Here is a 72089-nt window from a genome sequence, read left to right on the forward strand (position 1 = left end):
CCCGGGAAATAAGGCGTTTGATAGATGATTTTCTTTAAGATTAATCAGTTTTCGGTTTTAAGTTTAGGTAAGATACAGGCAACTCTTTATTTTATTTCAAAATTTAGATGAAATTTACGATAATTTAATGACACAAACTCTTCTAAATTTTGTCCAAATTTCGATACGATATTTTTTGTGAAAATATATGAGTACTGCTAGTCCGTGTAATAATAGTAAATATATGACAGTATCATAGCATGTCGAAAAAGGAAAAGTTTGATAAAGGCTATGTTAACAATAGTCAAAAAGGTGCGTATTAAACATTCTCCCTTTTACTGAAGCACACGGTATCCTATGCACCTTCATGAGTCTAACAAGTCTACTGTTGTATCTAAGCTGCTGTTGTGTGACCTCCGTGGAAGAAAATCTACTAGCTGTGCACCACTGTGTCTGCACAAGCGACATTTATATATTGTTGAGTTACATGAGATAAAGCAAATGAACATTACTAGCTTTGATTGTGAATTGAAACCAATTCATATGATCCTACAATAACTTTACTGTAGATTTGTCTTCAGGGTAATGCCAACAACACAACGTATTTGTTAATGTCGACTCTAGTATTAAGGTGAGTGCCTGCTCATTGCGGATTAAAGCGAAATGAAATCGCAGATTTTCTGGAACTAAAGCGCAAAGAAAGGAAAAGTTGTTCTCCGGACATCTAGAAATTTATCGGCCTTTCATTCTGCTGATAAGCATGAAATTTAGAAAGATTCATGATTCAAAATTTTGCGTAAAGCCTGGGGGGGAAGACAGTGTGTTCTGGACAAGGGCTACTTTATTCCAAATTTTTCTCCTACAGCTGTGACATCGTTCCGTCTACTAAATGGGCAGGATTGGTTCAATGCTGCTCTGTGTTTGCTCAGGAATTCACCAGTGTGACTATGATTAGCCCATGCACAAAGAACATTTAAACATGTGCCTTGCACTTATACGTTTTAATTCTATAATCATAAAGTACTGGAAGAAAAGAAGGCTAATGGGTTAAGTTTCAAAAGTCAGACATTTGTAAATAAATAAATAAATAATTATAAGTATGACTTATATAAAAAGTAATCCAGTATTAATCTTCTTTAGAATCTTTGAGAACTATGGCCCAATTCTCTGCAAATTAGATCAGAGATTTTCTATAAGATTCTGCAAAGTTTTAGGCACAGAGTCATGCGTAAAGATTCTGTAGCTATAGTGGATGATATTTTATAGACATTTGTGCAGAAATTCCAGAAAATTGTACAGTTTCTGAAGGTCCCACATGTAGAATCTTATATAATTGAAAAAAGAACCGACTAATAAAGTTCTATTGAAAATATAAGGTCCAGTTTATCGAAAATTAGGCCATAATTCAAAAGTATTCTAAAACGTTTCTTTGCTTTAATTTTGTATAAAAGATCTTATAAGACTTTTGAGAATTTAAAAGCATTATTACATAAAATATTTCTTTTGGAATTAAAAAGAGCGAATTAAATTTTCATTTTGGAATACAATTAATCCCACGCGGAAAGGAGTTGCAAGAAAATGAAGCTCATAAAGTTTACAGACATGAAAAAAGAAATTATATGCTATATCGCTGAAAATATAAGATGTTCTTGCTGAGAACATTTAAATGTTATGAATCGTGAAACGGAGGGAACACTGGATGGATATGATATGTGCTTATGTTCGTAGCTTAGGCCCACCACAAACCAAGCGGTAAAATGGCTGAACATTGGTAGTTTGTGTCCGGTATAAATCTCTGCGAAGGAGCTACTATATGCGAATTTATATAGGTTTTATCCTATGTACAGGGTAAATTACTTTATTTAGACTTATGTATAGCTCGTTCATATATGGCTTGCCTATTTCGTTGAAATTTGGCGTATCCGTTACATGGGCCATTGGGGAAAAGAAAACTGCAATAAAAAATAATAGTTCAAATATCGAACACCAAGGGAGAAGGGCATGAAGAACAAAAAACTCAAATTGGAAAAAACAAAGCTTTATTCAATCACAGCATTTGTTCAATATGCATTCCACTTGCGTCAATCACAAGTTCATGCTACAGCGTGTCCAACAATAATGCGAAAGTTTTCTCGATGAATTGCAGCAACATGATGTGTTATACTAACTTTCAATTCTGGCATAGTCCGTACTCTTCCTCCATAGATATGATCTTCCAGGAATCTCCACAAGAAGTCACAAATATTCAAGTCCAGAGGCAGGGCAGTAGGGAAACATTTCGAAATTACTTGATCATATTTAAAGCGGGCACAAAGCAATGCCTTCTTTGGTACTGCAATGTGAGATGATGCACCATCTTGCGTTAAGAAGCAGTCACCAAACATTCTAGTTTTTGTAAGGCAAGAATGACTTGCTGTTTAAGAAGTTCGCAGTAACGGGACTCACGATAAAACACCTTTGAGGACCTTGAGAAGTTTTCTGCTCAAAGAAAAAGGACCAATAACGGAATTAACAGTAAAACCGCACCATACAGTAATGTAATCAGGATTCAGAGAATGTTTTCATGCAGAGTATACAGACTTGAAGGACCATATGTGACAGTTTTGTACCATACTCGACGTTAAGAACATATGTGACAGTTTCAAATATTAACCGCTTCGTCTGGGGCAAAATACAATTTGACCGAACACAAAAATGTTCCAAGGCTATGTATGCACTGTCAAAGGCTACTCTGGCCAAAAGAAGGCTAGCACAATGAGGTTTTCTATCCGAGTCTGCAGGATGCAGCTCTTGCAGAACTTGAATTTTATATAGATACCACTTTACAACTGATCGCAGAATCTTTCGTACCAACTGTCAGATAAATCCCGACCAACTGTCAAATAAATCACGTGACATCGCTCGAGCACTAGTCGAAAAATATTGAGAAACCTTTTTTTCGCGGTAACACAACATAAGTACCTAAGTACATTTCAGAATAATTGCTGGAGAGCATGGGGGAAACAGAAGTTTAAGTATGAATGAAAGTGTATGAGGGCCAAATGAGACAATAAAAGAAGGGTAATTGTAAGAGTTATGGAAAATCTTTGTAAGATTTATTACTAATGCTGTTTCCTTCCAGATATGGAAGGACCAAGACTAAAACCAAGAGAATAACTTTTGGAGTAAAAGAAGTTGATGTATGTAAAGAAAGCAGATGAAAAATTGTAAAATTTTATTTTCTAGCTTTAGTCTAGCTTTAGATTTGTTGTAAAGTTGGCTCTAACAACAGAAGTTAAGATGCATTTAGTTAATGAAAGTGTTAAAAGTGTGCAGTTAACACAGAAAGTTTTCAGACTTTAAGTCTTAAACAAGACGGTTTAGAGACCTTTAGCTTGCGACTATTTAAAATCTGGTCGGAAGCTATGTAAGGATTATGTTAATTTTATTAACTGTTAAATTTTGAGTTAAACTTCTTTCTTGTCAAATCCTTAACTTCAACTTACTACTTCTGGCCAGAACGTAGTTTTAGAATCACGTCTGAATAATAACAAGGAGGCGCGAAGTTCTTTGGTCTTAACGAGAGAGTTACCAGGTATTCTGTCTGCACGCATCAGCCTTTTTAGGCTGTTCTCTCGTAAGCTATTATTACGCTCGGCCGTACTCAGGCCCTTGATAGCTTCGCAGTCATCTCGTGTTTTAAAGGGCCAACTCGGTTAGAATCTTGATAGCTTCGGCTATATTTCTTTAGTTTAGATTAGTTTAAGTTCAAGCTCAAGTGTCGGCTTTTATTGTACACTACAAGACGGAGTTCTGTTAAATCTTATCTGAATAATAAAGGGTTATTTACCCTTCCATCTTGTTGTTTCTTGTCACACGAACTCAACCGATTATTCACTTATCAGTTCTTAAGAATCTTCACGTTCAACAGTAACTTAGAATCACACTGTGAGAAAATCCAAAATAACAATCTAAATACAGTTATAATATCTGCTTTCCTGTTTATGCTTCTAAAGGACGATCCAATCATTTCACTACGTTTTTATTCCCCAGAAATGTAGAAGAATTACATCATAGAGTTTATTGAATGGTTTTGCAGAACTGCTTGCAAAATATGTATGTGTTTATGTATATCCTATCTGACGTATGTATTTAAGTGTACATACAAAATTTGTACGTGCATATGTTTATGAATATCGTCTAAGTGGCAAACACTGGGCAGGATATGCTTCATGCATATTGACTTCTTTATGTATGTTACATTTGAATAATCCTTATAAAAATCTGTAAAGATAGGCTGTACTGAAGCATTACCCCTAAAACAGAAGGCGGATTCCCTCTTGATGTTACATATATAGGAAAAACAAGTCCTGCTTTATAAACAGAAAGCGGATTCTCTCTTGATGTTACATATATAAGAAAAAGAAGTCCTGCTTCATAAAGAAAGGAAAGCAAGGATATCTAGCCTTCACAAAATGTAAATATATGTAATTAAAGAAGCATCATTCAGAGTTTTTTAATTGTCAGTGATCTGAACGTTCAGATTCAATTCTCAGTAGAAGCAAAATCTGGACAAAATAAGACAAAAAAATTTTTCTTATTAAAAAAGGCAACACAATAGCTTTTTTCAATAAAAGTTTTGCTTTGAATTTATATTTGGTAATATTTGTAGATGTCAATTCAAAAATTCCTTCTAATAAAAATAAATAAAGTAATTTTCTAATCTTCAGGCAAATAAGTTTGTGTTTTATGCTGTGGCGTAGCTATAGCTTTTGCCGCCCCTCTTGATATACAAATTAATAACTAAAAAATTGACTTTTAGAGTAATAAACTGTATATTTTTGACTAAAATTTCTAAATCCAACGCTTTAAAATTATATTATTATTTTTTCTTTTTCTTTTTTTGTTTGCAAAACCATCGATGATATCGTAGACGTCTATTGATTGCTCCAATTGTTGATGTATATAGTATGAAAAGATTTCTTATGCAATAATATTACACCATTTGGAAATTTGTTGTGGAGATTGTATTTTAGAATAAGCAGCAAAAATTAAAAAGGATCCTCCTTCGACATTCCTGTTTCATTTTCTCTAGCAATAACGAAAATAAAACTCTGAAATACTTCTCTTAACGAGAAATTCTTTCTTGTTAATGACATCTTGATATAGTTTAATTAATATTCGTAATTTTCTTTCAGAGATTTCGTTGAAATTAAAAGTGTATAATAAGAGCATGTAGCTGCTGAAATCTCTTGTAATAAGCTATTATTTTTCCTTCAGTTTAATCCCTTACGGCAATTCAGAATATCATTATTAACCATGTTAACATGTGTATCACTTCGAAGATACACATGGTTAACTTCTATTAAAAATTTTTCCTGCGAAAATTGTTGCCTCCACTTGTGTCTCCAGAGGTGGGCAGCTCCCTTCTAGTTAGCCACTGGGTTTATGCGTAAAATTTTATTTATATTTATTCATTGTATAAGTTTTCTTTCTTTCTAAGGGTAGAAGATCCATTCACTATATTTATATTTTCATCACAATCGTTTTATAGTGTAGTTAAATATTACGAAATGTAACTCTATTGACATTATAATAAAGCATAAAAATTTCTATTTTTATGTAAATATGTCAATGCAAAATGTCAGTTTAAATTTTTACAGCAAAATATTGCTTACAGTTTTAAAAGTTGCAAAGTTAAGACAGGTAAAGAGAAATTTGTTTGTCCTGTATCCTACATTGTTCTTGAAGTAAAGAAACAGAGACCGACTTTTCTGCAACTTTATTACATGCTCGAAAAATCATGAAATCACACATTTTGAAATCAGTAGCAATTACGGACATTTGTTTAAGAACATCTTATTTACAATATAAATAATGTCATATAAACAATAAACTATATTTTTCTTTTTACAAATACATCCATTTCCTACCTAAGTCACTTGTAAGCGATTACTAAATATACTGATATTCTTATTACCTTCTTATGCTATTTTACTGTTTACTTACGAAAATTCATTGTTAATTTTATTTTATAACAGTAAAGTACAGGAAAAATATTTCTATGTAAATTAATATCTTACACTATCTTAAAACATGTAATCAGTTTTTGTATCACACTTTTTTTATCAATTGATTAAGACAGAAAAGCTGTTATAATTAAATATGAATATAAAGCAAAATTTAAAATTAAATTATAAAATAATTTTTATGAATGTTTATCTATTATTCAGCTCAGTTTGCTTCAAACATAGCAAGAATTAACAGTCATATAGCAAAGAATAACATAGCAAGGAATAGCACTGTTTAACAGGGAAAAAAATCACGTCTGAAGTAAAGTATTAGATATTTGGGAAAAATAACAAAAATATTAATGTTTTATGTTGCAAAACATGTTAGTTTATAAAAAAAAACTAAGAATAGTGTGGAATTTACTAAAATTAGTTAAAAAAATAGCGTTTGTTTTGAAATAAGAAATTATTTAATTCTGTAAATATTGATTATTTCCAGATATAATTAAAAAATTACCGTTTTATTTTAGAATATTTAAGATTTTAAATTGTTTTATGTTTCTGTTATTCTTGAAAGGCAGAATACGAACAGAATTAAATATTTAAAATTTTAGGAAAGTGATTATATGGTGAATTGTAATATGAGGTAAGTTTTATGAGGAATACATTTTCAAGGAACTTTTGAGTCAAAATAAAATCTTAGTTAAGCTTATTTTTTCAAAACATATTAAAGTTACTTCTTTTTTGAAGCACTTCAAATCTGAAATGCTTAAATAACTAATTATAGATGGGTTTTGCCGATATTTTATTTAATAGCTGGAAATGCAAATTCACTTTTTGTACTTCGCTTTTCAAAGAAGCTACCATCCGCAAAGCAAATATACCACTTTGGTAATATGTACCACTTTGGTAAAATTATTTTGAAGCATTTTAAAATCGATGCCACTATGGTGCTAATAAGACTTCTCTCTCTTATTCAGTTGTGTTTCCATTGATATGAATTAAATCCATTGAAATGAATTAAAATTCTTCTAATGAATTTAAAATTATAACATTATCTGTTATTTAAAACGGCTTTTATTTTAATTATGGCTTAATTTAATTAATTAATTTTTGTTTTAATTATGGCTTAATTAATTAAACGGCCTAATTTTTAAAAAGATTTCGGTTCCCTAATCAAGACATTGCCTCTTAAAAAATTCAACTTAGTAATATTTTGGTTACATTCTTATTTTTTGGATGCATTAATTATTGGAATTACTTCTTATAACCATAGATACTTAGTTCCGACCCATCCGATTGGCTTTTTGGTGCATATTCTCTGACTGGAACGTATTCCGCATATTGGCTGACGGGATCCTTGGCTGGATCGTAATGGGGATCTTGAGAGAGGCGCTGTGAGTGAGCAGAATACTCGTTCCTCTGAGGACCATAACCACCGTATTCTTGTCGGGGAGCATAAGCTGGAATATCTCCTCCGTATCTTTGAAGTGGCGCATCATAGTGGGATGCTCTTGGTGCATAAGATGGGGCTCCGATGGAAGACTGTGCTCCATAGCTACTGCCATAGATAGCAGGTTTGGCGTATTCACTTGCCTGAGCATAAGAACCTCTCCTGTTATAAGAACTTACGATTCCAGTGCCGTGTTTAGGAGCAGGTGCAGGACCATAAGCTACGGGAGCATCATAAGTTGGAACGTGGCGTCCTTCGGCAACTGCCAGATCTTCTGCTTCTGCTGCTGGAGCTCCAATAACTGCTGTGGTCCATGCCACCAATAAAAGCTGCAACAGCAAAAGTATAATTTTTGTATCAGTTGCTGTGATAATTGTATAGAATCATATTAAATTTTTTAATCCCTTATTTCTTTACAGACTTTTTGTAATTTAGGATGAATACTATCCAAGTACATGCTTTCTAATACGCTAAAAAATTACTCAATGTTAGCAAGTCATGATAGACTCTATATATTGGAAATGCTGATAAATTTTACAATTCAAGCTGCAAATAAAAATCATTCTTTGCAATTTAGCCTGAGCTTTCAAACATGACTTTTAAATGAAGAACTTCAATACGTGTTAATTATTTTCAACTGGTGATTTGTAGACAACTATATCTCACATCACAGTTTTTAGACTAACTGGATCACAGACTTTGAATAAATTGTTAAGCAATAAAGTGTGAAAACTAATATGAAAAAAAGATCGTTTTTAAAATACGAGAATGCCAGTGGGAAAAGAAAACTTAAATTTATTATGAAAATATTTTTTTAATTAATAAATTCTGAATTATCTGAAAAATAATCAATTTTTATTATTTTTCAGATCATTAAAATGGAATGTCAAGTCGACAAAAAAAAAGCATTTTCGACACCTTGTTATTTTTGCGTTTAATCGAGGCACCCATGCTTCAGAAGCTGCCCGAGAGATTTCTGAAGTGTATGGAGACTGTGCAATGCCTGAACGAACTCCAAGAAATTGGCTTGCCGATTTCAAAAATGGAAATTTCGACCTCGAAGACTTGCAACAACTTGCTTATTCTGGACGGCCAAATGAGTTTTATGAAGAACGTTTGGATCAACTTCTGCACGAAGACGTGCGTCAAACTACTCAAGAATTAGCCTAACGAATAGGTTGTAGCCAAATGACTATAGTTCGACATCTTGGGTCTATGAGGAAAGTCCAAAATTGAAATAATATTTTTGTTATAAATGGTATTCCAAGCAAAACGGTTACGCTAAATCAGCATATTTTCGTGGCGTAAGGAAACATAGCCAAGACATGTGAAGCAAGTATTAAAACCATTAATAATATTTTTTAACTTTATAAATATATTGAGACTACTAACCTGAAATGACATGGAAAATGTAAAAGAAAGAGTAAAATTATCGGCCTGGATAATGCTGTTTAACTTAGAAATTTAAAACACACATACATTTGCCTCACCATTTACTATCTACAAAACGAGTTGTCTCATTCTCGAGTTCATCTACCTGGTTTTATAATTCGGTGATGCGTGCCATAGAATTGTTCATGAACAGAAAAAGACATGAGATCTCTTTTGATAGCTCTTACCAGTTAAAGTAAAATCGGTGGATTTGGGGAAGACATTATTCAGCATGAAAAGAAAAGATTGTGAAAATCCAGTTTTTGCCAAGGATACTTCATTTCATTGTCTAGAACTGGAATGCACGCTATGTAAAGAAATCATCTAGGGAAAGAGTCTTACCAAAACTTACCAGATTTTATGAAAAGCTAGAAAATAAGAATTTCTAGAATTGGTCATCTATACATTAGTATAGATCATCTATACATTAGTATCTTAATAGTATTACACATCACTATTAAGATGAATTCAGAAAAATATTACATTGAAACTTGAGAGAGAGAAAGAATTTGTGCTGTATGTTCAAATGCATGTGTGGTGTGGTTCAAATGGAATTTTCAACATGAACTTGGAAGTCATGAGGGCTTTTTGCAGCAGCATCATATCTGTCTTCTTGAAAGGGCGAAAAAATTGACCTGAACTAGTACAGAATCTTTAATCAGTCGAGGAAGGAGAGTTGAAAACACAATACAATGCATTAATCAATCTTTTAATTTAAAACACCATTAAAATTTTTATCATGATGATGAGCTGAAACAGAAAGGTGAAAAACTGGTGAAAGAATTGCCAAATCACGTGAAATCATGAATAATAAAGAAAAAAAAAAGACCTCATTTCCTGTTTACTGTTGATTATTGTAAATGCAGGTTCGATTTAACATGTGCTTAATTTCAGGTGCTGAAAATAATTTAATCACAACTGTATTTAAATGAGTGTTGAGTATAAATATCAACTTAATTAGGAATACATTAGTCAATTAAATTACATTAACCTAATATTATTTATTCTATTTAAGTTTAACTAAAAATCGAGATAACACTTTAACGAGAAATGTGGCTTGAGTACCTCTTCTCCACATAAGTGATGGTACATTTAAAATAAATATTTCACATTCCTTTGAATTAATATCTCAAAACATTATTTTTGCAATGTACTGTTTCATTCCAGAGAATATTTCAACAGATTCCAACAAATTTACCAAACAATAAATGACAGCATTTATTATTAAGACATCTCGACCTAGTTTTCTTAAAATATTTCTTTTGCTTATATTATTTCTTTTGCTTATATTATATTTATGAAGAATTATATAGAGAATTGTCTACTCAGTTAATCTCTTGCTTTGATCCAGAGAGCATCAGCTATCATGGATTCGAAAGCTCGGGAAAGAATGATAAATAGTAATAACTTAGCTTAGGAACTGGCCAGTAAATAATTTAGCTTAGGATATGGCAACAACTTGTTTATATTTACTCCTTTTTTTTTCACGGAGCCATAATGGTTATGTTCTTCCCATCATAAACGTTTTGTTATGTTTCCTAAGTGTTCATTTTCATCCTAAACAAATCAAATAACTTTTAAAATTTTATTTTTTAACCAGTTGCTTCTCTTTCTTCTATTTTAAAAACAAATTTGTAGAAAATGAGACAAAGCATGGTTCTATTTTTATTAATTAGATCTTACATCCTGCTTTACAGGTATATAGTCAGGCATTGTTCTATCTTCAACCGGCTGCAGATTTCATGTTAAATCGAGAGCAGAACAGCTGCTCTCCTTAATCGCCAACAAATTGCTAATTAGAAACGCTAGCTTCGATGATTTATTTAGTTACTTTCACGTGTCATCTTTTACCCAATGACGTTGATTGCCACACAAGTCATAATACCGCGCTTGTTAAAACTTCCGGAACTCATAGCAGTTACAAGCTGATGAATTCTCAATCTCTGTCAGTTATTATTCGTCAGTTCCTCATTAGTATTCAGTTAAAGTCTCAGTTACACCTGCTACCTGCTGCTGGTCTACTTTTTTCGGTTTAATGATTCACTTTTATTACTTTCACTGACTGAACAGCTGAATTCGATGAATATTATCCATGGAATGAACATACTAATTTATAGCTTCAACAACACTGGCGTTTGAAGAGATCTAGAAGGAAATTTATAATTCGAGGAGCAATAAGGAGATAGTGGAAAGCAAGTGAACATTATAAGAACATGAAAAGTTTAATGGGTTAAATGTATTTGAAATAAACATTTAACTTTCACTTAATTTACAGATGTTACTGTCACTAATCTTAAAAAGAATCATTTTTAAATAGTATGGCCCACCAGCGGCCACTGAGGTAAGGTTGCTGATCACTGGTAGTTCGATTCGGGTTCAAATTCAGGCGAGCGAGATAGCTGCGTAATTTTATCCATGCGCGAGATCTCTACGTGTGACGTAAATACGAGCTAGTTTCCTTATGAAAGTCTTCCGTGAAGGCATTCCTTCCATTAGGCAGATAGCTGTCGTGTGTTTTGCCATAATCCAAAAGCACCAACCCTCTTTTCAAAATGATATCATCCGTTTTTCTTTATAGACCATACCCATAAAAACCCTTACGTTTTGTTGGCTTCCGTTGGTCATAGACATATATTCCTATTACAGAAATGCTTCAAATGACGCAAATATTCAGGGTTATTTTTAAATGAATAATAATAATGATAATAAAAACAATAATAAAAATTTTTTTGTAAAAATTACTAAATTTAACATTTTAATATAGTCCCTAACGTATGCTTCGAAAAATTTTACGCATTTAAAAAAAAAATTTAATAAAAAAAATTTGACTCCCGATCGACAAAAATTGCCTTGCATATTTCCTTTTAAAGTTCGTGAAAATATCAGCTTGGAAAAGGATTTCTGATGTTAATAAATTAAATAACGTTCTTCTCTATTCAGATTACCATGATAAAAGTAATGAGCAGTATAAAGCTCTCACAGACTTATTCATAGAATCTTACAGAGTTTGTGTGCAGGTTCATTCGGTCCTGGCACTTTGCCAACTGCATAAATTAGAGCATAAAATTATCTCTGTTTTAATGGACTTGTTTGCAGGACTATTAGAAAATGGTTCTAAAGCAATAAAACTTGATAAGAATATTAATAACGTATTTTTAGCGTTTGAAAATTTATAAATTACTTGTGCGAAAATTCGTTCAATGTAGCACGTGTAACAAAATTATTATTTAAAAGAATGTTACCCACTAGTAAATCACAAATGAATATCACTGAATGATACGACTATTTAAGGGAAACATATCAACCATAAATGATTCTAATTTATTTATTAAACCGATCTTTTAATGCAAATTGACGTCAAATATCTCAGATTTTAAAATTAAATATCTCGGTCAATTTTTGTCGTACGGAAGTCAAACTTTATGCTTGTTTATCTACCGCCCACTTTGTATATGTTTCGTAATATTTTAATTGAGTGTCGAAGTTTTAATAATCTTCATCAGAAATATTTTAATAGCTGTGACTCACCTCTCGACCGTTTAATCGGAAGAGCGGTCAATTGTAATTTGTTTTATTATTTAAAAGAGACTGGCTTTTATTATCTAATGTAATCTGTTTTGAAAATTGTGTATTGTACTTTAATGTGTGCTTTTACCTTGCTTTCATATGATTTCATCCTCTGGATTTGGTAAGCGATTTCAAAGCATCATTCATTCATGGTTTAATCTAACTCGTGTTTGGAGCATTATAATAATTTTTGGTTTTGCGCCAAAAAATCTCACTCACTCAGTCAGTATCTACAGATGGCATTCAGACTCATCTAATGCAGGGACAGTTAACCTATTTTCTACTGCCCACTAGTGGCCGATTTAAGCCTTAATACGTTGGGCAGTAGAGGCTTTTGTCTATCCGATGATAAAAGTCCGTTCTCCCGCTTGCATCTCCTGTTTCCATACATTTATAAGGCTTTGCCACTTCTCTTAGGTGTTGTTCTGTGACTTTAGAGCGCATAATGGGATGATCACATCTTAACAAAGCGTGAGGCTAGGAGAAATTTTTCCCGAGAAACAATTCCTTCTTCTCCTATCACAGAACGGCTCCTAGCTGAAGCAGTTTCGATGGAACCGATGTCCCGGCTAGCTACGTGGGAAATAAATTTTCTGTCTCTTATAAATATGAGCAAAATATAAACAAACGGATAATTTAATTATATATATATATTTACTAAGTCTCCAATCCCCCCCCCCAAAAAAAAACTTTGCGTTCAAGCTAAATTTAGTAACTGCGAAACTGGTGGGCGGTAAACGAATTTTACTGCTTACAAAGTGGGCGGTAGATATAAAAAGGTTGACTACCCCTGATCTAATATACTCTATTTGTAGCGGCGCAGCGAACAAACTCGAAAGAGAGAGTGCCGTTCCCTAAAAAAAAAACTGAAAACTTTCAGAATTTACATTACGCGTTATTTCCATTTTCGGGCTAACTCTCCTTTCAGCTAAAAATATTTTAAAACAGCATACCTTTAGAATTTCCGATATACAGTCTCGCGCGCTGGCGATAACAATGTTTTAATTCGTACAGTTTTGCCACTGCTCTCTTTCAGATAGTTGAGCTTGTTAAAAATTCATTGAAGTTTTATAAAATATGAAATACAGAATTCAAAATTCGGGCTTCCAGATGCATATGCGCGGGTGGAGGACTAGGTTATTCAAAATTTGATGGCTCTAGGTTCCGTTGTTTTTTTCACAATGCGAGAAACATACATACATTCATCTAGATTCTTCATTACTTAATTTCTTTAAATATAAAACAGGGCGATAATATTTGGTAGATAATGCCGTTTCGAGACTAATAGCCCTTCTGGGCCAAAAATTTGGGAAACTCTGTATTAACTCTTTACCTTCGTAACACAAAGTGAAGTTTAATTACAAAATGCACAGAATATATAATTGCTGCAATATGATCCGTGATAAAATAACTGTAGCTGATATTTTTAATGCATGAAGAGGTTATTCGCAAGATTATTTGGTGCATATAATCACGAGAAGTGAACGAAGTCATTGCAGTAGCTAGGCAGGTGCAGCAACAGGTGCACAAAACCAGAAATCCGGACAGACGTAACCTTGAAATGTCTTCGGAATAAAATACTAGAATGTGGGAAAAAAGGAGGTGGCTAAAAATAAAACCTTTATACGAAGCATAGGAAAAGCTAATATTAGAGAAAATTGATGCAGTTTATACTTTGACGCAGTGTTTCTGAACTTCTTTTTGCACATTTCTTAAGCTGATATATCCTTTTAATCTTTTAGCTAGCTGTCAAATGAGAAAAAGATAGGTTATTTATTAGTACCACATTGTATTATTTTTAGGCAGGGTTAGTATATTTAATGAGTGGTAATCCAGGACACTTTATGGACATTTAATTTCAATGGTTAGAAAGCCTTAACTTGTTAGTTACATAGTCTTACATGATGGCTGTAATCGACTTGTTTCTGAAAAGAAAATGCCGTTCGCAGTCAATAAAATTCTTTCTTCTTAACCTGAAGTACTCAGTAAATATGCAGTAAATTCTATTATTCTGAAAATGTTTTTGGAACCAAACTTCTTGGAAATTCTAAAAGATATGCTCTGCATCATGAATTATGAAATACACATACGCTGTGTTGTAAATATTTTTTTTCCAATGCTTAATTAATAAAATCATAACTAACTAATGAACGATCTCTCTCATTTAAAATTTCGGATCTTTTTATCAGTCTCGGGCCCAGAGCTAGATTTAATTATAAGTCCAGGACTGTGCAGGCCAATCCTGAACGTCTGATTACACTGCTTTGGAACAAATAAATGAATATAGGATTCAAACCAAAGCGAATATTAAAATTTGGATTTTTTGTTTTTTACGTTGAATTTTGTAGATAAAAATCCGTGCATTTCCGAGAGAAATCTGGCATAGATTGTTCTTTTTCGAGGAACAAAGTATTCCGCAAATCAAATACAAAGCAGTAACTCAATCTCTGAAAGAGAATTCTAAACCATTTTGGTTAAATATTGCCTCTTGAAGAAGATAGATCCATACCAGTTTTTAATAATCAAATTATGGTGTTATTTTTACTATTTTCAGTATGCTTCGTGAAGAGGCAGTCATATGTGTCTTGAGGGCAATCATTTTGAATGACCTATTTCTCTAAAGAACTTAGAACTCTAAAGAGAACTTTCAAAGAGCAGTTTTACGAGTCAGTGATTACTGACTCGTAAAACTGCTAGTTCCTACTCATTACTATTCTCTTATATGAGGACTATTATCTCATAGTTTTCCTTAAAAATTTTTCTCATTGCATTTTAAACAAGTATCATGTGACATTTAAAGTGGTATTTAAATTTTCCACTGAAAACTTTTGCTTGAAGTTGATGGCTATAACATGAGTTTTAATGTCAAGTCTGACATCTTATTTTAGGATTTATCTGGTTTTCAGAATTAGTGAATGACATTTCCTGACAAGCCTTCCTTTCAGCTAACATTGGACGTCATATTTCCAGTAAATCGGCTATTGACATCTTTTGCAGATTTACCTTCATAGCTTTTGCAACATTTATCAGCCTTTTGTCAAAATATAATTAATGTAATGATGTAATGTTTTGACTAAATACCATTGTTCAATCTGGATGCACATTTTTTTGCTAACACTGAGTGGCAACAGAACAAATAGTAAAAGCGCACTAGATTAAAATAGAATGCTGCGTTAAAAACAATAAGTGGTAACGGTAGGAAAAAAATCTGAAAGAGTTTCAGATTTTAACGGTAGCCCAAAATGCTTTGTTAAGATTTTTTACTCTCTCGCTGAGATCGCAATCTATAAGTCTAGTCTTGCACTTACTTCAGCTAACTTTTTTTTTTTTTTTTTTTAATTTTGTCTTTTTAGCTTTAAGCATCGTAATCTTCGCACTTAAAGCTCAACAGCAAAATCACAAAATTTTCAAAAGCTACACAGCATACGTTTAAAATTACCCATGCAGTGTTAAATGTTGGCTTACATTTTTGCATTGAGTCTTCTCTCTTCATCATATCAATATTCAGTTTTTTTAGTAAGATAGTTAAAAAAATTTTGGCTTTTTATTATTAACTTTTTATGTGTTACATTTATTATTAAATATCATATTTTCCGTACCTACGCCACATAAAATTCAATTCTACACCCAAAATAACGAACTCTTTAAAAACAGCATATCTTTAGAATTTCTGATAGAGTGTTAGAGATGTCATACATTTATTTCATATTCGGTATATTATTTCTTTAAGAACTAGCCGCTCGCATAAAAGAAAAAACCGCATAAAAGAAAAAAATATAACCGCATAAATATAACCGCATAAAAGAAAAAAAATATATAATGATTTTAGAAAAGAATAAAGTATATAATGATTTTAATGAGTCCATGAATAAAGTATATAATGATTTTAATGAGAGTTAATTCCGCAAAAATATCGAATATTTCTAATTAGACATTTTGTGCTTTTAATGCGTGTTTATTTAAATCAATCACATTCAAAAGTAGAAAAAATATTCTTAAGAACCGTGTTTATTGTTTTGAAATAGCTTAGTTACTAAACCAATCCGCCAGATTAAATTTGCAAGTACTTTAGGCTTTACTGAATGACAACACACGCTGGCACATGAAAGAAAAAGTATTTTATTTTATAACACATTATAAGGTATTTCTCCCGCCTTCTTGGCATGCCTTCGTGGTGTGGTGGTCTGGACGCTGGGCGCATATTCTAGAGGTCCGCGGTTCGATTCTCGGCGAAAGCGCTTGCTTATTTTTCATCTTCTCCCCCCCCCGGAAAAAAAACCTAATGTCTTTACAACATTGCCTTTCACAGAACGCATTTTGTTAATTAAAATAAAAATAATTAATTAATTAAATTTTAATTAATTAATATTTAAAAAGCAGGATCTTACAGTTTTCCGAATGCGACAGTCTTGTGCGCTGGTGATAAAAATGTTTTATTTGGAACAGTCGTCGAGTTTGTTAATTAAAATTTAATTAATGCTTTATAAAATCTGAAATAAGTAATAAAACAAATTCCAGATTCCTAATTTGGGTTTTCCAGGTGCACATGTTCGAGTGAAGGTCTGCGTTAATCAAAATTAGATGGCTCTAGATACCATAGTTTTTTCCACGATGCAAGGAGCATACATACGTACGTGCGGATTCTTTGTTATTAAATTTCTTTAAAAATAATAAAGAGCAATAATATTTGCTGGCAACAATTTGAAAAGTGACACACCGTTTATGATGAACAACGCCGAATCCCATGTAGAAAATAATGTCTCCTTTTAGGTTTAAAACATGCTTTTCATTTGTGTCTTTGTGAAGCTTAAATGCTAGTGATTCATTTAACACTGTTGTCTAATTAAATGAATTTTCAATAAAAAAAATTCAGCGATTTGAAAGTACCGTTGTTTAAAAGCTACTGCTTGAAATAAAACATTTATTACACTTTGCGAATGGCAGTGTGTTGCCATTCGCAAAGTGTAACATATTTATCTTTGGAATTTAATCAACATCTCCTATTTAAAAGTAATGTGTTGCCATTGTTCGAAATAAAATACATTTATTTTCTAAGCTTCAGCCTGTTGCCATTAGCCAAACAGCGTAAGATATTTAACTTTCAAATTTAATCCTTTACGAAATTTTTTAAAAATTTTAAATCGAATCTTAAATGTTAGATTTTTCAACTGAAACTTCTTTTTATCGCTGTACGTATAGGCAGGAAATTCCATTCAGTTGCAAAGAATAGATAGGATTTAGATTATTTAAATAAGCCATTGAATGTTATATAGGATTATACAGGCCTTGGATAGCTGAGAAGAAAAATAACTCATACGATAACTTGTTTAGTTACTATAAAATGTTTCGAATATCAGTCAGGTATAATTTATTAGTAATAAAAAACTTTTCACTCTTTTGAATTTTGTAACCTTACTCTTTTTAATTTTCTTCACGAATTTTCTTCCTCCCCCCGAATCACGAAACATTGTTTTGGTTTTAGTTTTAATTCTGTTTCTTAAATGCTGATATTTTTTGTATATATTTGAGAATTTTTTATGAATTTTTTCTCTTTTTGTTAGAATTTTATAAACAGTTTATCATAAACGTAATGAATTCTGCTATGTTATGCTGCAAATTTTAAGAAAGCTATTTCAAAGCATGTTACGAAAAATTAATTTTAATGCTAAGAAGGTCTTAAGGAATAAGTCAGTGTAAGAAGCCAAAGATTCATGTGAAGAAATAAAAGCAAAATTATAAATAAAAGCAGATAAATAAAATAGAAAACGTAAAAGCAAATAAGAACTCGACTAATATAATGCTGAGAATTATTGAAAAATGGACTGCATTCTTCAGTATAAGTCTCTATTTTGGTGATATTGGTAATGCGAAGTTTATTAATGAAAGTTCCCAGAAGTCCTATAAAAACTGTACCCTAAAATTGTACCTAAAATACGTAATTGTTCCTAAAACATACCCTAAATTGCTTAATTTCCCCTAAAATACCTAATTGTATTCTAAAATACTTAGTTGTACACTGAAATACATTCTAAAATGCATTTTTGTTGGTCTAATTGTACCCTAAATTATTCAGTTGTACCTAAAATAAGTAACTGTACACTAAAATATACCTTAATAATGCTTAACTATACTGTAGAATACTGCATCCAATTGGAAAACTAGAGTTTCGTACAGTTTTCTCCCTTCTTCTTTAAATGAATAATTTCATCTTTTTCAACTTCAGTTTCCATTCATTTAAAAATTCCAGGCATTTTTCAATCCACGATACAACTTTGGACATATTTCGAAATCCAGAGTTGTTCGGGTCAAATCTCGGGCATCTGGCAAATAACTCTATGCGTATGCCAAACAAATTCTTAACACAAGCTCAGAAACGCTTTTTCATATATGTCCTTGAAGAGCGGGATTTTTTTTATCTGTTTGTTTCTTTTCGAGTTTGAATCTAATCACCTGCTTCCTATCAAATGACTTATTGTTAGTTCCTGGCAGTTGCAACACAAAGAAGAAATTAACTCACTAAACGATCTTTTAGCTTCGCAGGTTAGAGCTCTGGAGATTTTTATCGCTTGTAATGCACTCGAGATGAAGTAATGCATAATACCAAGGACACACTCCTGAAATTGCCAGGGAGAAAAGGAATCACGTTTTTCTCTGATGATAAGCGGGAAAAGATCAAAATTGAGCAAATTCAGCAGTGCTCTTAAGGTTGTAATGTAAAGTAACCTTTCGGAATAGTAGCTAGAAATATTTCTTTTCGGAAATATCCCTTGAATGGCATACAGGAAGAAAAAAAAAATGTTAATTTTGCAAAATGTCAACTACTGAGAACAAAATTACTGAAACGGCTACACGATGAAGATGTGCGTTTGAGACTGATATTACCGCTACGCGTGGTTCTTAAATTAAAATTCGTATTTGAAGTCATGGTATAATCCAGAGAAAAAGGATAAGTGTAATTAGCACGTTGTTTGCAAAGCATAAAATATTATTATTTGATACCAAAATGCGCATTATATGTTGCCATAAACATACCTTATTATATCGAAATTATATATACCACAAATTACATTAGTTAGAGATATAAATCTATTATTTAAAACATTAACATAACAATATAAATTATAAGAAATACGCATATTACTTTTAAATCTCTCAATTCGTTAATGCATAATTATTAAAGTTCTATTTTTAATTTAAAAACTGAATTAAAGCATTACAAAACGTGAAAATGACACCTTTCACAAATGAAAGGTAGCGCAGTTTATTATTTCGTACCAAAGTACGCAATATATATTATCAGAAAGTACTTCATTAATTATTATGCTGAGGAAAATATTTATAAAAATTATCAGTTGGATATATTGTAAATTATAAGAAATGGATTAATCATAAATTATATCAATTAGAGATGTTTTAAAAATAAATAAAGGTATAAATCAATAAGAATTGAGCATTTTTTCTTTTAAATCTATTATTTCGCCCACATGTAATTAACAACGGATTGCTTTTAATTTGAAAAATCTATTAAAATGCAATAGATGCAATGGCAACACATCTTGTAAATAATGAATTGTGCGTCATACTGCGTGGAACAGCATCCTTACCAAAACATGTCAAATTTGCGTTATGCTATCGATTAGCTTTTTGACTGCCATCTAGCGGTGAAACCGACAACTATAAAAGGGAACCTACTTTAAGTGCATACTTAAAGAGATTCTTTACGTGATACTATGTTTTATTTATTGTTTTCGTTACAGTTATTTTAATGCAAATTTCTGAAATTCCTAGAGGGGATTATGATTTACCCTATGTATTTCTGTACTCACATATAATACGAAGAACTCCAGACAGAACTTTTCTTTACTATGCTGGTGGAAACATTAGGAATCTGAGGCATGATTCCTTTTCGTAACATGAATATGAAACAGTTTCCAGTTTTTAAGACCTTTGTGAAAAATTTTGGTCCTCCACAAAGACATCGTCCCATAGACAAATGACCGTATTGAACTTTGCTATCATCCAATAAATCTAAACTAGTTCTTTTGGTCTGAGTTTCATATCACTATCCCCTGTAATATGTCCTAGATGAAAAATGCTGTCCCCAAAATATACCGCCCTCTAACTATGCTACTGGTTCTACGATTTTAGCGGTGGATATAATTGAGAATATCTATTCGATTACGCATTACCAACCGACGATATTTGGCAAACAAAAGTTGTGCAACGGAAGACCGCACACGTTTCATAGTTAAATGGTTAGGAATCATACGAAGATATTTGAATTTCTTACGATTTTTGCTCGATAGAAAAATATTTTAGGAAACTGAAGAACTACAACTTAGTGCTTAATTTTCGGAGATACTTAGTTCTGAATGTGAATGAATAAATATCGTTTGTGAGGAAAAAATTTGAAAAAAATTCCGTAGAATCTTGTAAAATTTTAGTCTGTTTAAGAACAGTCAAAAATTCAAAATGTAAATGAATGAAGCTAGGAAAATGTCAAAAACTAACAAAACTAAGGTGTGAGAGGTATTTCTGAAATTAAAATATATATATATATAATTTAGCATTATTGCTATTATGGTTTGAACTCACATTGCTGCTGCATGACAAATTTCTTACCAAATGATTTGAATTATATGATAAGCTATTTTAGATGACTTCATGGTATTATCATTCCAATCGTATTTTTTCTTCTCTTGGTTATCAAGAAATAACTTATAGTTTATAATTTATAAATTTTCAATTTTTGACTTTGATAAGATACCATAGAAAATTAGGCTATTCCGGTTTAATGATTTAAATAAAAATATTTTTAAAATAATCTTCTTTTCAAATTTTCTTAATAAATTGGGATCATGGTTTGATGTTGGTTAACAAATTATACTTTAATATTTTTCATTATTTAGAGCAATTTGGTTTTTAAATCATCGCATTTGTTAATCAAAATATTATTAAATTCGTAAAAAATGTGACATAAATATAAAACAAATTCACAATTCTAGCTTCGAGGAAGTTTATAAGGAAGACTTGGTGTATTCAAAATTTGTGGTTAAAAATACATATATACATATGCATACATACATATATACATACATATACGCAGATTCTTCAATTTAATAACAGAGTTTAATAGATGAAACCGTGAAATTACACAAATTAGCTGGAATCATTACTTTTTGATTTATTTTTATAAAAACTATTTTAGAATGCTGGTAGCGCAAGTCGGTTTCTACAAAATAGGCACTTCAAAGACGTTTGCAGCCCATCTCATTTGCTGTCGTAATGCCGGTTGTTATCACCGCACAGAACTTATTTTCGGCGCCTCATCTGAGACTGAGATATCCGTGAAGTAAAACACGCTATACCGAAATGGAAAGTGTTATTAGGCGACACAAGTCATCTATATGGCAAGTTATGAGGCAAGCCGGGTGGTGAAAAATGGCCTTGAAGTTTCTATTTTAAAGTAGCAGACTATAGTTGTATAACAGCAACGTCTGCAATGGGAATGATGATGAGATTAAAATCAAAACGGTTCCAAGCGATGATAAGCATTCTACATGTATCCTAATCTAATTATATGAAAATAAATTTTATAGGTTAGTTTCACATTTTTATTGGTATTTCATTGATAATATATAGCAGCAAGAAGAGATAGTTAGTGCTCTGTGTAATAATATCTTTACTATTTTGCGCAAAGGAATCTTATCCCTATTATTAAGTAATGAAGTATTTAAATTATTAAGTTAATTATTTATTAATTCTGTTATTAAGTAATTTCCTCGCATTCCAGAAAAATAGCTACTCACAGATCCACCAGATTTTGAACACACATATTCTTTACCCAACCGCAATTTTAAATTTTGATTTAAAAAAAAAAATATTTATTTGATATTTTGTGCGAATTCAAGCAACTTTTGATTAAAACCTCAGCGATATAAAAGCTTTGTGTTGCCATTCTGCAACATGTAAGATATTTATGTTTCAAATTTAATCAGGGAACTAAGCTATTAAAAGAATAGTGTTACCACTAGAAAAAATGTAACATGTATCTTTCGAATTAATAAATAAACTCCGAGATTTAAAAGAAACGTGTTGCCACTGCCCTAATTAAAACACGTTTATCTTCCACGCGGCAGTGGGTTTTCGCTCAGCAAAGCGTAAGATAACATTTTAGCTCATCTTCGTTGTGAATCAGACAAACAATTTTTAAGATAGCGACTTATTTTTAAGACTTATATTTCTTATAACAGTACGTTATTTAGTTCATCTTTGCAGAAGCTAAATTGAATCTAGAAAAAAAAGTCGAATATTCTGTTTTAACACATTCTGTGCATTTTTAAAAAATATGTTACAAATTTTATATTAAACATATTTTTGTATGTATGCTTAAATCTTTATTTCTAAAATAAAGAGGCTGAATGCAATGAATTTTAATGCAGAACAGATTTTTAAGTAGATTTTAAACAGAGTTCTTTTTAAAACTTATAAGCGCTGTCAGAAATAGTGAATCAAGGTTTATAAAATATTTTCGTTAGCGTATAAAATAATCATTTTTTTTTCTTTTATTGGTTTTGTTACCTATTTGAGTTCTGTTTGATCTAAATCATTAAATCATTAAATTCTTTCTTTAGAATCAAAGTATTATTCATACATATCATTAATTTATCAATTACCAGACATTATTTGAATTATATCAGGAAAATACTATGCACTAATTTGTCCAAAGGGAACAACTAAAGGTATTTTATAAAAAAAAAATTTAAAAAAAATTAAAAAATATAAAAATAAAAATAAAAATAAAATAAACAAATAAATAAAACCTGAAAGGTTTCAAATTTTAAATGACGTCCAAAGGGGCGTTTTTTTGACGTTTTGTGTCGCACAAAACGTGTGTTACCTTTATTTTACCATGTTCTTTGCGCTTAAACCATAAAATTCAGTTCAATAGCAATGTCGCAAAATAATTTTAAAATGAGCATATCTTTAGAATTTCCGATACACAGTTCCTCGTGCTGGAGATAAAAAAAAAGGGCCCCCCCCGAAGAGTGTTGCCATTGCTGGCTTTTAAATCGTTGTGTTTGTTAATCAAAAATTCGTAAAAGGTTTACAAAATATGAAATAAATAATAAAACAAATTCCAAATTTCAAATTTGGGTTTTCAGATGTCTATATTTGCAGTAGGATTACGTCATTCAAAATTGGACGGCTCTCGGTACCGTTGTTTTATCACAATGCGAGAATTATGCAGATTCTTCATTATTTAATTTCTTTAAATAAACTCTCTCTTTACTCTAACATTTGGTGGCAACAATTTGAAAAGTGATTACACATCTTATAGTGATGCCACGCAAAATCACAAAACGGAATCAATAGTCCTTCAGGAACAAAGCCCTTTTGGACTAATAATAAAAATTTAAAAAAAAAAAATGAAAATTTAATTATTCTTAAATTAAAAACATTTTTTAAATAAAAAACAAACACTTAAAATATAATTTCTTTCTTGTAGTATATGAAAAACGTACATTTTATCAAGCGTTATACATAGTTAAGATTTTATTAATTGAAATATCTACTAACACCTTTTAAGTAATTCAGAAGTGTCTTTTTTAACCATCTTTCTTATTCCGGGTAGAAGATAAATAAATAAATAAATAAATACATAAATAATTAACACGTAGGGTTAAGATATATCTCCCACTTAAATCTTCAAAAATCTTCAAAAATTGTTTGCTTCGTAAAACTGACGGGGGGGGGGGAATATGGAAAAAAAGTCAAACTTACATATGACATATGTAAGATTGTATTTCTGAATCCTTAACGGGCAAAATAATGATAAAAAAGAATACAGTGAAACAATGGCTCATATATAATTCTTATCTACTTAACAATTACGTAAATTGGTTCAAATGTATTTATAAATAAGCAATTATACTGCACATTTATTGCTGTTATGTCAACAACTTGGCGCTTGCGTGGTTAGCTACCTAAAACAGTTATTGTAGGAAAGATAACAATTATTACGATTCTAATGAGTTCAGCTAATGCAATTTCATGGGTCCAGTTAATAATGAATGATTATAGAGATAAAGAATTGCGTTTATTACTTTTAAATCGCTTACACAGTTTACTTATACAGTAATCAATAGCAGACAGCTTAACTTTCAGGAAAAATTTAAATATCTTAGGCTTTGCCGAATGTCAACACTATGGCCAATGGGAGATAAAAATATTTTACTTTGGACAATGGCAAGGCAATTTTTTTCCCACTCGCTGAGCTTTTTGAAATTCAAAAATAAATTTAACATTTCGGTAACTAATTTAAGATTTCTTTTCGGAAAACAACAGTCTTTCTCTTCTCAACAAAATGATATTATATAAAGCAATAATCCGTACGCCTTCCCTGTATGGGGACATCTTGCAAAAGCAAATCTATATAAAATTCAAATTCTGCAAAATAAAGCTCTTAGAGAAATAGCCAACGCTTCTTAGTTTATATAATGAATAGAGCATTACCTATAAGATAATTTTCCCGCCTTCTTAGCATGCATTCGTGGTGTAATGGTCAGCACACTCGGCGCGTATTCGAAAGGTCCGAGGGTCGAGTCCCGGAGAGGACATTGATCATTTTTCATGTCTCCTACTTCGAAATAACCTAATGACTCTACAGTGGCGCCCGAACTAAAAGGGTGGTGTATGATGATTCTCTCCACCCAGGATTTGGCAATTGGATCCCCGAAAAACCCCAGTCGGCCTTTAAAAGGGAGAGTATGTAAGGTATTTCTCCCGCCTTCTTAGCATGCCTTCATGGTGTAATGGTCAGCACACTCAGTGCGTATTCGAGAGGTTCGAGGTTCGAGTCCCGGCTAGGGCACTGCTCATTTTTCACGTCTTTCAGCATCAAAAATCCTAATGTCTCTACATACCTACCGATAAAAAATCGAAACGATGAAAAAATACATTTCCAAAACTGTTCACTGTTTTTATAATATTGAACATCCTCAAATCATCATTCGATTCAAATGGATTAACAAGAATAGCACGTGTACCCAGCAAATATTCTTCTTTTGTAACAATTAACATCATTTATGGAGTCAACTGGCTGTCTTCACACAAAGGAAAATCAAATGTCTTTAATGGACACTCCACTGCATATTGTTAACCTGACTCTTGCTATCTGCAATAGAGTAAAAAAGGCTAATTCTTGGAATTTATGATGTATGTTCTTATGAGTGAGTTTCTTAATTAAATTTTCGCTTTGCCGAGTGACAGCACAGTTCTTTTAAATCACTGACTTTTCTAATAAAATTTTAAAGGTAAATATCATACACTTTGCCAAGAGACAATATATTGTTTTTTAATTGCTCAATTTGTGTGTCAAAATTTCATCAGACTTGCAAAAAACATAAAGTAAACTTTACAAAAATTTCGAAATTCAAAATTCTGGCTTTTAGGTGTATACACTCGGGTAAAAAATTGTCAGTGCTGAAAATTTCGTGACTAAACGTGACGCCTTTTTTTAACAATGAGAAGAGCAAACATATGTTCTGTTTGCTTCTAATGGTTCTAAAGTTAAATCATTGCTGACAAGAGAACATTAGCTGGCACAAAACGCAACTGCAAAGTCTTCAAAGACGTCTGTAGCAACAAGAAATAAAATAATAAACGAAGATTTACAGTTTAAAAGAGCTAAAATACATAATGTTCACCAGCTTTTGCCGAGGCATGTGGCTCAAAGCGGAACAATTTGTAGAACCCTGTAGGAAAACTGTTTAGCAGGAAGATAAATGGAAATACATTGTGACAGACCCTTAGACCCTTGATGAAGCGCGGATTTAACTGCAGCAAAAAAAGTCGATTTATTATCGGAAACGAAAAGACAAAAATGCAAAAATCTGGTGCTGTCAATGCAAAGAAAATTTCAATAAGGAGTTTATGATTGTAGCAAGATTCTCTTATAATGGGAAGCCGAAAATAAAAAGAAAGAAACAAATTGTTGAAGCCAACTCGAGGAAATGCCAAGAGAAAGTTTTACGTTCGATATTTGTTAAAAAAATTCAATTTCTTTATCCCAATTACTATCAAAAGTGAAACTTCATCGAGACAAAGCAACAAGTCAAACCTCATAAAGTACCAACTCATTCCTTAAAAAAAAAAAAAAGAAAGGAAACTCAGATAGGTATTGCATATATGCGTTTTCAAAGTATGCCTGACAAGTCTCCTGACGTTTCATTCATGGAACATTGTGCCTTTGGTCTCTTGAAAACAGTTCTTTCTAAGCTCAAACCCATCACGACTGATGGAAGTGGAAGAGGAATGGAAATCAACATCCCTGGAAATTTTACGAAAATCCCTTCTAGCATGGAAATCAGGATGGAGATTTATAGTCCAGAAAAACGACCATCAGAGCGAACATTTAAAAATACTCTCTACGTTTTAAACATTAAATAACGGCCCCAAATCTTTCTAAAAATGTGTAAACGCTCTCTGCAGTTTCGTGTTGAAGTTGATTATAGTATGTAATTCTCAATTAAACTGCTGAAACTTATTTCAGAAGACGCAACTGAAACTGAAAGAATAAGAAATGAACACTATAAACTATTAAACGAACACGAATATCGATAATCTTTCTATTAATGCAAAACTTCTTCAGATTTTCAACTTCATATAAGAATTCTGCCATATTTAAATATTCGCTGTATTTAACAGCTAGGTCTGCAGACGATTTTTTATTTATTATATTTTATTTTATATTTTTTTTCCTCATCAACTATATTTCAGAGTCTTCAACATTCTATAATTTTTGTCTTATGCTACTGTTGCACCTGCTTAGTTTCAGATTACTGGAAAAGTAAATTTTTCTGAACCAAAGCATGTTCATACCTTTTAAACATATTTATACGTATCCTTTGTAAATGACGACTGCTAGCAGAGATAAAAATTGTGCGGTAATGAACTCAGTTTATGTTAGACGCAAAGGGTATCTTAAAAAATTATGCTGATAGACAAAACCTTGACCTTGACAAATAAAGATTTCTTCGTGGAACGTTCGCAGCTGGTTCGCAGCTCATCAACTATATTTCAGAGTCTTCAACATTCTATAATTTTTGTCTTATGCTACTGTTGCACCTGCTTAGTTTCAGATTACTGGAAAAGTAAATTTTTCTGAACCAAAGCATGTTCATACCTTTTAAACATATTTATACGTATCCTTTGTAAATGACGACTGCTAGCAGAGATAAAAATTGTGCGGTAATGAACTCAGTTTATGTTAGACGCAAAGGGTATCTTAAAAAATTATGCTGATAGACAAAACCTTGACCTTGACAAATAAAGATTTCTTCGTGGAACGTTCGCAGCTGGTTCCAGTTGAAAAAAAGAAGATTGATTTCTAAGTTTTTGGTTTTTATACCAATAAAATAATAGGCTATTTTTTATGAACAGAATTTGGAGTAGAAAGATTTCTTAGCCATTTTTATCAAATGATTGATGATGAAAACTGAAAAAAAAAAAAAAAAATGGAAAAGCGCTTCCTATAAGCATCATAAAAACAACGCAGCTCTAACAAATTATTTCTGATATTTGAAACTCAGAAGACTAAAAACTAAATATTTAAAAATAAATGCCTTCAGAAACGTGTTGAAAAAACACTTTTTTTTTGATGAGCTGTTTGCTCAACTTGCCTCGAGGGCAAATCTTACAAAAAATTTTAGAAAAGCTTATGCAGCTCTATAGAAATTCCTGTAGGACTTTGTAGGTAATCTTCTACAGAAATGCTGTTCCATAAAAGTGAACAGAAATTTTATAAAACTTTCACAGAATGCAATTCTACGGAAATAATGCTCTGCAAAATACACTAGAAATTTTATAAGGCCTTCACTGGAAGTTATTCTGTAGGAGCTGCAAAATTTTCAAACTGTAATGAATCCAAATGTTTTAGCTGAACTACTATATGGGAACCTTTTATTCTCTAGCTTAAGGATTTGTAGCTTCTGAGTTTTTACAAATTTTTTTGTGCAATTTTTTGTACAGTATTGATTATCAAATTTTGTAAAAAACTGTAATACAAAAATCAAATCTTGTAAAAAACGTAAAATAAGTAAACATTAATTTTAAAAAAATTAAATTTATGCTTTAAATTATAAAATTTTAATTCATGGCTTTAATGCTTTTAATTATTGTACATGTATCCTCGGTAAAGAAATGGTTTCTTAATTTTAATTAAATTTAACAATTATTTTAAATGTATTTTTTTATTTAAATATTTTTGCAATTAAAAACGATATTAAAATTTCCCAGTATTCCAACGAACTAAATCTAGTATTTTCAATAGAATTATATTAGTTGATGCAATACATATTAGATATGATTCTATACGTGATACGTGTACAAATTTCTCTTGAATCGCATCACAATTCTCTCTAGAAAATTTTCCTGTAGCTCTATAGAATTTCTATCCATAACCAGTGGCATATCTACAGCTATGGAAGCCCGGCGTGGAAATCTCTGTAAGGCATTTTATTGAGATGATCGCCGTACAAAATTTCTACACAAAACATATAATTAACATTTGTTTAATTAAAATTAAGTGGACAAAATGATTTGAAAAAAAAAAATAAGACTGAACAGAAACCAACTTGCTATCAGACAAACATATATTTAAAACAGCTTATTAATATGCCATTTTTGATGTTTTAAAAAAGTGTTTTTAACTTTTTTGTCAATGAAAAAAGTTAAAACTGTTTTTTGCTATCTTTGACTTCTAAAACATTTTTATAGCTCATAAAAATTAATGTTTTTAGTTACTGCATTTTCAATGGAAAGGATTGCCAAACCGCTATTTTTTCTTGGCTCAGCTCTTAATCATCTTCGACTTTGAAAATCTTCTCTCGCACGAAGCAGCTGAAACACAAAGACTGTGAAAGAGGTCTTTAATTTTTTAGGTTTCTCGGAGACGCCTCTAGGTACATTACTATACATATCTCTACAGAATTCTAGATCTGAAGTTTTATACAGTTCCATAATAGAGCTCTGAGCTAGTTTGGGGAAAATTGGGCATAATTACAAATGATTCTAAAGAAGTTTAACACTGGATTTTTTTTATAGAATTCCATAAGACATTTTCATGAGGGTTTTCCACAAAATACTTACAATATTATCATCCCATCGTAACATATTAAGAACATATTAATTACCCAAGCCGAAATATTTACGGAATAGCATGAGTCTAAAAAACATCCAGTATAAAATATGCTTTAATCTGAATATCATTTATGAGTTAATTAAGGAACTTAACTGATCACTCACCACTTTGAGCACCATACTTGCTCGCAGTCAAGTCTGAACGCTTTATAAAAAAACTAGGTTACCGGTATTGCCTCTAGTTTATATACCATCCTCTTTTTCGAGGGCAAAGGTTTCGCAATCGCCGAGGCCTACACCTTTCCCTTGGGCTCTGGACGGATTCTGTCTGACCCCCATTCTGCCGAAAGAACTCCAGTTACCCACCTGAGCTTACTTTCCCGCCCTTTACATGGAAAACCAGTGCTCACCTATGAGTGAGTGTCTATGTACCCGATCAAAGCCAGTTTCGAATTTGCTGTCCTAGTTCCACTTCGTCGATCGGTTGGCACCTCAGGTAAATGAACCGATCGGGGAGGAAGAGTTAAGAACTTTCGCTTTCAGTCGTGATCAGCTAATAAACTTATCAGGAGATGGACATAATTATTGAAATTAGAAGGAAGGATGTTGAAAGAACATCAGTTTGAGTAGCATGCTTACGGTTCTTTGCTGGAGGTGTTTTTCACGCGATGCCACCATTCATTAACTAAATAGTGCATATAAATTAAGAAACTGCTTCGTCTTTCAAGAGTCGAGATCGTAAAGATTCTTAGGTCAATTACCTTCCTTTTTTATTAAGATTTCCGGATAATCACTCTTTGCATTTTTCATCCCATTTATTAATTTATTTTTCTGTTGATACGGAAGTGGCGAGAAATTTTTATGGTCACAGTTATGATGCAATACTTTTACTGCCATTCTGCTCGCTTGTTATAATGCGGGACTCGTAACCTATCTCAAATTCTGAAACAGGAAATAAGACTCAGTAAATATTTTGCTTTGATAAAAACTTTTAGTGTTAGCCATTGTATTTGATTTCAAATACACAATGCTGGAATTTTTGTCATTCTTTTTTAAAATGGGAAAATACTTTTGTGTATTCGAATCTAATATTCATAACCGTAATTAGTTAGTCATGAATCCCTCTGCAAAGTTTCTGGACTCCGTAAGGGGGATAATCATAATACGTCTTGCAGTTACAACTATATCAAAATGTGTTCACCTCTAGCTTCCGAGTAACCGAAGTATTACTATTTAAATATGTATTACAACACAACGAAAAATTTGAATGGCTGCAACTATTTGTGACTTCTAATCATTAGAAAATTCTAGAGAAATTTGATTAAAACTGTTATCATCATACTGGTGAGCAATAGGCGAAATAAATCATTTCTATTGCTTGCCAAAGCTCTTTCTCTGTCTCTCACTAAATCATAAACTTCATCTAATTTGCATTCTGGTAAGAATGGAAGAAATAAAAATTACAGAAAAGAATTAAAATAAAAAGAAAGTGTTATCTAAAACAAACTTTTACAGTGATGATTTTAATCGCGCTTTGTTTGAACTATTGAATTAGACGGAAAAAAAGCTAATTTATCATGTTTAATACTGCTGGCAAAATTGTAATTATTCAATAAAAACTGTGAAAGGGTAGTTTAATCATACCTAGCTAAAGATCTGCTAATTTTTGCTTCCTCTAGAGGCAACAGAAACAAGAAGAATACGAAGCATTAAGAGGGTCCCATTTAATACAGAGGCTTAGTACACGTTTTAGACAATTTTGCTTTGCTATAAGAAACATATCTGGTTGGGAATTTTTTTAACTGCAACTATATTTTTGAAAGTATAAATTATCCTCTGCTACTTGACAGTTTTTGTTTTCATGCAAAATGGCGCTTTAAAGAATCAATGGATGGAAGGCTATGTTTGTGATCTTTCCAAAGAAAATTATTCGTATCTAGTTATCAAAAACGCTGTGAAAGTCATGGGGATTCGATACTGTCTTACTGTCCTGTTACATATATAGTATATATATAAATCCGCTGGAAAAGTCATTTGTATGAACTGCGAAAGAATCTGGAAAAGTCAACAATGAAGGCGCATTAAAAACAAGAAATCATTTAAAAGGCAGAAACATTTCTCATTATCGCATAAATAAAAAATAAATTGTTTTGCATTATTGCATATTATTTTCATTTCTAAGCGTTCATTAGGGAAAATGTTTTGCTTGAGCTGATTTTCAAATATTGTATATTACTGGAATTTTATTATTGTAATTTTAACTTTGGTTACCAAATTTTTAAATCTTAAAGAGGAATTATTGAATGACCCCAGGATGAACGAGAAATAAGAATTTTGATCTTGTGTTCATTATTGAATAAGTGAGTATTGTTTGCTTAGCAGTATTAGAATTCCATTAAAAATAAATCTTAATAGTTCATGCAAAATTAAAATGTCTTATAACTTTAATTTGTAATGGAACAAAATGATATGGAAGAAAATATTCAATTATAATCTTTGCTTCCTTAAAAATACTTAATTTAAAAATACTTAGAAATAATCCTTAAAAAACTTAATTTTAAACTCCTTCCTTAAAAATACTTAATTTTAATATACTTAAAAATACTTAAAATAGTAATTTGTTTCCTTAAAAATACGCTTTAATGTTTAAGTAAGACTATTTTAAGTTGCACTTGCACCATTTAATAAATACATTGAGTGAATCAGAGCCGAAAATTACAAATCTTTCAATCACTGATGAGTATAGGTAAAATATTTGCCATAAAATTTAATCTATGGTAATATTTTAAAGATACAGTTACACTTTGTGACACTTTAAAATATTATCATATCAGCGGCCATTAAAAATACTTTAAAATGCTATTATTATCAGTGGCCGAGTGGTAAAAGACGCTGAGCACTGGTAGTTCGGTCTGGGGTTCGGGTATCGAAGAAAGGGCTGGCTGCATAGGTGTTTTCGTGGGTTTCCCTGCCAGTTTCTCTTAGAACGTTTTTCCTGCGGCACCCCTTCTTTTATGTGCAGTGTCTAATGGCGAAGGAAGTAATAAATAAATAATAATAATAAACTATCCCACGGCAAGATGATAGATATCCATTCCCTTCCTTACCCCCAGCTTAAAAGTTCTTACCCGGCCTTTACTTTCAGAGTCCTTCGTTGTAGTTTTATATTTCCAGTTACAGAAGTGTTTTAAATGACGGAAATATTCATGTTTTGGCAATGTCAAATTTAGAAAAACAATTTAGGCAAATAATGAAATCTAACTTATAATGCGGTCCCCCGGTTCCTACACTTACATTTGGGAAAATTTTATACTCGTTATGAAACAATGAAAAATACAAGAAGTTTTACTTTCGTACAACAAAACCTGGCAGGGATATTTTCGAAATTTGCAATATTTGATGTCATTTTCAACTTGCCTAGACTAAGTTACCTTGACCAGTTTACAGTAACTAAGTTAAATAATTCGAGGAAATAAGTTTAAATGAAGTGCAGCAAAAATGTGTATAGTTTAATGGGCCGTATAAAGAAATTATGCGATGCCCACATCAGGTATTTTAAATTATATGCGGCTTAAATGTCTGTTTGTTGCCGATAGTTTATTGGTTGCTTACGTAATGTACTAGCCAATGGGATGAAGTTCCCACGGCATTCAAATAGTCCATATGCTCTGATACCATACATGCGGTTATCATTGTTTTAATTAAATTATCATGGTATTTAAGAACATTTAAATATTTTTAACTAATGCAATTGTTGTTTATTATGCATTTAACTATATTTACATATGAATTACTATGAATTACCTAGAAACTTGCAAACATTGAGAAATTAAAGAGGACGAAACTAACGAGTTGTGCGTAGTACATCTCATCAGGTAGGTTTACGCAAATTCCTATGCTAAATATCCTTTCGCGTAAAGAGTTTAAAATTTTGCCCGATTTTGTTCCGACATTGCATTTTAAACTGAATTTTCAGCTGAACGCGAATTGAGCGTGTCAGGGGGAACGTGAACATTTGTTTGCATTAGCAATCATCTGTTTATAATCAATTTATAATATCTAGAACAGCGGTCATTTCGTATGATCGCCGGGCTTTCTAATTTTAAATAATCTGTTAAATAACAGACTTTTGCATGATTAATTTATGACTTAAACTCCAATTTCAGAATGATTTAAAGCTTAAAATGGTTTTCTTCCGCTTTTCAGTCGTTGATATGACTCTTAATATGTTTAAGAAATCGTCACAAGAGGGAAACTGTTGCATTGAGCAAACACTTTTTAAAATGGTGTAACAGCTAAAATGCGATGGAACTCGCTGGTATCTAAGTGGGTGAAACAACTTAACACTGACGGTGCTGCTCCACTTTTGATTTCTGACGAAATGTACTATTTGTATTGGCTGTATTCATGATCTTTCTCCCATATGTTGCCGGTTCTTTTAAAACTAGGCAAAAAGATTGTCGCAGATTTTGAATATAATTCTATCACTTTAAAGGCAGATCTGACATAGGTCCCTGTCCTTCCAAGAGGAAAAGCTCTTCGTCAAGCACAAATATTTTAGAAAAAAGGACCTTCAAAATTGTAAATTTTTATTGAAAATCTCTGTTAACCTGATTGATTACTTGGACTGTGGCTGAACACACAAATGTTATTTGCTAAAGGGGATAGGTGTCTCCGTGGAGGACGTTTTATCCATGCAGCATCGGAACGTTGAGAGAACTTTCAAAAACAATGTTAAGGTCATTTAAAACGTTCTGCACGATTTGCTTAAGAGATGCGTATTACAGTTGTATTTCTTGGGAAGTTCATTTCAGGGTAATTTACAACACATTTCCAGCATTACAACCGTATTCTTAGGACGTACATTTCAAACTACGACATCTGTACTTTTTCAAATGTTTTAAGCATGTGTTTTAAAGGGAAAATAGCTTCTAATCGCCTTATGTATGAGAAAACCTTTATAGCTTCCATCCCATTCGTTGAGATTTGAACTCGGGTCGAGCTACCGTTGTTCCGCGATCTTACCACTCCTCCACGCAGATCCTTGAGTTTTTTTGCCAAATTTTGAATTTTGTGTTTCCTTTCCAGTTAAAAGTCTGTTCACCCACAACAAATCCACCACACAGATAGCATTCCCGAGATAAGCAACCTTGCTATAAGGTACGGCTTATTGCTCAAATACTTTTTATATTAAATAAGAAATTTGATTTTAGAAATTTTAATCTCGTAATGCGCTAGAATTCTTTACAAAGTGTGTAGATCCTTCTCGTCCTCTTCGAAAACCTTGAGAAGCAATGATGTTGTAAAGGCTATTAAGGTTTTCGAAGCTGGGAATACGAAAATGCAGCTAAGCCTCAATGAAATTCAAACTTTGAATCTTCGCATTGCTAACCGGATGTGCTACCAGTTACACCTCTACAGAATGCAGATGAGAAGGCAAAAATACCTCACAGCAGCGCTGTCCAAACAGCACCAGAACAGCAGCGCTGTCCAACTTATCATAGCCCGCGAGCCATATTTTCTTCACCAAACATTTCGGGGGCCAAGAAGGTTGATAAATGAAAAGTCAGTTTATGTTAATTAAAAAAATATTTTATTTATACTAAAAAGAAAAATTTTAAATATTCGTAGTATGTTAATGAGAACATTAAGGCCGTAATTGTTTAGCAACAATATCTTTTATGTCCACATCAATATTTGTTGTGGCAAGTCTAATTATATCTTCAAGAGTGGAATCTTTCAAACTGTTTCTATATTTTGACTTTATATATTTCATATCGGAGTATGCACGCTCGCAGACATATATACTTCCGAACATTGATGCAATTTGAAGTCCAAAATCTATCAATTTTGGATATTTCTCTTTATCTAAAAATTTGAATATTCCTATTCCAGTTACTCCGCGAGATGTAAAAAATGGGTCAGCCTGCAAGTGGCATAATTCTATTTGATATTTAAGATCAACGGAGTTGATATCAATATTAATTGGATATCAAAATAAATCAATATACGTTTTAAGATCATCAAATTCAGAAAATCTTTCTCATATCCAATTTTGGTAGAAATATTTTTAAATTCGCTTCTATATTACAGTCCTTCATTTCTTTATAGATCATTTTGCAAGATTCAAAATGAAATAAATTATTTTGCTCCAAATTAAACCTTAACAATTTTAATTTGTTTCTAAATCCAGTAACATATTTATAAAGGCAACACACATTTTGATCTTGTCCTTGCAAGGATTTATTCAAAATATTTAAATAATTTGTAATGTCTGTTAGGAAAGAAAGTGAATAAATAAAATTTTTATCAACTAAATTTGCTGTTAAATTTTCATCGACGGCAATTTCTGTGAAAAAAAGATGAACTTCTTTTCGAAGTGTAAAGAATCTCCTCAAGCACTTTCCAGCACTTAACCAACGAACGTTACTATGTAGAAGCAGATCTCCATACTCAGTTCCCAATTCATCCAAAAATGTTTTAAATTTTCGGTGTGTAAGAAGAGAACGATTACCGCCGCGAATTAAATTAGTAATTTTGCAAACCTTGTCCATTACAGCTTTTAGTTGTAGGGATAAACTACATAATGCCTCCTGATGGATAATATAGTGTAACATACGACATGTTATTCCTTCTTTTTGCAAAAGTCCCGCGAGCCCAATAATTTTGCTCGTCATAGCTCCTAGCACCGTGGGTTACAATAGCAATGTACTTGTCAAATCCACAATACTGAACATTTTAATCCACCATACTGAACATTTGCTCTACTGAACATTTTAATTGCTTGGAAAGTGATATTGTTTGAAATTTTCTTACCATTTCGTTGTCATTAAATGCTTGAGCCATTTTTATGGTACATTTTTTAATGAATTCTCCATTCCAAAATGGCTTCTTTGCCTTTACTATTTCTAAACAAACGTCAAACGATGCATCTACAGATGCTTCTTGAAATTTTGGTCCTTGATTAAAATAAATCGTTTGATGATCAAGCTGCTTTTTCATTTTTTTCACTAGTGGTATTTTCATGTCTCGCGCGTATTATAGTTTACCATTCTTGTTCAGAATAAATAAATAATCTATCTCCCAGCGATCTTGAAATTCTCGATTTTCGAGGTCTGTTTTAATTTTATTAGTAGCACTCATATTCAATAATTATTTTATTTAATAAATAAATATGAAATTAAGTTAATAATATTAACACAGTCACTCTTCAACAAATTCTAGACAAGACTGCATTCGCAGGATTGTATGAATCAACCAAATAGCGCAGGGTCGTGTGCGCATCACGTGCGCCAACCATAGATAAACAACAACCAACCACAAATATAATATATGGCGTCAACGTTGAGCCAATCATAATCAGACGTTAAACGGATTGCTGCTGTATTCAGCCAGGTTAAGTGAAGTTACGCAAATAGTACCTACTTTAAATTCAATTTAGATTTAAATTTTCACACAGTAAAATAATTTTAATATTAATAATAATAATTCAGTAACATAAATTTATTCATAGTAAAATGTACTCGCGGGGCGTAAAAATAATTTGGCGGGCCGCCAGTTGGATAGCCCTGCCTCACAGTATGACGAATGGATTTAATTAATAAAATATACAGATTTACATGAATGGTGATCCGATGATGATCTGTATTGTCATTTCATCACCTTTCTGGTTCTTTCAGAAATGCTAATCTGATATATACTTTTTACAATTTCTTCCATCAGGCTTAATTATAATACGTATTACAGGGCTTTCATAAAGGTTAAGCTTCTATCCAGTCGGTAAAGGGCCCGATTTATGGTAAGAATTAAACTTTTTGGGCGTTAACATTCAAAGTAGCAAAATCGCGTGTAAAATCCTTGAAGAGAATTCGTTTCGACAGCCATCTAACCCAGAATTCTTGATTTATTTGTGATTAGGAAATAGTAAGCTTGTATACTGCCAATTAAATTGCCAAATTGGATTGAATTATTCAATTATAGCAAAAACTACAAGGGCTATTCGCGTAAGATCTATTTCGGATTTGATCGACAGCACCTCGGAGATAAAATCCAAAGATTTCATATCTCTCTTCTACCACAAGTTTCTTAAAGGACTTTCCTTTGAACTTATGAAGCCTTTTTTATATTTGAATACTATAGTTTCACTTATAGCAAGCCACTTATACATACAGTAATGTAGACTATTTTTGTGGAGTTGTGAAGTAAAAACAAAAATCTTTTCTTAAAAATTCGACATTTAAAACTAATTGAGGGTGTAATTTCATTGAAGTTATCATATAGTATAGAGTAGTCGTATACATTTTAATGATTAAACAGTTGTACATATATTTGCAGAAATTTTGTGAAGCAAATTACTAGATAATTAACAGAAATTCGTTTCGACAAGAACTGAGAGTGTAATTTTAAACTGATATTGTTAAACAATTGCTGCTTATACATTTCAAATGTTAAACAGTTGTATGTATTTGTAGAACTTTTGCAAAGTAAAAATTACGTAATTAACAAAAACTCTTTTCACAAAAATCTATACTTGAAACTAATTGAAGGTGCAATTGGGTAAATTAATATTGATTAATAATAGCTGTTGTATATATTTAAAATTCGTATTTAATTCTATTGTTGAAGTTAAGCTGAGGTATTTTCTAAATCCTCTACCTCAGACTACTCGCTATTTGGATATCAATTTGAAGAAATGTTTATTAGCAATTATCAAATTTTTTCAAATCATCGCTGCATTGCTTGATGATCTCCAGTCTTCTCAGTATTCTTTTAAAAAATGATAATTTTATAGAAAATGTTAACTGACCACTGATACAAATTTCGGAATGTTAGATTCTGAAGAAAATTATGAATAATATTCAATGTATTTCTGACAAATGTATTCAGAGACGGGATTTGGAATGTTTCTGTAGTGCGTTGTATGAACATTCTTATAGCACATTGTTTGAAGGTTGCATATTTTCTTTATAAAACATTTTTTACTTCTTACATGAAAGTTCTACTAACACCAGTATGTGGTGTGTTTCTGTACGTTATAGAAATGCAAACTGTAGCAGCACCTACGTTATAGAACTGAATATCTACATAGGGTTTAGAAGTTTTAGTAGAACCTTGGAGAAATTTCGTAGAACGCTCTTTACATGTTACGTGAAAGTGTCACTAATACCTCTATTTGACGTGCACAGTTGTAGCATATAGACGCGACATAGGACGTTTTCATAAAACTTTGTAAGAAAATTCCTTATAATGCTTTTCTTACACGTTACATTAGACGGTCACTAATATCAGTATCTGGTATGTTTTTTATGCGCTATAAAACTATAACAAATATATTGAATGTAGAACCTTATGGAGACTTTTTATGGGACTTTCCTTAGACATGTTACAATACATGAGAGTACCAATAAATTGGTATTTGACATGCTTTTGTACGTTATAGGCCTAGAATACATAAACGAGAAGTAGAGCATTGTAGAACTCTGTGTGAACATTCCTGTAGAATATTATTCTTTACAAAACTTGTTTATTATTTACACGTTACATGAGAGTACTACTAATATCAGTATCTTATTTGCTTTCATACGTTATAGAACTGTAACACATAACTGTGATTTAGAGAGTTTATTATAGAGCATTGTATGACCATTTCTTAAAAATGTAGTTTACACGTTACGTAAGAATGCCTCTAACGCCGGTATTCGACGTATTTTTGAATATTATGGAACTGTAGCACAGAAAAGTGATTTAGAAGCTTTTTGTAAAACGTCTGTTTAAGAACTGTAACATACTGACTCGGTTAATTTTCCGCCTGAAGTTTCTGACTCTTTCGTTGCAACCCAGATCATGTCTTCCTAGTTCAATGAACGTGCCCTAATTGAACATATTCGTTGAACTTTCATATACTAGTCAAAAAATCTATCACCAAAGTGCAAGATAATGATCAATGTCTAACTTTTGAAAAAAGACGTATTGTACTTGTAAAACCTAGTTTCCTTGGCTATCATAAACTGCTACTAGACCTACTTGAAAGTCTAAGACGAGAAGATGAATATAGTAGGGAAAGGGTTGTAAAAGATCATTTTATTAAACTCAGCTATTTACAGACGGCACAGATTTGTACTTACAAACTCATCATCTACTTATGGCGATGAAACTGAAGATAATGGTAAACTAAGCTAAATTTAAAGATAAGCGAATAGTTCAAGACTACACAAATTAATTTAACCTACACCAGTGTCATATTAAATTTCGGCGGCAAGAATGCAAAGCTGAGATTCAGTATTCAAACAGCTGGTAGAAATAATAACGTGTGCACTCCATAGCGAAACACGCTCTGACTGACCTTTTCGCTACTTCAGTTTAAAACCCTAACTCATTTACATCCTTGCGGAGAAACGCGTGAGAAATAAGAGATCACAGAAAAGGCTAATAAATAAAAATAACTATTAGTAAAAATGTACAGTCATTAGGTTATTTTTAAAGCAGGAATGATGAAAAATGAGCAACGCCTTCGCCGGGAATCGAACCACGGACCTCTGGAATACGCGCTCTGCGTGCAGACCACCACACTACGAAGGCATGCTAAGAAGGCGGGAGAAACTACCTTATAAAAATAAAGTACACTTTCCACACTAAAACAGAAAATTTGGAACTTTGTTTCTGCTTTTAAGTTTATATTTTTAAAACCTGGAATTGAAAATTTTTAAATGCTGCGTCCTTTAAACATTACACAAAGATCTATACGCTCTCCTGAAAATGGAACTCAGAGAATATGCCTCATTTGGTCTTGTGTAAAACAGGCCCTGTTTGTGAAATTTTGATAATTCTTTAAGCAGTTGTATTTCAGATATTTAAGTGATCTTCAAAGCATTCGGAACTTGACTTCCAGGTGAAAGGTCTGCATATAAGATTACCTAATTACATAAACTGTGCTCACGCATTTAAGTAATCTTCTCTCACTGGTTATTTGATCGAAAGATGTCAGACGAAACGTGCTTTTGCAGACTGGCATTAACTGATTTATCGAAAAGAAAACATTCTAACTATGTCAACAGCAAAAGGCCACCTGAAACCAGCCACTGAATTATGATGTTAAGGACATTAGTCATCGTTTAAAATTGCTTTCAGATTAACAGCGGTATAGAAAAACAAAATATTCAGCTTGTTAAAATGTATATCTCGCTATAACAAGAATTCATAGGAGCGGTAACCAGTTTGAAGTTATTATTCAGACTCGTTAAAATTATTGTTTTGACTTATCCTGGATGTCATGAAATATTGCATACTTCTATCTCTTACCGAGACAGCGGTATTATTATAGAAAAGTAAATATACTTTAAATTTTATGTAGGGAGTTTGGCGAATTTCCACTCATGTACTACATTAGCTGATGTTCTTTATTCAAATCTATTTTTAAAGTTTTATCAAACATTTTATAGGGAGTTATCATCGAATTTTCTTGTGCGGAGTGTCGTAGTGTAAATGGTTAGCACATCCAGTTAGCAAATAGAATCCGAGGTTCGAATCCAGGCACGGCACAGTTGATAAATTCATGTTTCCCGCTCCGAAAATCCTACCGGTCTCTACAATAGTACTCAACCTAAAATTAGTGGTCTATAATTAGTCTCCACCTGGGTTTAGTCGACTGCTCTTGCCTCTATTTCCAGTCATCCTTAAATGGCGGAGAATACATATAATTATTGCATCCCCCGAGCCTGCTTTCGTGGTGCAAGTAGCTAGTACAGTGGTCTCAAACTTGCGGCTCGTGGGATGGTATGTGGCCGCAGAAGAAATTTTATGCGCCCTAGGAGACATTTCAGTCATGTATTGGTTACAAATATGGTATTGCAAAGATTTTAGTTACTTGAAGTCTATATTATTTTCATTTTCATTGAAAATAAGTATAAGTAACTGAATGACATCAAGTGTCAAGCTGTGGTAAAAAATAAAGAAGTTTATAATTATTTACATACAAATATATTTACACGTCGAAGAAAAATTTAACAAATCAGAAAAAGAGACTAGATTTGTTACTATTTATTCTCAAGCTTTCTCTCAATAATTTTCTTTGGAAACTTAGAAAGTTTTCATAACTTGTTTATTTTTATTTTAAACTAATGTTAGTTACTTAATGATTAATTAAACAAGTTAAAATTGTTCCAAAAATTTGCAGTCTAAGAATTTAATATTTCCCTGTCAGTATATTTGAATTACAAAGCGTAACCAAGAAAATTTTCTTACAGGTACAAAACTTTAAATTTCAGATCGAAAATAAGCATTGTTTTGCAATATTATTATTATTATTTATGTATGTTTTGATAAGTATTTAGTAAGAAAAATTTGAAATAATTTGAAAAAATTATTTAAGAGCAATAAACTTAGTTCTTCATCTGTGCTGTTATAAATTATTAGCTGGACACGTGAAATTACACTATCTGGGACAGACAAAAATAAATAAATAAATAAATTAAAAAATAAAATAAAATAAAATAAAATAAAATAAAAAATCTGAAATGTTTCAGATTTTAAATTACGTCCAAAGGGGCGTTTTTTAACATTTTGTGTGTTACCTTTCTTTATTAAATATCATGTTCCTCGCACTTAAACCATGAGATCCAGTGCAACAGCAATATCGCAAAATAGTTTTAAAACGAGCATGTCTTTAGAATTTCCGATACAGAGACTCACGCGTTGGAGATAAAAATGTTTTTTCTGCACAACGCTGCCATTGCTCGCTTTGAAATCCTTGAGTTTGTTAATCAAAAATTCGTCAAAGTTTTAAAAAATAGGAAATCGATCATAAAACAAATTTCAAATTTCAAATTTGGTCTTCCACATGCTCATATTCGTTGGAGGATTACGTTATTCAAAATTCGATGACTCTATGTACCGTTATTTTATGACAATGTGAGAAATATACATACATTTACGCAGATTTTCATTATTTAATTTCTTCAAATATAATTCAGGACTCTAACATTTTATGGCAACAGTTTGAAAAGTGAACCGACATTTATCCGTCCGACGCAAAATGCCAAAACGAAACTAATAGTCCTTCGGGATTCAAATCCCTTTGGACTAATAAATAAATAAATAAATAAATAATAAAATAATAGGTTAACTAGGAATTGCTTACATGGGGTATAATGATAACAATAATAATATCGAGTACAACAACGGTACATAAACTGTATTTATTCTCTTTCTTTTTATTCCAACGCAGCATGAAAACAAACTTATAAAAATATTTAAGTAGGAGAAATTAAATAACAAATAAATTGAAAGATGAAAAATAATCTACACTTCCCTCTCTTGCTGATTGGAAAGGGCACTGTGAGGCAAAAAAATTGGCTACTAATAATACTAAGAGGATGAAGACGATGGTGCTGGAAACAATTGACTGAGCAATAGAAAACTGAAATTTAATTCTACTGCTGAAGAGAAGGAAACTGAAACCGGTTTTCGAAAACCATAAAGTTTTCAGTGCCTTCAGTTTCTTATTAATTTTATTAATCCTTATTATTGAAATTAAAGCATAAAAATTACGAACTGTTATGGCATCTGGAGTACACACAATTGCTTTCCAAATGCAGTATACTCCGGCGTATAACGCACATTTAATAACACAAAAAATAAGATTGAAATTTACCGGTTCGCATTATACGCCGGATATAAAAATGGCCTTCTCGCTTCGCCTTCTTTCTTTATTCTTTAAAAAAATGTGACTGTGTATTTCTGTGTGAAAACTTTAGGAAGCAGTTTCCTCCCATTGTGCTATGCTACGAAATATGATGTTTGAACAGCGTATAATCGTCAAGCAATAAAGATATATATAATGCTTGTCTAAGGATTGTTATGGTTCTTCTAAGAGTTATACTTCGACAGATACAAAACATATACTTCGCTATCTGCATGTGTATCACATCCATTATCACTTCCAACAATCATCAAAGTTGATTGGTTTCATCTTCTGTAGTAAGCTCTCTACTAAATTCTATCCACATACCACGACAGCGAACCGAGTAGTTAAGACCACTGAATACTGGTATTTCGACCTGGTATGAATTCGAAGCTATACGAACGGGTCGGCTACATGATTGGTTTTTTGTGGCTTTTACTATGTCTAACATAAATTTAAGCCATTTGCTCTCCACGAAGGCATCCCTCCTCTTCGGCTGATAGTCGTCCTGGCTTTGCCATATTAAAATAACTTAATTCTTCAACTAAATCCAAATATATCTTGACTGCTTTAATCGGTTTCATGAAATTTTCGTGTTACATTCTTTAACCGAAATACAGATTCTTTGAACTTTCCATGTTAAAACGTTCTCCAAAAAATATCTCCATGGGATTTACAGCAAACCCCGAGAGCAAATTTCTTTCAGAGAAACTCAGCAGTGGAACTTAGCTATGTCGTAATTGAGGCAATTTTACTCCCTGACTCAGCAATAAAGATAAGAGGTTTGCACGAACGCTTCAATTGTTTCCTCAAGGCAACAGAAGTTAGAAGATGTAGGGTAAAAAATGATTAATACACAAATTGTTAAAGGTTAAAAGAACTGTCGCATGCTTCTAGAAAGCCAATTTGTTACACACTCTTTTATTTCTTCAGTTTTTGAGGTTCTCAATGTGTAAAGAATCGTAGCATTTCAGATTAAGAACGCTGTTCAAATATTTGACAGCCACTCTCTGACAAATAATAAATGTATTTGTACATTTTTTGTATTATACTTTTACTAAACATTTGACCAATAGTAGGAAATAATTACTTTGCGATAAAATATATCTCAGTACAGTAGCTCTTTACAAAACTCATGTGTGTATGTTGTAAACTCATGCCATGTTGTTTCTGAAATTCTTGCACATCGTGGTCGTCCACTAAATGTATTAACAGACACAAAATTGACTGCATATATTTCATATAAGATTATTAATAATCTTTAAACAATAATACAAGTATTATAACATGATGTTGCTATTTCAAATTTTTAAAAAGGATTCGTGTTACTAGATGATATATACATTTCTGTAGTTCGCCAATTTGTAGAGTCATTAGGTTATTTTAAAGCAGGAGTGATGAAAAATGAGCAAAGCCCTCCCCGGGAATCGAACCACGGACCTCTGGAATACGCGCCCAGCGTGCTTACCACTACACTACGAAGACATGCTAAAAAGGCGGGAGAATACCTTATAAATATATGTGCATAATTTTAAATGAAAACTACGAATTTTACTTAAGTGCATATTTATTATATAATCGTTTCATTTAAGGTAAAACGCTAAAATTGAAACAAGTTTAATATGTTTTTAGTCCAAAGGGATTTCAGTCCCGAAGGACTATTGCTTTCGTTTTGGCATTTTGCGTCGGACTCATAAACGTCGGTTCACTTTTCAAACTGTTGCCACAAAATGTTAGAGTCCTGCATTATATTTGAAGAAATTAAATAATGAAATATCTGCATAAATGATTGTCTATTTCTCGCATTGTGATAAAACAATGGTACATAGAGCCATCGAATTTTGAATGACGAAATCCTACTGCGAATATGGGCATCTGAAATCCCAAATTTGGAATTTGTTTTATTATAGATTTTATATTTTGTAAAACTTTAACGAATTTTTGATTTACAAACTCAATGCTTTAAAAGCGAGAAATGGCAACGTTATATAGAAAAAAAAATACTTTTATCTCCAGCTCGCGAGACTGTGTATATCGGAAATTCTAAAGATATGCTTAATTTAACATTATTTTGCGATATTGCTCTTGAAATGAATTTTATGGTTTAAGTGCAAAGAACATGATATTTAATAAATAAAGGTAACACTCAAAACGTTAAAAAAACGCCCCTTTGGACCTTTGGACGTAATTTAAAATCTAAAAAATTTCAGTTTTTTTTTTTGTTTTTTTTTTTTTTTTTTTTTTTTTTTTTTTTTTTAAGTCCAAAGGGATTTGAATCCCGAAGGACTATTAGTTTCGTTTTGGCATTTTGCGTCGGACTCATAAACGTCGGTTCACTTTTCAAACTGTTGCCACAAAATGTTAGAGTCCTGCATTATATTTGAAGAAATTAAATAATGAAAAATCTGCATAAATGTATGTATATTTCTTGTATTGTGATAAAACAACGGTACATAGAGTCATCGAATTTTGAATAACGTAATCCTCCAACGAATATGAGCATGTGGAAGACCAAATTTGAAATTTGAAATTTGTTTTATGATCGATTTCCTATTTTTTAAAACTTTGACGAATTTTTGATTAACAAACTCAAGGATTTCAAAGCGAGCAATGGCAACGTTGTGCAGAAAAAACATTTTTATCTCCAGCGCGTGAGTCTCTGTATCGGAAATTCTAAAGATATGCTCGTTTTAAAACTATTTTGCGATATTGCTGTTGCACTGGATCTTATGGTTTAAGTGCGAGGAACATGATATTTAATAAAGAAAGGTAACACACAAAATGTTAAAAAACGCCCGTTTGGATGTAATTTAAAATCTGAAACATTTCAGATTTTTTTTTTTTTTTTTGTAAAACTGCACTTATCATATTACATACACACTTTATTTGTAGAGATAAAAAATCAATCTATTTAAAATTGCCAAAACAAAAGAAACAGACAAAAGAAAAAGAAGCTAAAAGAAAAACAAGCCAAAAGGAAAAAGCAAATGCCTTTTGTAGAATCTTATTTGCTGTCGAAATAATAAGTCGAAATATGTAAGAAGACTTCTTTGTTAAATTTAGTGCAAACAGTTAACGGCTTTAGATAATTTCATTGGTTAATGGAGCATATAGTTTTAAACAAATTTTAAAAATAACAACCAGGGCGAAACTAAAATGAAGAATAGTTTACTAACTTCACGATGCTAAGAAAATCGTTTGCAACTAGAAAATACCTGAATATTATTCCCGCAGACAGGTTTTTTTTTAATTAAAATTTTATTTTAAATGAGAGCAATCTCAATAAAAATTCAAAAAAAAAATTAAAGAGATATTTAAATCTTTTTCTTTCCTTTTTTTCGGCAATAATGTAAAATAAACTAATGTGGATCTAGCTGACTGCTATCATCTTTACTTAATTAAGTGAAAAGTGTAACATAATTTTTGTCACACATAAAACCTTTCATGACTTCTGAAATTATATTTATTGTAGCAACACTTTGAAAAGTAGGACATTGAGAAGATTCAAGTTCCTTCTGTTTGTCTTTGTTGTTCAAAAGTAAGGCATACAAAGAATATCCCATCCACTATGCTATTACTTACAAACTTACTAGACAAGTAAAGATCCAAGTGCCTTTTACGATCAGATTTTGTCCCTGTGAGTTATATAAAAAATTATCTCTTTTACGCACAACATGAACTTTGCATTTTGCTTTTACTAGCCGCTTGAGAGGCAAGTTGCCTATATAATTATTATAAAAAAGAAAAATATTTATAATGATTTTAATGAATCTGGCTAATGTCCAGCTAATAATTAACGGGTTCCAGCTAGTAATTAACGATAATTGAAATGAATCTGATTTTATTGATTTTAGATTGCTCAGTTTGTTATTTAATATTAGGAAGTTTATTATTTAATATTAGAAAAGTTTGAAAGAAAGATTAAATATCTTGCAGCTTTACGGAACGACAGCACATTGCCGCGGGGAAGATAAAAATATTTTAATTCGGTTAGTGGGAACACATTTCTTTTAAATTTCCGAGTTCGTTGATTAAATTCGAAATACAAATATACTACGTTCTGCCGAATGATAGTTCTCTTATATCACTGAATTTTCGGACTGAATTTGAAATGTTCCTTACGCTTTGCAGAGTGGCCACACAAAGCTTTAAATCTCGCAGTAGCGAGATTTAGCGAGCAAAAGGTCGCTAAATTCCCACATAATGCGTAATAAATAAAATAAAATCGAAATTCAACTTTGTGGTTCCGAGGGACGAATATTCTGGTTGAGGACGATGTGTACTCAAAATCTGGTAGTTCTAGATGCCGCCGTTTTTTAACATTGCGGGGAACGTACATGATACAGATTATTTACTATTTAATGGTAGAAATTACCATTAGTGCATCAAAATAAAATACTGTTGGATAAAGAATACTTTAGTTTAATTCCAGTGCAATGGCCTCGTTGGGCAATATCTTCAGGGCTGGAAGCGTTAAGACAAAATGCAGGAAAACATAAAATGCGTTACAGATTCGGAGCAAAAATGCAGATTACAATATAGTAAGAGTATGCGATATGTCCTTCATAATAATTGTTATTCATTAAACAAGAGAAGCCAAAAAATGATTGCTAATTTTAACAAGGGAGCTAGTGCAAAGGACATAGGAAAAAATTCAAATAAAATATAGCTTCCCTCCAACACCTCCATTATTAAGTTTGTGTTTCATTTTGGAAGTAAGAAATAATTTCGTATATATCTGATACGAAATAGTTTTTAAGAAAAGTTTTTAAAAATACAAAATGTAACTAATTTTCATGTATAGAACTGTGGCACCAAAGCGACCCTCAAACCAAACCAAACCAAACTAAACCGACAGAGTACATGAAAAGCCAAAATTGCTGAAAGAGTTCCTTGGTGCAGAACAAACTGGGGAGACAGGCTTGGTCTCAAAGCAGCCGTTGATGAAAATCATGCAGGCATGAAGAATGAAACTGGTAAAAAAACAGGGTATATCCTTGTGAAAGCCGCCCAGAGGGGAAAGTGGTTAGTGACTCTGACAACCGTATAGAAGGGCCCGAGTTCGATTCCTGGAGAAGGCATGGATGTAAATTGTCCCTTCATAGGAGGCCGCGGTGGCCCACCTATTAGGTACCTCCATAATAAAGTGACCATCGCTTCCGACCTTAGAAGTGACCAATGCCTATAACGGCTAGTGCCCGCCATTGGAAATAATGATAATAAAACAACTCCTTCCGAAAAGTTAGCGGTAGTAGTTAGTAATAAGGTAATTAACACGCAAATGAAATTCTTAGCAAAAGAATTCTAATGATAGATATACCAACTGAATAAATTCAGAATTTATCAGGAAAATGAATGCCTGCTTTAACAAATGGTATCTGAATTGAATTATCGTTACAAAATGTAGTATGGTATTTACTTAACTTATATCGGTATTCTCATGACTATCATATGGGATGTACGCCGTACGATAGTGATTAAAATGGCTTTGGGACATCTTGGAAGACTTCAAATAGCGCAGGAAATCGGTTGAGCTGGAGGTCCTTCGTCAACAGGTTACAGCAGTATATGGAATAGTCCCCCATATTCATTGATCAACAGCGATATTCTATGTGTCTTGCCGCTAATGGCCACCGCTTTGAGCACTCTAAACAACTGTACAAGTACAGGTGCAGGTCGATGTACTAAACTTGTCAGGACTGCTGTTCCTTTTAATTGCATGTGGAAACATAACTGGAGTCCTGAGTAGGAACAGGGAGTTTACTTAAAACTTTATATTCGTGCGTGTATAGAAGGTACAGTACAAATACGAAGGGTTAAATTTACCCTTTATTTCTCATAGCGTACAGCCGTTCCTGCACTTGGGATTCAGGGACTACCACTTATGGTCTAAAACGTTAAAAATAAGAAATAAACTAAATAAGAACTAAACTTAAATGCTTTACAGAGAGTAGTAGCGCAAAGATTGGCCTTTTAACACTATGTATGCAGTGAGCAGAATGCAAAAATTTACAATACGTCTTTAAATATGAGCGAGAACTAAGTTCTGGCCTTAAAAGGCAGACATGAACTGACTGAAAAGCACGCGTGTGGTAAGGCAGCGAGAAGTCTCTCTCTCTTTTGGCTAAAAGCCATATCTTAAATACTTATACAGTTTGCTACCTCATTAGAATAAACAATTCTTTCTCGCATATTCTGGCCGGAAATGGAAAATAAGAGAGGATAGCAAAGTTTTAAAATAAAATAAACGTTAGTAAAACTTAAAATCCTTACAAAACTTAATCTAATCATATGTATGATTAGATTAAATTATAATTAATTTCGGTAATAACACACAGTAAAAATATTTCTTTCATTAAAATGTTTATGTATTTTTTTGATGGACCCTGTAGACAATTTCACTACAATTATAAAGGGATATATTTTAGATCGCTGCAAAGGGAAATTTAAAAATACCAGAAGCAAAATATTTCTCTTACGCTTTCTCAAAATGTATTATTATTTTAAGACAAGAAGCTTTAAATCTTTAATTTACATGCTTAAAAATAATCGAGTTGCGAATATAGCTGAAAGCTGTTAATTCGCTTTGGGCTCGATTCGCAACGAATGGGTTGTTTGCTTAAGGATTTTATGGTTTCGTCGTGCGTTGGGGAAGAGAAAGCTACTTTCTTTTCCTAGTACGAGAAAATCTTCCACAACGTTACTCTTCTGTTTAAACAGATAATTTCCACAACCAAATGATTCATTAGTTTTTATTTTTATTGCATTTCTTTCCATCCGATATTTTTCGCAATCTCTGCAACGTTTTGTAATCATCGGGTGTGGTTTTAATGTCGAAAATCTCCTATTTCCCTCCCCCCCCCACAACAATACTTGATAAAATTGGCACCATTAAGAAATCTATTTTTATTGGTCGCTGGCGAACATTCATTTTACTGTGCAAAATACTTTATCGTTTAATAGTTAAAGATTGAAAATTAAATGTGGCAAGAAGTAGAAAGTAATCAGTTTTCATGGTGACAAAAAAAAAAAAGAAAAAAAGAAAAAAAAAAAAGAAAAAAAAGAAAGAAAGAAAGGGTGTTGAAAATCTTTTTCTCTTCTTTAAGTTGTTAACGTTATTTTAATTTTTTATGCAGAGAGAAAATTTTATTGTTTAATAATTAAAGATGACAACTTAAAGACAGCTTTTTTGTGTGAAGTTTATTGCATTATTTTAGACATCTTATTTTAAATTTTCAGTGCATATTTGCAGTTAGTGAATCTCAAGAGCACAGTCGTGCCAACTTATGTTTTCACTGGAGGCAGAAGTAAATTCGCCCCCCCCCCAAATATACAATGCCGAGTATATGGCATTCAAAAAAATATATATTATAAACATAAATAAGCACAAGTTAACATATCTGTACATTTTTATGTGTATAGTTCATTCATAATTATGTTTCAAATCTTAGTACTAAAACTCTTATAATAACAATAAATCATAGCTTTATATACTGAGAAAAATGATATAGTTTTGAAATGAAAAGCATTAAAAAATTCCTTTATAATAAATGGCAAATAACAGTGAAATAAAATAGAAAGTAATGTAACTAATATAAAACTATTTATTTTTCAAGTGCTTTAATAATTTAATTTTTCTTTCCTTTAACGAAGTAAAAACCGGCAATAATTTATTTTTTCAAAATATACTTGATCGCTTAATTCTAAAGTTCCATAAAATAGCCATGTTTGAAATACAATAGCTTTGTTTTAACGAATAACCATGTTACCATAGAATGGCGATGTTTTAAAAAATATTTTATTTTTCTTGATCATATTAATTTTTTTTTGTTATTTTAAGTTTGTTGAAGCTTATTTCACTACTAACAAAACTAACTGATAAAATAAAAGTATTTTTCATAAAAATATTCTTTCAAATTCAGATACGGAACAACCAAATTACATTCGTGATTTATTTTTAAATGATCCAAGTTTGCAGTTGCTTTAGTGCCCAGAATTATAGAATCAGGGAGGTTTTTAAAACTAGATATTTCTGATTGAATTTCTGTAGAATTTAGATCATTAGGCTATTTAAATTATAAGTTGTTGTATTCAAATTATCTAAATCCAACAACATCATTTTTCATCAATTAGAAACTGAAATTAGGAAGATATTTATTATTTTAATATTTCACATATCCATTTTATTTGTGAGATTGAAATATCTAAAACTACTTTAATTTCTACAGTTAATATTTTCATGAAAAATGAGTTTTCTTATCAGTTACGATTTGATCTGATATAATAAATTTTCGTTTTCGTTTCTATTCAAATTCTGTTAATAGTAAACCTTTAAAGCTAAAATTTTTACATATCTCAAGAATGCATTCAGAAATGTTTTATTATTCAGATATATTTTTATTGGAACACCTTTTATGTGATAATGATAATCAAAATTATAACGTATAAAAACGATACTAAGATAATATAAAACGTAAGATGTGGTCGACTGATTACATATGGAGATTAAAGAATTTCCGTCAGAGTTATTTACACGTGTACAAATAATGTTTTCTAATTGGCATTTTAATAACTTAGCTGCAGTTTTTAAAACACGTCCTTTTAAACTTTAATACCTAGCTTACTCAACCACTAGCCTGACCATTCAGAAGCTAACTATATAAGAAATTAACATATGACTTCGAACCTAGCAATAAAAACTACGAAATAACAACTTCAAAGCATAAGAAATCCATTATAAGAGTTTGTAACAATAATCGAAACATAAGCAGCACCTGAATAATGACAGGTAGACAACTAAATGTTACAGCAGAGATTCGTTTACACCCAGTTGCCCCAATCCTTTCTATATATGAAAGAAAAGAAACAGAAACTAGGCCATCAATGTTATGTTAATTTGAAGCAAATCTAGAAAAAAAGGGGAAGTTCTCGTACTTCAAAAATTAAAATGTTGTGTAGTTAAAATGACTGGTATAAGTCTGGAATTTATATTTTTTAAAGACCTTAATGCTTCTACGTAAGTTCAGTACGAACCAGTCTTTCTGATCTTTACATGCATACTGAAGCATAGATTTACGACCGGATTAAATTTAACATTAGAACAAGTCTTTATATATATATATATATATATATATAAATCTGCAGCAATTGCGCAAGTAGTAGTAACTTGTTTTCGCACTAAATGAATTTAAGATCATACAACATTATATATATATATATAAACGTTTTAGGTTGCACAGTTTAAGTCAAATACATTTAACAATAATAAATTATTTTTTAAGTTTTATTTAGTTTATTCACAATGTTTGTCGCTATAGTAAAAAAAATCTATCATAAATTTCTAAACTACATCTTGATAAATTATCCAATTCAAATTCTGTAGACATATATTTGTAAATGACAGTATAATGTCGTAAGGCGATTTTTTCAGAACTCGATAAGATGTTTTAAAATTTAATATTTAAACAATGTTTTGCACATATCTTCGTTTAACTAAATTAAAAGTATCAAGAACTTGTAGGGTTGCTGCTGATCTAGAAATTGATGTTAAATCCTGCAGACACTACTAGACAAGTTAACGGTTTATTATTACGTCTTAAAAGCTAGCAAACACAAGAGAAGATTTTAGATAACCTTTTTATTCGGTCTGAACTGAACGTAATGCACGATTTGTGTGACAGATGAAACTACCATTTGCAATCCTTTATTTTGGACAAATTCTAGCGCCCTTCAAAGTTTGGCAATTATCTCCGTTTGATAATTTAGCGGAATCTCAACATATCCACCAAATATTCAAATTAAGTAATAACAGACAAATTCAAAAGCGAGCGAAGATTACTCATTCAATAAAATAATGTATAAGCTGGCTCAATTAGTTTATCGGCGTGTAAGCTTAAACTATTAGCTAGCAAGAGAACGCCAAAGCCAGAATGTCTTTTTTTTAAAGAGCTTTCGAGGAACTCTAACGGCAGATGAGAGTGCCATAAGCTCTCTCTCTCTAATGTACTGATACAGATACTGATTATGAAACTGCTTATGTGTCCCCAATAAAAAGTGGGGATACCCACTGTCTCCTTTACTGTATGTGTGCCAATATAATGGAAAGCAACGAGAGACGTAGGTCACGCCGCGCGAGAAAACAAGTAAACGTTGAAAATCGCTAGGTTACAAAGTTGTTATCTCTAAGCATATGAGTAGCAAGCGGTCTGATCAAATTATCTTCTGGAATGATTTGATAACTAAGAACTTCTGAAAAGTCGGTAGTATCACAGCTAAGTCCAGTTTGGAAGAAACGCTTATCATGTTTAGTCATGCCTACAGGGTCGATTTTCAAGTCGCCATGGATCAGTTTGTTTCTAGTCAGGTGACGTGCATTTACAGTTCTTCTCAGTATCTTAATCTTTAGTACAACCTGAAGTTTGTGAAAGTCAACCTTTGAGGCTGATACCGAGGCTGCAGATGCATAGCATAAAATTGGCCTTATAATACATAGCTATATCCTTCTCATTTGCTTGAGAGACAGTACAAAGTAATTGACAAGGAGTAAAGAAAGTTACTTGGCGATACCGCAGGTTTTTCCTATGACGTGCTTAGTATGATAAATCCATGTGAGCCTTTAGTTAATGATTAGCCCTAGATTACTTATATTATTTACACGGTTCACAATTACTCCGAATAAATGGATGTTGCTCAATGCTATATTCTGAATTTTGCTCTTCCTTACTTAAGCATTGAGCCATTTATACTGACTCTCCATTTTCTGCACCAGTGCTCAGTATCTAAACCAAAATCTAGCAGTTTGGACGTAGCATTATTGAGTTGGATAGAGCCGTATCATCGGCATAGAAAGTTAATATAGAGTTATGATCCAGTTTATCACTGAGAAAATCAATTACTTAAAACAGATCTCTCTTTCTAAGATTTAAAATTCTGAGTTTAAATATTATTCTCGGGAGAAATACGGAGGGTAGAAATTATAGTAAAATTCAAAATCATAATAACTGGTTTAATTAACATAAGATACGTTACAAATTTGCACCATAGAATAGAGAGTCAAAAATGCTTTAAATGAAATTTCTATGAAATTTTTGACACAATTTTTGATTTTTTGGGAACTTTTGAATAAAGTTTAATTTTTTTCAAAATATTTTGTGTCTATTCTTTTACAATTTCATCATCTAAAATTACAGCGGTTACTAAATTTTCATATTTTTACAGACTATACGAGAAACTCTTCGCTACCTGTTAATAAGAATGATAAAAAGATATTATAAGTAATTAAGCGATATTATATATAATTAAATAAGCAACAGTATTCTCTTTTAATATTTTTTAATTTATTTAATCGATTTCAATATTTTAAAAAATATGCAACAGTATTCACTCTCTAATTTCAAGAATATGATGTCATTACTTCACACTACGTTTTTGCTTTTGTGTCGTTGTGACTACTTTCGCTTGTCTGAAAGCGCAGCAAGCCGCACAGGCGCTATATATTTACAAATATCCATGTCTTCTTCGTGATTCGAGCCCGGGGCCTTCGATACGGCAGTCAACGCTGCTAATCATTATCCTGGTTGGGCGCATTATTTTCTTTGCTTTCGTATCTAAAAAATAACAAGATTTTTTAGTCACTAAAATTATTTGCAATGAAATCTACCGCGACTTTTAAAAATTTTCCATTTAAAATATTTTTATACATTATTCTCAGTACTTCTCAGTAAAGGTAATTTTATTAATTCTATTTTTTATTTAACTTTTACTTGCTATTTTTTTATTCTTTTATGAGACTTAAAAATTTTCACCTCCAAAATGTATCTATATAAAGATCAACTCCTTATCATTTTTAAAAATTAAAATGAATGAGAATTATTGATTAACAGCTTTGTAGAACTTTTTAAAAGTAGATGTGTTTTTATTAGCTTTTATTTTAATTCGTTCATAGTTTCTCACTAAGAATTTACGCTTTACCATTCACTTTTTTAACTATTCTCTGATAAGCTATCGATACCATATTTTGCCCACACTGTCATTGTGAATAATAATACAATGTGGTACAGAGATGTTTTTCAAAATTTGACTTAGATCTTTTTAAAACTTAAAAAAGTGAAATATTTTTTTACATCCCTTCGTTTCATGAACAAGCTAAAATTCTCGGAAGTTTACTGTTCGCAACACTGGATAATGCAGACAAAATCTTTAAAATTAAGTTTATAGGAGATTTAACGTCACTTCCAACTTTTTGGCAAAATCGCTGTATTTTTTAATTATACTGATGTCACAGAACTATTGGAATAAAAGAATAAACACTCATTGTTAGAAAAAGGAGTTTTCAGCTGGACAGTTTGATTGATAATATATTATTGAGACTAAAAATATGAAAATAACAAAAAAATAATAAAATTTTTTTATAAAATAAGCTTTTATTTAAAATTCACAAAATAATTACTCAATTAAAAAATAATTACTCAATTAAAAGGAGAAAATAATTTATCATATAATTTCACGGGAACAAGAGATTAATCAAATTGCATCATCAAATGCGTAAGTTATAATCCTTATAAATTTATCAACGGCTCTTCACGCTTTTATTATTAGTGATACTGTTACGTTTGGGTTTATAATGGATTGAATGCACGCAGATCCAATATAACTCGATAAAATTTATTTTCCCGAAGGGAACAATTTACAGTTCTGTAAATTTCACAAAAGTACTCACGCAGCTCTTCTCAGTACGACAGAGCACAATCAGTAGTTACCAATTCGAATGCTAAGAGCGTTAAACACAACGCAATGCAAAGCTCATTAAAAGAAAAAGAAGCTTGCAAGGAGGTCTCTAAATTCTGGACTAATTCGTAATTAAACTGAGAAATGGTGCTGTCTCCAGTTTCCATATAGTTTCCTTCTTCCGCCGAGAAATTTCCAGTACATTCGATTTCTCAAAATTGTTGGAATGCATATACAGTTACAATTGCACACGGATGCACCAATTACAGTTATAAAGGAATAGGACCAAAATATCACCAAATAGTGTCCAAGGTGGTGACTTTAGCGATTTCTCCCCTGTTGGAGACAAAATTAGTCGCAAAAACCATAGCCAGCGTGACGCTATCTCGCCTGTTGAACTTGCCCCTGTAATTTTATTTCTTACATTTAATTCATGTAAATTTATGTTTGACTTCGAAATTCAAGCTATTCATTTCTTAAAACTGTAGGACCGCTACTGATGAAAAATTAAATAAAATTTAAAGGTCTATCAATATTAGCGGTCTCCAGATAGTTTAAAAAATAGAACAATTATGGAAAAATCTCTGAAATTCGTAAATTTTACCTTTTACTTTGATAAAAGTTAGCAGTTATAACACCGATACTGCAAAATAAATCTTTTTAATTAATACCGGATGTACTATTAATGTCACTTTTACGTAACAATTTTTCAAATAAAAGAATGCTACCAGCAAATACGATCACTGTGTATTATTTTTTAATAAATAATATAACAAAAATAATAAAAAAATGCATACTAACACTAAATACACTATCAAGAAATTCTAAAGATTTGCTGATTTTAACTATTTAAAATTTTGCTGCTGAATTTTATATATCGTAAGGGGGAAAAAAAGGATCTTTAATAATAAATTTAGAGCCCACCAGCGGCCGAGCTGTAAAGTCCCTGAACGCTGGTACTTCGATCCGAGGTTCGAATTCCACGAACGAGCTGGCTGTATGGGCGTTTTCGTGGTTTTCCCCATGTGTAAATATGAGCTAGTTAGTCCTCCACGAAGGCATTCCTCCCTTCCGTGTAGTGCCTTAGGGCGGAATACGTAAATAATAATAAAGTTAGACAAAAGTTATGTAAGTAGGGGTGATTCCAAGAGAAGATTGGGAAACTGCAGCACACTAAGAGCACAAAAAAAAAAAAAAAAAAAAAAAAAAAAAAAAAAAAAAAAAACTTAACTAGCCCTCTTGTGCGACATTTAAAACTGAGTCCTTTCAGACTTTTAAAAAAAATTTTTTTTTCGAAATGAGTTAATATTAACCTTTATAAAATGTAATAAAGCTGATATATTTTCTAGCTTTTCCTCAGGTGCTAGTAAAAAAGACATTGCAATGAATAATGGCTGTAGCTAAAGTGGATTTAATATATTCTAATCAATTAATTGGAGACTTTTAAGCACAGGCCATCCTATTAGAATAGTCCCTAAAACGAGTCAGTTCTACTGTGATAAACAGCGTCGATTGTAAAGATATCATTCTTAAGGTTCGTTGCTACCTTAAAAATGTTTTTTAAAAAATTATATTGTATATTGTTGCATAAAGTTTTTAAGAAATAAACATATTACTTACAAGTGAATTTATAATAGAAAATAGGCGTAGAAATAATACTTATATATTCTGTACTAATATGCTCTTAAATCTATAAAAGGAATGTTATGTTTTTAAGGGGACTCATACACCTTAAACACCTCATGATCTTCCAATATGTGACTGTTGCAAGAATTGCGATATTTTATTTATTTTAAAAGCAATTACTTCCAACGTTTTACAGCTGACTACATAATATAGCTGCTTTGGAAACTAGCAACTAGAAAGTTTGTGTTGCCACAAATATTTTTGTAATTTAATCCTCTTTGTGACAAAATATTTCGCCATGTTTCCACTTTGCGCGCATGATATTTTAAAAATGGCTAATGGTACATACTTAAAATTGAATAGTATTCTTTATATGGGCACTATTTTCTAACTGAACCAACAATCTGATGAATATTTTAATATTAAAAAATTTTATGTACGAAAACATTACAATTTGTTTTAATAAAATACATTTTGTAAACTCAACTCAAAATAAAATAAAAATTTAACATGAAATTTTTAGAATTTTAGGTTCAGAGTAGTTTCCAAATGTTATATAAGCTATATATTAAATATGGAATTAAATTATGAAACGAAATGTCTGAAACTGTGCGCGCAAGTTGGAAACATGACGAAGAATGTTGTCACAAAGCGGATTAAATTATAAAAATATTTGTGGCAACACAAAATTTCTGATTACTATTTCAGAAAGCAGTTACATTATGTAGTCAGCTGTCAAAAGTTGTTAGTATTTGCTTTTAAAATAAATAAGTTATCCCAATTCTTGCAACAGTCACCTATTGGAACATCTTATGGGTTTTAAGGTGTATGAGTCCCCTTAAAATTCAATCCACATATATGCGTGACTCTAGTCCTAGTCACATAAATGCATGACTCTAGTCTAGTTATAGTCTGACTATAGTACTTTTTAATAACTGCAATGAAAATCGCATAGTAGATTCACATGATTGACAAAATTTACCATTCAATCACATAGCAATGGACTTTCGGTTAACTTTCACATTCTACTTATGAATAATAATTAGGTGAGGAAATGCACTCAGAAATTCAGTTGATAAAAAGATTGATTTTTTGGGGGGGGGGGTTACTGTTTATTAAGGAAGGATTATTCTGCTTTGTTTTCTACAGTTTCGAAGTTCAATAAACTGCTATACTTCCCTGATGATATTTTTGCCCGAAGTGCGTGTAAAAATAAACAAACAATCCATTTCTAAAAGTGTTTTTTCGCTCTGCATTAAGTCGTTTATAAACTAGGTGCTGTGATATTTTTTTGATGGCAAGGTTTATGACCACAAATAAAATTTAAAAAGAAGAATGAAAAAAAAATAAAAGGAGGATAAAGATCACAGCAGATCAGGCCGGCCTTTTTTCAGCAAATAAACGTTAATGGTTTGAGTTTTGAGCGTTATATCTTTCTCTGTTGACCAAGTTCATTGAAGTTTTATGATCTTTTCTGAATGTACGTGATACACATAGTGTTTTTGCAAGTCTTCATCCGACCTTTATTTTCGAAACCGTTGGTCGTAGACATATATTTCCAGATGCAGAAATGTTTTAAAGGAAGCAAGTATTCATATTTCGGCGTTTTAAAATTTAAAATATTAATTTTGTAAAAATATGAAATCTAAATTTTTATACGTTTTCCCATCCCTATACTTACATTTAGGAAACCTTTATACTCGTTATAAAAATATAACATAAAAATTGTGACTCTTGTACAACCAAAAATTGACCAAGATATTTTATATTAAAGTTGCAAACCATATTCGGAGGCCGTATGCACGCTGAAGAACAAAATGCTTGGTTTTGTACATAAATAAAATTAAATATCAGTTTAGAAAAAATGCTTATGATGTTAAGAAATTATGTTATGGTCATTTCCGTGTAGCTTATTGTGAAAAGTGTTGATCAATATAATTCTTTTCTAAACAGAAAACTTATTTATGAAATCTTACGGAATTCGAGTTTTAAGAAACACTAGTAGGATCAGTATTGGCAAGTGGCCAACTTAAGATATTATTTGCCTTAATTAAACATGAAAAATATTTGTAGTTTAATGAATTTTTTGCATGATTACCAGATTATGATTCTAAAGTAATAAAATTGAACACTAATAACGTATTTTTAGCGTTTAAAGACTTAAAAATTACTTGTGTGAAAATTCTTTCAGCATAATAAATGTAACAAAATTATAAATGAAAAGCACTTAGTAAATAATAAAGAATATCATTGAAAGGGAAAGAACACACGTCGAATTATTCTAGTTTATTTACTAACCCCCCCCCCTCAATGCAAGTCGAAAATGTCACAAATCGCAAATTTTGAAATTAAATATCTCTGCCAATTTTTGTCGTACGGGAGTCTATTGTTTTATGTATATATATATATATATATATATATACTCCTATTAAAATTCCAATATATCAATAAAGCAAAAATTCAGAAAGCCAATTAAAAAAAACCCGAGAATTACAATTTTGATAAATTCCAACTTACAAAGTCGTAATAGTTAAGGGAAGATAAAGAAATTAAAATCAAAGGTAAAATAAAAATTGATATTTTTTCAAATTGATATTATTTAAAAGTATTTGAAGTATAGGAAAAGAAAAAGTGGCAGATGTAAAAAGTTGCCCTACAAGCACTGGCTAATAGTATATAAACCTAGATGCAAAAATTGCAAATATTATTAATTATAATTATAGCCATATATAGAAAATTACATAAAAATGAACAGTTTAAGATAGCGAAACATTACTGATTCTTCAGGGAAAATTAGATTATTTCGCACTCTTTCCAACTGTTCAAACATCGTGTTCCTTCACTGCCATGCATATGTAAATTAAAAATTAAAGTTTTACTTAATATTCAGTTCTCCAAATTTAGCTAACTCCTATGCATGTCGAGAATTTCCCTACATGATGTAAGCCGATTTAAAATTATTTGGAACATCATATAAAATAAAGAAAAGCATTATTTAAAAATGGGAAAAAAAGTTAGAACAATACGTAAGAATCGATTCAATGATGCGATCAAATCGTGTAAAATGTGTAAGTAAAATATGATAATGCAAATGTAAACAAAAGGAGTACACCTCAAATTACAAAAATATTCAATTAAATGAAATTATCATATTTAATTTAAAGTAATGAATTAGGACAGAATAATTTTAAAAGCTATAAAATCTTACTCAGTACATCGTATTTGGCAGCTAACAAAGAATGTTTTTTTTTTCTCCTTAATTCCAAGGGAAGGCGTGTTTGTTTGCAAGTGCCAGGTTTACAGAACAGCAAAAATTAGTCTCGGAAAAATGGTAGTGATGGCATGGCTAGATGGTTGCACTAACTATTTAATCGCATTAGTAAGTAAATTCATTTCTAAAAGTCATGAAACAGAAAGTAAGGTAAAAAATCTTGACACAAAAGGAGCTGTAATTGCGACTTCAAAAAATAAATTGGCTCTTAGTTAGTGAAGTTAATAAAATTAACTGAAAAAAATTAAAAATATTTTTTAAATATTTCAAAATATGAAAAATGCAAGTTAATTATTCAGCTTTTATTTTTCAAATTGACTCACCAGGGTGATCATTTAAAGCAACAAAAGAACGATTAAGGACTATTAAAAACACGTTCCCCCCTTTTTTTTTGACTATTTGAAGGTAAAAACGAAAATTATAAAAATAAAATTAAAATCCTATACAAAAACTTTTACACCCTATTTACTCAACCCTTACCTACTCTTACTTTCGGTTTAATTTTGCTAAATCAATTTGCTTAAACTTATTTCTAAAATTTAACAGCATCTCACTTTTTATTTATATTAAATTTCAAAATTTTTCCAGAATAGTATAATATTGCTTCTTCTAGTTTTTAAAAATTAATCTTTTGTTAAATTAAATTTTATGCAGCTTTACCGCTTGATCTTAAATAATTTTAGTACTTTTTGAAAATTTAATTCTTTACTATTAAATTGTTGTTTCAATTATGTATATTATATATGTAAAGCCTTTCTTTTCCCTTATAAAGTTCAGGAATAAAGAATTTTTTTTAAACCAATGGCGGGCCCTCAGCCGACTTCGGCTTGGCCACTACTGAAGGCAGAAGTGGTGGTCACTTTATTATGAAAGCACTAAATACCACCTTTGCCTCCTATAAAGGGACAGACAATTACAACCATGCCTTCTCTGGGATTCGAACCGGGGTCCCTTGGTATCGCAGTCGGTTTCCCTAACCACTATACCGTCTGGGCGTTGAAATGAGGAATATGATGCCAGTTTTTAAAAGTAATGCAGGTGTGTTTTAATAGCGATTTTCCCTCTGACTGAGATACATATATGTAAGTTATCCCTCTGACTAGGTAATAAAAAAACCGTGGCCAATGAAAATATATCGACTGGTGATGCACTGAGATTAGCCATGAATACACTTTCGGCCCTGGAATGGCTAAGCGGTTAATATTTTTCTATCTGACTTAAATAATAAGTGAAGTTACCATGACGAATTTATTTGGAGTGGTATGTTGCCCAGACCAGGGTCTTCTAAGTCTTGACCCAGACTGGTCTTCCTTTGATAGTATAACCATGGAGGTAGGAAGTAAGAAGTTCATTGTTAGAGGAAAAACAGAAAGAGGTTTGGAGTCACATCTTAATTTCATATGGCAGTTATTCAGAGGGGGAAAAAAACGTTTTGTGCAAAACACTTCTCTCTTAAAGAAATAATAATAAAGAATATTTCTAATTTTACAGTTTCTATATTTCATTTTACTAGATTTAGAGTAATGATCTGAAATCCGGAAATTTACGGAATCGCCGAAATTTTAAATTTCGGAGCTTGTATGATATAGTTTTTGTTGCACAATACTCTACTACCATTACAGAATAATTGTAAATAAAACTCAAATATCCTTTACCACCTGTTAGAAACGAAGCATAATAAATATTGCATGAACAGATTTTTTAAATAAATTTTGATTTTAAAAAATTTTCTAAAATAATTTTTTTTGTGAGTGAGTGTGTATGTTTTTCCGTAATGAATATATAATAATAATATATATATATATATTTCATATTAGTTCAATATATATATATATATATATATATATCTGTGTGTAAGTGATTTTATAATAAAATGTAAATATTTACAAAGTATATATGTACTATTTTAAGGGGGGAGAGTATTAAAAACAGTAGTTTAGAAAATGAAATTACTTTATGAAGAATTCTTGCTTAATAAATTTCCATCAAAAAGAGGTCATCTGATAAAAAATTTAACTGAAACCATAGATTTTACTCAAAAGGTTTAATTTCTTCTTTTCAAGAATAACTCATTTACGAAAATTATATATACGTGTATAACTTAAATTAAGCGTCTGAAACATTCTAAAAAACCTTGTCACTCCAGAACGTTACACTTCTGGCCGAAACAATAAGTAATTTAGTTATATCTGTAATCTGTTCATGATCCCATTACCATTATTTCACGGTAATTACCACCGTAAAAGTAACTGTAATTACGGAACACTAATTTCTAAAACTAAATATGCGCATTGCCCATTACACTAACAATAATCTGTCACCTCGATGACAGCCTCGGTGATCAATGTGTAATGATGCAATCTCAGACATTTACACCGTTAGGTTTGTAACAAAAATGCATTCGAAATCATTTAATAACTATTTGGTAGTTCAAGGTTTGGCCTTTCTCCTCTCGAAGGAACTGTCCTACATCAAAAGGTCTACCGGCAGGCGGAAAAATATTTCAACCACAGTATTTACCGGAGTTTTTTCTAAATAGGCTAGTGCGCCCTTGATTGCGTTGTGTCATACTGAGCGACCTTATTCAACCCTTACCTGATTTAGTTCCTTTTTCAATCTTTTGTTCTTTTCCCACCTTGGGCTAGGTACACCCGCTGGAATGAAAAAAGAGAAGAGCTTTTACGGCAGAATGCTAAGTAACTAATAATTCTGATGGGATTTTAATGCACCGAAAACACTTTGATGAAACACTTTCGTAAATTACGATGTAACCAAAAAAGGCAGAAATCTCTGTCATTTATATTTTTCTTCTAACCTCTATTATTTGTTTTCTTTCTTGATGCAATACAGAAGTTGTTTGTACATTTTTTAAACAATTTTCGTTGTATTTACAGAAATATTTCACCTAAAATTTTAGCGTTTTATATGTTCTATTCGACAAACCTTATTCTTCATATTTTTACACCGTAATCTCAAAACAATAAAGCCTTTTCTAGTATCTGAAGAGGTATTTTATCCTATTCCTCTTGAATAGCTTTCCAAAGTCCAAAAGAGGGTTGTAAATCGACGTTTGGACATTCAGCATTTTAAAAAGTCCCAAAGCGCAAAAATGATTTAGTATTGACACATGAGATTTAGTATGGGTATGAGTGAAGGGTATGGCCTTGATACTCGTTTCTTGTTTTATTTTTTACAAGAAATTAACAATAAATTTTTACGAAGTTTTTTTTTTTTTTTTTTTTTTTTTTTTTTTTTTTTTTTGGAAGGAGACCCATGGGGCACGGGTTCGAAGGTCTTCCACCCCTCTTTCCCTATCATCAGCCTCCCGAGAGGACTTTCGGCTCAACGCATACTTAGATTGCTACCATGCCGCAGAGACACTATACGTTTACAAACATCCAAGCCTTCTCCGGGATTCAAACCCGGGTCCTTCGGTGTGGCAGTTAGAGGAATCTTTAGTTAGAGTTGAAGAGACATTAGGTATTTTTTGGAAGCAGGCAAGATGAAAAATATGCAACGCCTTCGCCGGGAATCGAACCGCGGACCTCTGGAATACGCGCCCAGCATGTAGACCACCACACCACGATAGCATGCCAAGAAGGCGAGAGAAATACCTTATTTACTGCTCATTTTAAAGGGTGACTGGGGTTTTTAGGGGACCCAATCGTCAAATCTGGGTGTGGAGAATCATCATCCACCACCCTTTTAGTTCGGGCGCCAGTGTTAGGATTAGGAATTTTTTAGGCAGGCAAGAGAGATTGAAAAATTAGCAACGCCTTCGCCGGGATCGAACCGCGGACCTCTGGAATACGCGCCTGGTGTGCAGATTACCAGACCACAAAGGCATGCCAAGAAGGTGGGAGAAATACCTTATAGAGTCACTAACCACTACCTCGGTTGGGCGGCAAATCATTAATAATGCTCTTAGTGATTTATATTCCTAAGAAATTACAGAGAAATGGTTAATCATTGCAATTTGAAAGCTTACCTTAAAATATTTTAAATTAACTTTGACTAGATAAAATCTTTCTGGCAAGAAGCTGAAATTTGAAGAGTGATAAGTAATCGAAGAAAAACATTAATATCTCGATCTGACGCGATTATGTGTCCGTAAGCGGCCGAGAGGTAAAATCGCTGAACGCTGGTAGTTCCAACCTGGTTACGAATTCAGGCAAACGGGCTGTTTGCGTGGGCGTTTCCGTGTTTTTCCCATGTATAACGAGCCAGTTTCCCTCTGAAAGTCCTCCATGAAGGCATCCCTCCCCTTAGGCAGATAGCCTTAGTGTGTTTTGCTATAATAAACTAAAACTGACGCGATTATTCAAATAATTATAAAGAATCTAGAACTATACCTATAAGTTTTCGCCTAAGGGAAAGAAGTAAATGTGTGCCCCCATAAACAGATAAAATATCTGTATCTCTACACGTCTATATTCAACAAAGGTAATTATACAAAATCATACCATAACTCTCACAATAATTTTAATAAGTTTGTGTATTCAGAAAATTAATATATGTAATAATTTAGAATTTTTAAATGAAAAATTTTTAATTACGTTTTTTATACGTAGCAAGTAGCATTTAAATAATATAAATAGTGCTACAATTAAAAATATAAAAATTACATTAATAAAGTTCTTTTTGTAATTAAATTTTTTTTTTTTTGCTTTCTGATGAAAAAAAAAAAAAAAAATCGACAATAATTATTCACAGTCTGATTTATTAGCCCTTTGTTTTCACTCTTTTTCTGATTTTGTTGATATGTATATACCTTCAAAGCTGAATTTTTACATTTCATAAGAATATTTTAAAAATGAAAATTTATTTTTTAAATGCATTTCTAAAATTTCGCATCTCATTTTTCGCTTCTCTTAGCCGTTTACCTGAGGCAAGTTCCTCACCTGCAAGCGTGGCACTTGCCTCACCTTTGTCCCAGCTCTGAAAGAACCTACAGAATATCTAATTCCACAGAACCTACAGAATATTCCAGCTTTAATATTTGTATTAGCAAATTCAAGCTTTGAATTTCACATGTAAAGTATAGAAAAATCTTTGCCATGTTTAATTGTAAAATTTTAATATACGTAAAAATATCGTATATTTAAAAAAATTTTAAATTATAAAATTGAATTTTAAATTTATAAAATTTTAAATATTATATTATATTTATACTATTTTCCTTGTCGGCTCCATTTCTGTGATTCTTCCTTGGTTTGGTATATTTGAACCTTTAGCGTAAGCTTTGTTTAGACGATGACCTTAATCATGAGCCTTCATAAAAAAGAGGCATTTTGAGTTCGTTTTCGACTTTAGAAGTTCTTAAATTATTCTAAGTTTTATAAAAATTACTGCTGCTTTTGAGTATAATTATTAGACGAAGTCAATACCAAGAGTCTTTTCTTAACGATATCAATAGAATGTAAATTCTATTTGAACTAAACTAAAGTTTAACTGTTTTTATTTTTAGAGCTATAATTTCCCAAAAGCAAAACGTCTTGTAAATGTCTTTGCATGATAATATTTTCAAAAGTTAAGAATTTTGAGCCTCGGTTAATACTGCATGAGTATTTATAACTATTTGTAAATAAGTTTTTAAGGAAACTAATTTAAAATAACGGGAGTTATTTAATTATTTATTTAATTATTAAACAATTTAATTATGACGGAAATAATTTCAGGTAAGTCCTCATCTGAGAAATCATATATATCTAGTTCACACATATTCTTTCCCTGATTACTTCCTTTGCATTTAAATAGCCACAAATCTAATCTTTCAAGGTCTTATTTAACAATTATTTAGAGTTTTCTTTTAATTATTTCAATTTCTGTGATTACCGTGCCAGTGAAATGTTTTGAAAATTTAGTCTCCCAAAAGGTTTGTTTAGATAGCTAATAAATAATATGTTATGTTTTCTCTGAAACAATTTATTTTCAAAATCATTTCTACATGAATAGTGATCAAAATAAATATTTACTACTCAAAACCTGGGAAATTATTTATTTAAATAATTTTTATCATTCACAGTGGATATCATTGACTTTAAAAAGGCTAAGCAGCAATCTGAATCTAACTTATTATCTTAAAAAATGGTTCTTCTTTCTTTTTAATAAAACAATTTCAGATTTAATAAAAATAATTAATCAAATTAATGATTAATATGTTCAGTTTCACAATACATTGGTCATTCCGTTATATCCACTTCTTTTATTCCCGTTAGCTTTTAAAATTTATCATTAATGCTTCAGGGAATAAGAAATATTAATTTATTTTCAATGCTTATTTTCCCTATGGTTCTAATTTTCGACTGAATGCTTTCATGCTAATAAATAAGTTAATTATTTTCCCAAAATTAGAATAGAATCCAAACGAATGAAAAAATGAAAGATTATCAGACATGTCAAAATATATATAAAAAGAGCTGTCTGAAAACTTTAAGAAATCTTTTAACTAGATAATAAAGAAATTGAAGAGACGAAGAAATAAAAGAGAAAAGTACACGATTGTCTATATTCTAGAAAAGCGAATTGCCTAGCTAAAGATAAGCTCTTTTTGAATGTTTTCACCCTGCAGCCACCTTGAGCTCTGTTATCAGTTAATTAACGCTTAAGTTTTCAAAAGTCAGACGCAGTGAATCTCTTTATGTATGCTTGTTATATCAGATTTTTTATAGTGCTTGACTCTAAAATATAAATAAATAAGTTTCCTCAAAACTTTAAAATATCTTTTAAGGAGAACTTTAAGAAATATTTTAATTTTTAGTACTTCTAATATTTTATCAGATTCTCAAATCCCGTAAAATTGAGTGCTCATATTTCTTTAATCCTTATTATGAAATAATAGAAAATATACTTATATGTTCCTCCATTGAGGAAAAACGGCGGCGAAGCCAAGAGCCACCAAATTTTTAATACGCATAGAATATGTGAACTTTAAAGGCAGGATTTTTTTCTATTTATTTCGTACATTTGAATTTCACGAACTTTTAATTAAAACTGAGCGATTTAAAATCTTTACGTTGCCACTCTGCAAAGCGAAAATATTAATGCTACAAATTTAATTAAAAAACTCGTAAATAGAAAGGAAATGTGTTACCACGCGGTAAAACTCAATATATTTGTTTTTCGACTTTAATAACTAAGCTCAATAATTCAAAAGAAATGAGTTGCCACGGTACGAATTAAAATATTTTTATCTTCCACGCGGCAGTGTGCTTGTCTTTCAGTAGAGGTTAATAGATGTAATTTTTCTCTCAAATTCATTCCGTTACTAATTAGTAAACTACGCACTTTAAACGCAACAAAGCAAAATCACTTTAGTTATTATTAAATTACTAGCTGGACCTGTAAAATTTCATAAGTTGGATTCATTATTATTATTATATATTCATAATAACTATTTAGGTTGCTGACCGTTCCAGCAGCTAGTCTCTTTGATAGAGAAGATGTCAGATTTCTTCTTGCAGTTGAATGAAATTTCAAAACAAGGTAGATTCGCTCTGCAGTTATGAATGCTGATGAAAGGTCGACGCTCAAAGGGTTCTTAGGTCTTCTTTGTGCTGTTTATTCTGTGCTTGGAATTGCTTGTCTAAGTGAGCGATTAGTTGCGATAAATATTCAGCAAGCATGAACGTCTTGTCCTCATTCAACTTGAATTCATCTTCTTTCAAAAACGCTTGTAGCGAAGGTAAACAATCATTTAAATCTTCCCCGTCTGTTCATTTCGTTTTTTTCTGAAGGCTGATATATTGTCTCATAATAGTAAAAAGAAAGTACCATTAACCTAAAAAATACTTTTAAGAAATCGACACTTTCAAAATATTGCAGAGAGATGTAAGCTTCGAAATGAACTGCCTTTAACTTATTTGCTATTAAGGTTTATAAGGTATTTCTCCCGCCTTCTTAGCGTGCCTTCGTGGTGTAGTGGTTTGCACGCTACACCACGTATTCCAGAGGTCCATGGTTCGATTCCTGCCGAAGGCGTTCTCATTTTTCCTGTCTCCTGCTTCCAAAAAAATCCTAATGTCAATACAGTGGCCACCGAACTAAAAGGTGGTGAATGATGATTCTTCACGGCTAGGATTTGGCGATTGGATTCCCTAAAACCCCAGTCGAAATTTAAAAGGGAGTATATAAGATATTTCTCCCACCTTCTTAGCGTGCCTTCGTGGTGTAGTGATCTGCACCCTCGACGCGTATTCGAGAGGTCCCGGTGAGGGCATTGCTTATCTTTCACATCTCCTGCTTCGAAATAATCTAATGTCTCTACAGGCTCACCGTAGCTTTAGCGAAAACCCGCGACGTACAGTTTGGAAACTACTGTCTTAGAATCTTTGTTTAAGCACATATGGGTATGCTTCAGAATTTTAAAAAAATGAGGTGATGGAATGGAGCAAGTTATTAAACGATCTTGACTACATTATTAACTGTTACACTCGTGGCCGAATAGTTAAGACCGCTGAATGCTGGGAGTTCGACTTGAAATCAATCGCAGGCGAAAGGGTTGGCCTCACGTTTGGTTTTCCGCCACGCGTAATATGAACCAGTTTCCCTTAGAAAGTCCTCGACGAAGTCATCCCTTTTATTAAGCAGATAACTGTCAAGTACTTTGCCTTATTCATTTAATCTAATCTAAGTATTGTAGAAATGAATTCACGGTCGTTTTAGATGGAAGGGTGGAAATAGCCTTTTAGTCTTTGAAAAGTGAGAAATGTTTATCTCGATTATAACACTTATATTTTGAAATAAGATTAAATGTAAGTTATTAATTTGATTTTTTTTCTTAGAATTGCTTATCCGGTGTCTAGACAACCCGGAGAACCAACATCTATGAAAAAATATTAACTGTAGAACTTTGGAGGCAGCAGCGATTTTGAGGGGTGGGAAACCCTGGCACACGTCCCTTGGGGTGAGGAATTGGGCAAAGTCGTACTGGCATCAGTATGGTGCTCAACTCTCTTGCTAACGACAGTCGCAATCTTGCACTGCTGTTATTGTTGTTGCTAATGCTCACTTGTCTGACTTTTATAGTCAGTCCACAAAATTCCTCGTGGCATGAGCGCAATTTTACGCCTGTCGTTGACAACTACCTTGAGCACCTTACAGGTGACAGTGCTATTTAGCTCAGTTCCGTCCTCAATTTTGATGGAGAGCATCCGGGGGGGGGACGGGCTCCATGGTCTCCCACCAACCTCTCGAGAGGTCTTTAGACTCGCCACGTATTTAGAGTGCCCCCATGCCGCACGGACACTATTCATTTACCAACATCCATGCCATCTCCGGGATTCGAACCCGGAACCTCCTGCACAGCAGTCAGCGACGCTAACCACTATACCGGTTGAGTGGCTTGCACTCCTTGGCAGGATGAATGTCGTGGGCTTGTTCTGATGTTACTATCGTTTTGGCATTTTACGTTGAAAAGTTTAAAAGCCTACATCACTTTTCAAACTGTTGCCACCAAATATTATCGCCCTGTGTTATATTTAAAGAAATTAAATAATGAGGAATCTGCATAAATGTACGTATGTTTCTAGCACTGTGATAAAACAACAGTCTCTAGAGCCACCAAATTTTGAATAACGTAACCGTGCACCCGAATATGGGATTCCGGATGCTCGAATTTGGAATTTGTTTTATTACCTATTTCATAATTTGTAAAAGGAATTTCTGATTAACAAACTCAACGATTTGAAAGCAAGCTATTCCAACACTGGGAGATTTTTTTTTTTTAATCCCCAGGGCGCGAGATTATGTATCGGAAATTCTAAAGATATGCTCTTTTTGAATTATTTCGTGATATTGCTGTTGAATTGAATTTTATAGTTTGAGTGCGAAGAATATGATATTTAATAAATAAAGGCATCACACAAAATGTTTTAAAAAAGGCCTCTGTGGTCGTAATATAAAATGTAAAAACTTAAACTTGTTTTAAATATAAAACAGATTAAAAAAAAATTATTATTAAAATTATTTACCTCCTAAATATTTTTCGCATATTATGTTGCACTCTTTCAAAATTTTGTTTATGTGTGTACATTACTCGTATTGGCTATACTGTGGCTTTCTATCAGTTTGATTACTGTTATTAGAGCAAATGAAAAGGGTTTAATCGATTCTCATAGTTCATGAAAAAAGTGAAGTTACACACCTTTTTAAATCTAAAAGTTGAAATGATTAATCTCAGGAGAAACGATTCCGACAGCCGAAACAGGATAAAAACGAGGCCATTATTTAACGGACTTGATAAATTTCTCGAAAGAAATTGGTAATGCTATTTCAGTAGCACGTGGTTTTTAAGTAACCTGATGATGTATACTCTTTTAGAGAAAGCAGTGCCAATAATGTAAACAAAAACGTTTTATGCGCAATGGTATACGAAAAATTTCATGCGACTTGTTTTAATGCGATATGGGAGGCGACTGGAAAAGAACCCGTTAAGGTACGCCTGCGCTGACTTCCATCCAACAGTACTATTCTGTCATTTTAAAGGATTGACAAATGATGGTGACGCATTCCATTCTTCGCTTTTAACAGTCGGTGGCAAATGTGATAATTTTGACTTAAATGCATAGCAGAAACACGGACAATAGATAAAATTACAAGCGTAATTGAGAGGGAGTTGCCAAACCCTATTTTGTACGGTCAATGCTTTCATGAAAAAAAGACAAAAATCCATTTATGGCAAGTGCTGTAAAGAGAAAAACAAGTATGGAGGTTGCATGCAGCCAACGCCGTGATTGAATAGCCGACCATTGTGGTGTGGCCAGTGTCTGTAAAACGCCTCCGCTTACGTTTGCAGAACAACTTCATTCACAACTTTTTCTTCGTCTAAGCGTTTTGCATTGTGTAAAATGGAAATTGTCCTGCGATTTCTCGGTCCGATAAGCTTCAAATACGGGACGCCATTTGCATTATCTGAGTATTCAAGAATTCTTCACCTGTGAACTTCTGCCTATCAAAATTTGCATTAATGGTAGTATGTAGTCGTAGGTATTGTCCACAATGCAGCGAATTCTTGTTAAAGCTAACGTTTGGTTATGCAATACGTTTCGAAAGAATTTATCAGAAAATAAATCAAATTTCATTAGGGCATTTTGCATGCACTTCTTGGGCGGTTTCCACAAATTAAACAAGTAAAAAAATAAATAAACAATTAAAAAAATATGAATTGTTTCAGAACTTAAAAAATTGGTGCGTTCTTTTTATAAACCTTTTCACGTGATACTGCTA

At 31.8% G+C, this 72089-nt stretch overlaps 1 protein-coding gene across 2 annotated transcripts; it reads right to left on the reverse strand.

Moving 5' to 3' along the window:
• Nucleotides 1–5725: 5725 nt before the first annotated feature.
• On the reverse strand, nucleotides 5726–29886 carry LOC118200029 (uncharacterized). Of its 2 annotated transcripts, none has more exons than XM_085819976.1 (2): nucleotides 29728–29886; nucleotides 5726–7751 (listed from the first exon to the last, which is right to left on the reverse strand). In XM_085819976.1, exons 1-2 carry the CDS (start codon nucleotides 29740–29742, stop codon nucleotides 7227–7229), a joined length of 540 nt encoding a protein of 179 aa, XP_085676102.1. In that variant the 5' UTR covers nucleotides 29743–29886; the 3' UTR covers nucleotides 5726–7226. The 2 variants fall into 2 exon arrangements, with proteins under 2 accessions (XP_085676102.1, XP_085676101.1); XM_085819975.1 differs by lacking the exon at nucleotides 29728–29886 and adding an exon at nucleotides 29572–29610.
• Nucleotides 29887–72089: the final 42203 nt, after the last annotated feature.

This window comes from Stegodyphus dumicola, chromosome 7 (assembly GCF_044657685.1).
Source record: "Stegodyphus dumicola isolate Sdum_Otavi_A_Nest chromosome 7, ASM4465768v1".
Taxonomy (NCBI): Eukaryota; Metazoa; Arthropoda; class Arachnida; order Araneae; family Eresidae; genus Stegodyphus; species Stegodyphus dumicola.

Coding starts and splice junctions, on each gene's coding strand:
- LOC118200029 (XM_085819975.1), bottom strand. CDS start 29,595: ATGTTACGATGGGATGATAATATT. Junction 7,752..29,571: donor TACGATGGGATGATAATATT/GTAAGTATTTTG, acceptor TTGCTGTTGCAG/CTTTTATTGGTGGCATGGAC.